The sequence below is a fragment of the Macaca thibetana genome, chromosome 17 (genome assembly GCF_024542745.1).
Source record: "Macaca thibetana thibetana isolate TM-01 chromosome 17, ASM2454274v1, whole genome shotgun sequence".
Lineage (NCBI taxonomy): Eukaryota > Metazoa > Chordata > Mammalia > Primates > Cercopithecidae > Macaca > Macaca thibetana.
The window spans coordinates 60,285,229-60,357,317 of NC_065594.1; the positions used below are offsets into that span (position 1 = coordinate 60,285,229).

At 39.3% G+C, this 72,089-nt stretch overlaps 1 protein-coding gene and 1 long non-coding RNA gene across 4 annotated transcripts; one reads left to right on the forward strand and one right to left on the reverse strand.

Annotated features, from left to right (window-relative positions):
* The first annotated feature begins 10,272 nt into the window (after positions 1-10,272).
* LOC126940189 (uncharacterized) lies at positions 10,273-43,486 on the forward strand. Of its 3 annotated transcripts, none has more exons than XR_007720653.1 (6): positions 10,273-11,476; positions 12,082-12,242; positions 13,097-13,182; positions 13,911-14,007; positions 14,632-14,758; positions 41,404-43,486. It is a non-coding gene; the product is annotated as an uncharacterized LOC126940189 (long non-coding RNA). The 3 variants fall into 3 exon arrangements; XR_007720652.1 differs by having other exon boundaries at positions 13,914-14,007; XR_007720654.1 differs by lacking the exon at positions 13,911-14,007.
* Positions 43,487-68,611: 25,125 nt separating this feature from the next.
* LOC126940621 (60S ribosomal protein L13a-like) lies at positions 68,612-69,277 on the reverse strand. The gene has a single exon (XM_050766632.1). It carries the CDS (start codon positions 69,246-69,248, stop codon positions 68,643-68,645), a length of 606 nt encoding a protein of 201 aa, XP_050622589.1. The 5' UTR covers positions 69,249-69,277; the 3' UTR covers positions 68,612-68,642.
* Between the last annotated feature and the right edge of the window lie 2,812 nt (positions 69,278-72,089).

A 72,089-nucleotide genomic window follows, 5' to 3' on the forward strand; every position in this document is an offset into this window, starting at 1 on the left:
GAGCCAAATTCCCCGCTGATGAACACTCTGGGGTGCGGGGCTGGAGACGACCCCCCTTCTAGAAACGCACGCGGAGTATTTCCTCTTTTTTCTCAATGAACAAGAGGCCGAAGCGCCAACGGCAAGTCCCTTTTCCTGGCAGATGAGCGAATGGGAAAAGAAAACGGCCTTACGAAGAACCTAAAGCCAGATCGCCAAGTGGTGCGGCCGCAGCCGCGTCGTAGCCGAGGCTGCGCGGGGGCGCGGGCCGGGCCGGGCGGGCGCGGGGGCCTGGGCGCTGCGCGCTCCGCCGGCCCCTCTCCTCCGCTAGCGCTGCGGCGCGCAGCTCTCGGCGGTGCAGACTGGGCGTTGTGGAAGCGAGGCAGCGAGGCCCAGGCGAAGGCGGTGGGTGCGGAGGAGGAGGAGGAAGAGGAGGAGGAGGAGGAGGAGGGTCTGGGGCCCGCCCGGGGGGGGCTCGCCGTTGGCCTGCGCCCTCGCCTTTCCGGAGGAGGCAGGGAGCTCTGCGGCGGCCGCGGCAGCAGTAAATGGCGTCATGTGGATCCGAGGCGGAACAGAGCAGTTGTTGTCCCAGAGGATATATCGCATCCGGTCCCAGCTCATTGGCTCCGCGGGGCTACATTCACTCACACTCCAGCGCCCGCCAGCGCTCCGAGCCGCAGGAGGCATTCAAAAGGGCAACCGCGCCGCCCCGCGCGTCCCCAGGCGGGTCCTGCAGCTCGGGCGCCGTCACGCGGGGCGCCCGCGGGGCCGGGCTGGGCACTGCAGGGTCAGTTTATCTAGTTTCAAGGAAACACTGACCTTAAGGTTTCCCCAGAGGCAATGAGGACGAGCCAGAGGCTCGAGCTGACTTAGGGAACTTTCTCCTTGCCACTAGGAAAGGGGAATGAACATTTAAGACTAATCCAGGCCACGCAGTGTTAGCATGAAAAACAAGTTGCAGGTTTTAAGACTTTATCCGGAATCCATTTCAAGTCTACCTCTCCCCTTTTCTGTTCCCCTTTGCGGAGGGGGTGACGGGGGCTGGGGCGGGGGGAGAAGAAGGGGGAGGGGAAGGGGAGCGGGAAGTGAGGTGGGAGGGCTATTGGTTTATTCTTTGTCTACTGGATTAACCCGATTATACACCAGGCACTAGCACAAACCGCCTCCCCCACCTCCGAGCCTTGTACGGGAGGAGCGGAATGCAGATTCGAGTTTCAAGTACCTTCTGCTCTTGCTGGGATTGGCTTTTGATTGTGTCGACTTGTAGTTTTTCCGTTTATTAGAATTTCATTTTTAAGGGGGGTTATCTATGAATGGAGGCTTTTTGAAGAGCTTCCTTACTGTTTTGCTTCATGCAATAGCTAAAGTCTACAGTCTAAGCCCTTTAACTTAATTCATTAATAGACAGAAATATGATTACTCAGGGCGACAGCATGGGCTTCTGAAATGGGAGGGAGGGGGAGGGAAGGGTTGGCTCACTGTTTCCCTGCAGATTTCCTTCTTCCCTTAACTAAAAGTCATCCTTCATTTCCCACTTTTCTTGCCACCTAGAACGTTTCTTAAGATCCTGTTGTCCATGTTGAAGGTGTACTATTCTTTCCCATTAAAAAAAAAAATAAACATAGAAAATGCATACATATGCACTGTCCTAGCTGCCGCTCCATTACTAAGAAATGTGCCTTCACGTGGGAGCACCAGTGGAAAATTAAAACTCGCGCATACACACGCCTAATACTGCATTCTGTCGAGCGACTTACAGAATGCTTTTACTTCACAGGGAATTACCTGCTTGTACGGTCAAAACTCCCGAATAGCACCTGTGGTCTTGCCCCATGCGGGGTGTTCTTGAAAGCAGTGTTAGGAAAACATGGTGCTTCATTCGTCCAGCTTTAACCCAATCCATTCGCAGCTACCCTGGAACTAGCTGCCTTCTTCTGAGCTCTCGCTCTAGAACGTCCCCAGCGCGCTCTCTGCCTCGCTGCGCTCTCACCCTGACTTCTCCATGTTTCTCTAAGGCTCTCCTCTTTCTCTAGGGATTTGGAACCAGAGATGGCAAGGGACGTGGCATGCGTTATTTCCGGGCGCTGGCCTACGTCCCCCGACCCCTAAGATGAGGGTGGACGAGGCTACAAGGGCCTGCTGCCGAGCGTCCCGGGGCTGTGGGCGCAAGACAGCTGGGCCTCTACGGCCACAGCAGGACGCCAGGCGCCCGAATCCCTTGAGCCGCCAGTGAACGCAGGCGCCGCTGTGCTCGCAGCCCATCTGGCCACCAGGGGTCGCCCGCCCGGCGCGGGCCTGAGGCGACTTTCTTCTCCGGGACTCGACGCGGACAGGCTGGGTTACCTTCCAAAACGTGTGTGCACTAGGCAGGTTGGTTTAAAATGAATACAAAGCTATTAATATAAACGACACAGAAGATAGCTTTCCCTCCTGTCTGCTCGAGAGGGTCAAAGCCTGGTTGTGTAAGGCTAGGCGGGAACGTGCTGCTGGTGTGCGGCCAGCAAGTCTCGAGCAGAGCAGGTGAAAGCAACGCCATCTCTTCGCCTCTCCAAACTCCTGCACTCGATGGCGGCTTTCTAGGAGACACTTGTGCCTTGCTCGTCTCCCAGCGCTACAGGAACTTTGCGAAGACACATTGTTAGGGATCAAAGCATGCAATGGAATTTAGATCGGGAATTTCCAGCTGTTTAGAGAACCTTATATTTTGGGGAAAATCTAGGAATTTATGTTATCTTCCATGAGCTATAAAGAATCTCAGGTCATCTAGCTCTTCCCCCTCACCCCCTTTCCTCACAATCTCCAGTTTGCTGGCTGGGAAAACGTTTAACCTGTAACTTAAGTTCAAGATAAACACAAGAATCCGTTTGATTCTTTCTAATTTACTCCTTAGTCTTTATATTAATTACTGCAATTGTTACTCTTTCTCAGAGAATGAAGTGTATAAAGCTACCATGTTGTGCCTCCAAAGTTTACTTAGTGAATTATAATCCAAAAGAGGAACTATGTTTTTGTGTATGTGTGATGCATGCACAATGAAATGCCTACTGCAGCTACTGTAATGTGTCCCCAAACTGATTCTCATGTTACATTCCAAAATTATAACTGCGACTAATTTTGGAAGATACTTTAGAAGTATGATAAACCCAGCACTTTGGAAAGCTGAGGTGAGAGGATCACTTGAACCCAAGAGTGAGAGACCAGCCTGGGCAACATAGGGAGACCCCGTCTCTATAAAAAAAATAAAAAATTAGCCGAGTGTGGTATGGCACATGCCTGTGGTTCCAGCTTTCAGGACGCTGAGGTAGGAGGATCACTTGAGCCTGGGAGTTTGGGGCTACAGCGAGCTGTGGTTGCGCCACTGCACTCCAGCCTGGGCAACAGAGTGAGACCCTGTCTCAAAAAAAAAAAAAAAAAGAAAAGAAAAGAAAAATTCATTGTAACATTGTTTGTTAGAACAAAAGTTAGAGAATAACCTAACTGTCCATCAATAGGAGATTAATAATACAGTTTTTCTCTGTTAAAAAGAATGAACTAAAATTGCATCTGTCAACATAAGTCTCAAAAAGTAGATTGAGTAAAAAAAAAGTACAATCAGTGTATAGCTAATTACTATGTATGTAAAGGTTAAATACATCAAATCCTACTGTATATTATTTGTGTATAAACATGCACGTGGGAGTGATACACTCAGCTTTAGAACAGTGGTTGCCTCTGAGGTGGGAAGGAGGAGACAGGGATGAGGTATGAGGTAGATAGGCACTTCAGCTATATCTCAAACACTTTACTTCTCTCTCTCTCTTTTTTTTTTTTTTTTTTTTGAGACATGAGTCTCGCTCTGTTGCCCAGGCTGGAGTGCAGTGGCGCGCCTTGCTGCAAGCTCCGCCTCCTGGGTTCACGCCATTCTCCTGCCTCAGCTTCCTGAGTAGCTGGGACTACAGGTGCACGCCACCACGCCCAGCTAAAAAAAAAAAAAAAAAAAAAAAAAAGTATGATAGAATGGAAGGCAAAACTTCACACACACACACACACACACACACACACACACACACACACACAGAGCTTATTTTCAAATGTGTTGTGGAAAGTTCTAGAGAGGCAACCCTGACACATGAACAGGTGTTGCCATTTGCCTAATGCTGGAAAATACAGAATCCATGGAAATCCATGCTGCACCAATAATTCACTTCTAAATTTTTTTCTTTCTTTTTTGAGATGCAGTTTCCCTCTTATTACCCAGGGTGGAGTGCAATGGTGATATCTTGGCTCACTGCAGCCTCAGCCTCCCGGTTTCAAGTGATTCTCCTACCTCAGTCTCCCGAGTAGCGGGGATTACAGGTATCCACCACCACGCCGGGCTGATTTTTTGTAATTTTTTCTTAGTAGAGATGGGGTTTCACCATGTTGGCTAGGCTGGTCTCGAACTCCTGACCTCAGGCGACCCACCCACCTCAGCCTTCCAAAGTGTTGGGATTACAGGCATGAACCACCGCGCTTGGCCCCAAGTTTCTAATACTCACCAAGTAACATACCTTCCTAGTACTTGTTAAATAGGATTCTGGTCACACACTGGGATCTGTCATCTCTGGCTTCATTTTATATTCTGTATTCATTTATTTATAATTACTTCATCTTACAACTATAATCTCAACTTTTTCAGTGAGACAGTACATCAAATATGTGAATTTGTTTTTCCCAATCTTTGGTTGAAGACAGCAATAGACATGTTTCTTTTCTAGTAGGTGTGTTGCGTGAGTTGAAGTGAGATATTTGTAAGATTGCACTTGCTGGCTGGTGTAAGCTTTGGATTTATGTTGTAGTAATGGGAGAGTGCAGCTTTTAGCAACTGTAGCTTGTTTCTTTCTGGGATTGAGCAAGCCACTTGGCCTTAATAGGTTTAGTCCTAGTACTGATATCTTGAAATGATATCACACATTCGTGAGAAAAAGAAGAATGAATAGCTATTTGGTTAGTTTGTTAGTTCTATTACCAAGGCAGTCTATTTGAAGATGGCACAGAACATAACAGTGCATGCTGCTTCCAGGACTAACAGTTTGGGGCTTTCAACCATTATTTCTCCTAACAGCCCAGTTGAAATAGTAAAATTAGTCTATGCATGGCCTCTTCAGGGACCTTCCTAAGACAAAGGGTTTTGTAATGATGGACCTTTTGTTTTGACAACCATGACTCTAGTCATTTCACTTTTGAATTTCCCAAATTCTGTTGATAATGCCTCTCGGAGGGAATTGCAGGGGGGTGGGGGGGGGGTTTTAACAAAAGATGCAAAGGAATTCAAAATAGACCACTTGAGTTCTTATCTAGATTGCTTGAAGGACTGGAAACAGTTATCTCTGGATCTAACCTTCTTTGGAGATATATTCTCCAAAGAAGTTGTTTTTTCCTCCACCTTCATAACTACGTTTCAAGTTATTACAAATCGTGATACTTTTTAAATCTAAGATAATATCAAATACCCTCCGTCAGCTTGCAGTACCTGAAGGGTAAGTACCTCTTCCATGTAGTCACTAGCATCATGGCTCAGCAGGTGTTATAAAAAGAACCAGCTGGGATCAGGAGGGATTTAGTATGCTTTCAGTAGTAGAGAATTTTAACAAAAATCTCTAGTATATTTTAATACCCATTTTTCATCAATTTATACGGAGTACTTTATGTTCCAGAATTATCCAGAAAAAAGTGCACATGTTCTTTTTTTCCTATAATTGCTCTCCAAATGGCAAATGGATTTATTTATTTATCTTCTGAATTATATACTCACTGTATGGAAAAAAAAAAAAGAAACTCAAACAGTTCCTAAACTTATAAAAGCAAAAATCCCAGAAAGAATTCTGTAAGTATATTTGAGACATCATAGTGGCATTTCTGGTTAATATTTGGTGAATATTTACTTTAAAATTCCATATTGCTAGTCATTAGATTCCAGACATCTGGAGGTTTGGGGACAGGTTGCTTTGCTAGAAGAAATAGTGTTGTAATAAGCATGCTCCTTTATATTTGCACATTTGTGTTTTCTTAGGATACATTCATGAAAATAGAATTTGAATCAAATGTGTGCATATTTAAAATTTCTAATAATACTGCTAATATGCTTTCCAAAACATTATTCCAGTTTACTTTTCTAACCCGTCTGTGAGAGTGACTATTTCCCCAAACCCTGACCAATAGCAAGCTTTGTCAGAATTTTAAATCATTGCTTACCTGGTATGTGATGCAGAATATCTAATTGTTCCATTTTTTTCTTTGTTTACTTCAGAAGTTGAGCATATTTTCTTATAGTCATTGGACATTTGCTTTTTTTTTTCTTTTTGTGAATTCAAGTTCATATCCTTTTTCCATGTTCTAATTGAGAGGCTTGTCCTTCATTTATTTATTTTCTGATGTATCCTATTTAAAAATACAAATATTCTCCCATTTTCTATTTATCTTTCAAACCTACTTTCAGTATTTTTCCTTTTATTTTGTGTTTTGCCATACAAGACATTTTCAACTTGTGTGAAAACTCATGCCTATCAATTTTTTCATTTGTGGTTTCTGGCTGTGTTCAGTTGCTTAAAATAGCTTCTTGTAGCCAAATTATAAAAATATTGGCCCTTCTGGTACATTTATAATTTAACATTATCATTCATACCAACTGGATTCCCGATAATTTTAAATTAGTGCTTAGGTCGGGCGCGGTGGCTCACGCCTGTAATCACAGAACTTTGGGAGGCCAAGGTGGGCGGATCACCTGAGGTCAGGAGTTCAAGACCATCCTGGACAACATGGTAAAGTCCCGTCTCTCCAAAAGAAAAAAAAAAAAAAATACCTGGGCATGATGCCAGGTGCCTGTAATTCCAGCTACTTGGGAGGCTGAGGCGGGAGAATCTCTGGAACCCAGGAGGCAGAGGTGGCAGTGAGCCAAGATCACACCACTGCACCCCAGCCTGGGTGAAAGACAGACTCTATTTCAAAAATAAATAAATAAATAAGTGCTTATCTGGTAGATGAAGCAGAATATCTCGTTGTTTCATGTTTTTCTTTGTTTACTTCAGAAGTTTAGCATATTTTCTTATATTCATTGGACATTTGCTTTTTTTTTTTTTTTTTTTTTTTTTTTTTGAGACAGAGTCTCGCTCTGTCCTCCTGGCTGGAGTGCAGTGGCGCGATCTCGGCTCACTGCAAGCTCCGTCTCCCGGGATCATGCCATTCTCCTGCCTCAGCCTCCTGAGTAGCTGGGACTACAGGCGCCCGCCACCGCGCCCGGCTAATTTTTTGTATTTTTAGTAGAGACGGGGTTTCACCGTGGTCTCTATCTCCTGACCTTGTGATCCGCCCGCCTCCGCCTCCCAAAGTGCTGGGATTACAGGCGTGAGCCACCGCGCCCAGCCTAACATTTGCATTTTTTTTTCTGTGAATCATCCAGAATTTATTTGGTATGAATGATAAAGCCAAGTTGCTTATTGGTATACTCTCAAGGCCAAGCGTGGTGGATGGACAAGTTTGGTTGATGAAAGATAATAAAGGAACATGATTTTATGTGACATTTTGATTCAAAGCATGACAATTCTCACCCCAAATTAATCTATAGTTGCCAGAGCTAACAAAAATGTAGAACAATCAGTTACATTTTTATTACAGCTAAACAACAGTTTCTTAGTATGTCTCATACTGTATTTTATCTGGTAACACAAAATTAAGTGGAATAAGTAAATAAAAATCAGTGATATTTGAAATGACAGTCAGAAAGTCATTATAAAATTTACTGATACCTTATGAATTGAGATACTTAGGTTATTCAGAATTTTTTTTTTTTTTAGAAAACTATATTATATCCTAAAGATAACCCACATTCTCACTTCATTATTTCTACAGAGCTATTGTTTTTCAATGTATGATATGTTTCTACACAACCAAATAGAACTTTGAATCAAGGTTTATCCAAGACCTAACATATAGTTAATCACATGCAATAGGGATGTTATTATATTTTTTTCAAATAGCAAGGATTCTTGTTTTGTTAACTATGTTAATGGTTCTCAACCCTGGCCATATATTAGAATTACATGGGGAGATTTAAAAAAATAAGATAACAAGAACCTTCACATAGAGTATGATTTATGTTGATCTAGAAGGGGGCCTTTTATACATTATTCAATCTCCCAGTGCATCAGTTTCTTTACTAGTAAAGTGGGGGATAAAAGAATTTCCTATGTCAGAGCATCACTGTGAGGATTAAATGCTTAATGCGTGTGGTGTTTAGAAGATGTCTGACTTCTAATAACCCTTCAATAAATGAAAATCATTATATTATTATACTTTGAATTCATAATAGGGATTCATAGCTCACCGAAAACAAGAATAGAATGTAGACAAGACATGAAACAAAGTATGGATAGATGATGGTGGATGCTAGAACAGGCTTATACTTGCTTGCAAGAGCTGAATATGTGCATCTCTTCCCATGTTTTTAGTAATGTCAGGTTCAAAAATTAGCCATGGTGGCCAGGCACAGTGGCTGATGCCTGGAATCCCCAAACTTTGAGAGGCTGAAGCTGGTGGATCATCTGTGGTCAGAAGTTTGAGACCAGCCTTACCAATGTGGTGAAACCTTACCTCTACTAAAAACACAAAAATTAGCCAGGCATGGTGGTGGGTGCCTGTAATCCCATCTACTTGGGAGGCTGAGACAGGAGAATTGCTTGAACCTGGGAGGCAGAGGTTGCAGTGAGCTGAGATCGTGCCATTGCACTCCACCCTGGGTGACAGAGCGAGACACCGTCTCAAAAAAAAAAAAAAAAAAAAAAAAAGGAAAAGAAAAGAAAAGAGAATTAGCCGTGGTCAATGTGTTTACAACGTAGACATCCCCAGATGTTGAAATTTGTTTTTTTAATCCCAGGAAGCCAGTTATTAACATACACCACCAAAGAAGAGGATAGAGGTAGCTGATGGGGAAGTCTAAGAAGATACTAAAGGTTATTACCTTCACTTACTTCACGTTTTGACCTGAGCTTGGACTCAGCCAGTTGTGACATCTGTCATTCATGGAACAATTGCCTGAGCTTCAGGTTCCAGGTTCCAAGAGATAGTGGACAGAAGAGCATGGTGAGGCTTCACTTGGCTTTGAATATAGAATAACCAGGGTGTGCTTGAGCTTTCAATCTATCTTTATCCTAAGACTTGGGGTAAGTTATTTAATCCTTTTCTCAAAAACCTAAGGGTTTTTGTGAGGATATGCTCAGGTGGCACAGCAAGCCACAAGATGACATGGTCTATCTAACATTATTTCAATTTACATATACATATATTTATATATATATACACTTAAAATACAGATGAAATTAAATTAATAAATGATAATAATACAAGCCCACTAAAGGCCTACTTTAGGTTAGTGTTGGAACTCCTCAGCTATCTGTTCACTGGCCTTTGCTTTTGTTGCGTACTTAGATGGAAATGAATGGAAAGTACATGCCTCTGCTTCCCCACTGAACAGAACAGAATGGTTGTCAGAATGAAAGGAAATCATGGATGTGGGCCATGGAGTAGTGGCAATAGCTCCTCTGTTTTTAGGAAGGTTTGTTGGGTCTGCTCATGGCTTAGGAATTTAGTGATCAGTAAGCACCCAACCCAGGGTCTGAACTTTGACCAAGGCCTCAGTAGCCCTAAGTGCTCCCTGAGAACGCAAATCCTAATAGACTAAACATGGAAAGAGCCAGAGTCTCATTGCCTGAAAAATTATTTTTGCCAATCTCTACAAAAATCAGCATTTGTTATTGTTCAATTGTTGCCTTTATTTGACTTGCTTTAATGCAAGAAACATAGTAAAGATTTTCTACAAATGATTGAAAAATTCTTCACTTACGGAATTACATTTATTTATTTATTTTTTTGAGATGGAGTTTTGCTCTTGTTGCCCAGGCTAGAGTGCAGTGGTGCGATCTCGGCTCACTGCACCCTCTGCCTCCCAGGTTCAAGCGATTCTCTTGCCTCAGCCTCCCAAGTAGCTGGGATTACAGGTATGTGCCACCGTGCCTGGCTAATTTTGTATTTTTAGTAGAGATGGGGTTTCTCCATGTTGGTCAGGCTGGTCCTGAACTCCCAACCTCAGGTGATCCACCCGCCTCTGCCTCCCAAAGTGCTGGGATTACAGGTGTGAGCCACCACACCTGGCCAGAATTAAATTTTTTTAAAGCACCTTGTATCATTCTGCTAATTCACAATAGATTGCAAATATGCAATATTGCTATTTCAATTTTTTTCTATGAATCGTTGAACAAAATCATACATGAAAACTTCAATGTGACTTTTAATTGCTGAATTTAAAAAAAGAAAACACAATTTTACTATTTTTGCAAGAAAGATAAATCACATAAGACTTACCTATACAAATAATTCAACCATAAATTTACCTTTTTGCAAATTTTCTTCTTTGGAAGCAGCAGATATGTAAAATCATTACACATTATGTTCATGCTGTATGTACATAAAATGGACTAGAGACCCCAAAAGTAAATTCTTTGGAGATTTGGTTCCAAAGGGGGAAAACAAACTCTCTTTGTCTGAACAGGTGAAAGGTACCAAAAAAGAGTGAAAACCAGTTTTCCCCTTTTTTTGTTTTTTTATTTTATTTCTTTTGTTTTTGTAGGAGAACCAGCAGTGGAAGAAAAGATCACTTTCTTTGTAGACACTTTATAGGGTTTCGGATTCTGTAAACTCTGGCACGTAACTCGACCTCAAAGTTAATGAAATCCTGATAGACTTTCCCTGCCCTCCTTCCTGCTTCCATCCTTCAGATTATCTCACCTTTTAAAAACTCAATTTCTATGTATACATGTGATCTTCATGTCATTGGCTTTTTATGCGGGCACTTTTCACCTACATCCTTTCCTTCCCTCATCTGGCAGCCAGTTGGGCTTCTTCCTGCCTTGAATACCACATTCCCTAGTTTTTCAAGCTCAGTCATTAGCACCCTGTCCCCCTACTAAAATTATGAATGAAAAGCCTTGTTGTTCTTTACAAATAACTCAGGCTGCCTCAGTCAGTCAAATTCGAATGGAAGTGACTGCCAGACAAAGGGCCAGGATGATGGACAGTGCTCACAGCAAGTCATCAATGCCCACAGGAAGTTTTTTAAGCCACAATATAGGTAGAGAGGCTTGGGCGTTCCCGGAGGACAAGCTTACAGAAGGAGGCTGGGAGGTGGGGGGAGGGAGACTTTCTGTGTCTGTTGGGAACTTAGAAAAAACTTCCATGAAGCTCAGAGATAACAATGTACAGAGTCAGTTTTGCCCTAGCAAGAACTTAAAATTCCGGCCATGGAGACATCTACACCTTGCAGTAATTCTGGTTTGCACCGACACACACAGACAAAAGTGAAGGCACCAACCATTTACTTGGTTTTGAATGCTGAACGATGCAAGAGTGGGTTACATTCTTGGAGCTGCACAACTCCCTGCTGAGAAGTTGCATTGTCTTGGGCCCCTCTTTCACAACAGGGGAAAAGGTAATTGACAGCCCGATTGTTTGGCTGGGACCCCTGCTGTTATAAAATCCTAGAAGGCCCCAGTCACACGTTGTCAATAATAGCCGTCGGAGGTGAGGAGTGAAGAAGGGCTGTTCAGGAAACAGTTTGAGCCCTTCAAGTGGACAGGCCTCAGTGACTTCTGCACTCTGGCTGCCACAAGCAGCTCATTCAAAAATAACCTTAAAGTAATAAATCAAACTTGTTTCCTGAACTATACAAGGAACAGCTGGTTATTTTTCCTCACTTTTTTTTTTTTTTTCCAAAAGCCAAAAAAAAAAAAAAAAAAAAGAGGGAGATTTTACTACAGGAAACCAAGCATGTCAAAATTTGGCAAAGCAATTTGGATGATTTAACAGTTAAACACTTCTCTTTTTAATGTTATGCTTTCATCAGTCTTTTTTATTTAAGCTTTTCAGTTTTGCATTCTGTTTGCCGCAATTAGTGTCCCTTATCTGTTCACCCCCTACTTTTGAAAGGAAAATGAGTCTAGGATCCTGTCTTTAGAGTATTTTGCTGTGTAATTTCTAATGTACTGGTCAAGTAGCTCAACTTATTTTACAGGCAAAATTTGTTTTCTTCCACAGAGTTGAGCTTGGATTTAGATCTACAGCTCCACGTATTTGTTTCTCCTGAGACCCATATATTTTGGAGTTCTGACGACAAGGCAGTTTTTCTTCAGTCTATTGATTTAGGAACCCTGACCTAGGAGTGCATATGCTGTAACTGAAGTAGTCTGGTGTCTTAAGTAAGAACATTTTGCAATTTTTCTGTCTCTTTGGATCTCTGTCTGTGTCTTACTTTGTGTGCCTCTTTCTCTCTTTAAATATGTTGCACTCTAGATTCTGGAAAAAACTATCTTCTCATTGACTTTACAAATAATTAAAATACAGGCATAAATAAATAATATAAAATAATCTCCTTCACTAACGATTCCCTATGTATCTTTATTTTTATAGATGACTAATGTTTTGAACAGAAACCATTTTAAATGAAATTTTTTTTTTATCAAAGTGTGCATCTTAGAGATGAATTTTTCACAACTTTTGGACATCTAAAATTAAGAATGAATGTGTCAGATTTTAATGCACTGTGTCTATTTCCATCAATTTAAATATGATTGAACTGGTAATATTAAAATGAAGTATAAGGTTATGTAAAACATCTCTTTTCACAGGATAGTTTGATCACTATAGAAGTGCTGGTCAGTTTAACAGTAAATGGAAAATTACAAGTTATACTTTGAGATATTGTTGTACATGTATGATTAATTTATTTTTCTCCTTTGATCATCCTTTCATAATAAAATGTTTGTAATGAAATGTATGCTTACAGGAAGATAATAAAATCCAATTTACAGTGGAATTAGGTCATGGTAGGCTTCATTTTCTTTTGTATTTGCAGTAAACAACCATGCCATAATAGCACAAGTAAATCTATCTTTATGCTATATGGTTAGACTAACACACTTGGTATACTTACAGTATCTTGGCTGATACAACTGTGAATCCATATGGGTGTGGCTTCCATATAAATGTTTCTTCCATATATGGTTGATATTCATACTGAACCTGTTTTGATACAATTTTTCTTCACTTTCAGCATTTTCAGCTTCAAACATGTGTTACGTGACTAGATGGAATTCCTTGAGAACTGTATTAACATGTTTCAAAGAGTTGAATTAACAGGTTAGTACCATGTCAGAAAAGAGTGTTGCTTGAAAAGCTGCACGGTAGTTATACAGACAGTTCACAATTATAAAATTTATAATTTATAAGTGAATTACACACAGAAAATATCATCTTTAAAGTAAATATTCAGTTCTATAGAGGATTCCTTTCTTTCTCATTAAGTCTCAGCCTTTTGTGGTGCTAAAGGATACTCAGGAATTGATGAACTAAGTGGACCCTCCCGCAGCCTCCCCTACTCCCTCCCTTGCCTTCTGTGGACTCTGGGCATTAGTAGGGATGAGATAGTGAGTGTAGACTGAAAGTGCTCTGTACAGACTTGCTTTCTGGCCTCCTGTTCAGCTGCCAGTCTCACAGCTTGCCCTGAGAATGGACTTCCTGTGCTGTCATTTACACTCAGTATCACACTAAGGGCTCTTTGTCACTCAGCCTTTGAGACAGAAGGGGGCGAGATAACAAATCTAGACTGCTTGTGTTGACTTTGTGGATAAAGTAAAGGGCTGGAGTCAAGAACTCTGGGTCTTATCCTAACTCTGCAACTGCCTTTCCTGTGACATTAAGTCAGCTTTTGACCTCTCCATTCCTCAGTTTTCCTCATCTATGAAATGAGGATCCCTATACTGTGTTCTCTTATTTTATCACAAATATGTGGTTTTGGAAAGAGTTTCTAAATGCTTAAAGCCCTTAGTAAAAGTTTTTTTTTTTTTTTTTTTTTTTTTTTTAACAAGCAGATAAAATGACCTTTTTCTGCTTTGGAGAGATGGGATGGATACTGCAGTTGATTAATTACTCCCTACTCCCAGAAATACTTCTCTTTAGAACCCTGTAAGTAGGGCCTTTCCCTTCTACCCTTGTAAGTTTTTTCTCATTATTTCCTTTTGCGTCCTGTCTCTTCCCTCTGCAACATTTCCTTCCTTTCTGTGTGGGAAACGATAGCCCCATGCTATGGGATCAGGGTACGTAGAAGTTGGTAAAGATGAAGTATACTTCTAAAAGGCTGTGTTCTGAAAGTGCATCTGCAGAGATGTGGAGGAAAATAAGGAGAGCATGCTGAGTGACAGGAATGGATGGGGATACACAGTAAAGGCCATGGAAGCCTCGGCGAATTTATTGGCTTCAGAAACGTAAATCCACAAAAACAGCTACCACCTGGCTAGATGGGTCTCTGGGTCCTGGGCTCACTAATTTAGAAGGATCTTTTTGTAAAGAATGATGTTGGACAGGGTCAGAACCTATAGTGAAATTCAGGGATTCTGTCTATGGAGTGGGATGAAGTGTCTCTTCCACTGGTATCTGTGGTTATATTCTTTTGCTTATTTAATTCAATTACGTGAATAAATGGAATGGAAAGGGATTTGCTCTACTTCAGTTAGAATTTGTAAAACATTGTGAGGGTTTTTTGTTTGTTTGTTTGTTTTTCTGAGACGGAGTTTCGCTCTTGTTGTCCAGGCTGGAGTGCAAAGGCACGATCTCAGCTCACCTGCAACCTCCGCTTCCTGGGTTCAAATGATTCTCCTGCCTCAGCCTCCCGAGTAGCTGGGATTACAGGTGTGAGCCACCGTGCCCAGCCAGTATTGTGAGTTTTGAAGAATGCATTTTAATATATTTCACTTTTTAAAGCTCCTAAGTGGTTTTGTTGCTAATTTTTTTGTTTTATTTTGTGAGGAGATTGGAAACATAAATTGCAAACAGAAATTAATTCACCTAGTTTTCCTCATCACAGTTTAAGACGGATATTTGTATTCTGGTTTGCTTATTTGTTTTTCCAGGTCCACACATTCACTCATATGTGTTTAGATTTTTCATTTGGAAGGCAGTGATATAATTTCAGGCCTATATGTTTTGACACTCTGTTCACACATGGTTGTTATATGGCCTGACATTGTGTTTACTTCACATTTCCTAATTTTCCACTGTGTATCTGAGGATATTTCATGCTATTTTGTTACCTAAAGAGAGGCTACTCCTACATGGGGAGACATATATACATATATGTAGGAGTACACATATGTGTGCATGTGTGTATATTTATGTGTCTCTCCATGTAGCAGTACACATATATATGTGTATATATAATTTGTTTTTATGAGAAGGATGTGAAAAGATACACAGTCTGTTTATAACACAGATCTGAAGGAAAGATAGGAAAATATTGATTAAAAAAAATTTTCCCCTGATTTGTTTCACTTCGTACAGCAAACAGGTATTACTTTCTTAATTAAAAGCATCAATAAATAAAATGTTTCAATACTGATTAATTAAAATCAGTTAAAGGGGAAATTTAACAGTGGCAAATAATATTTGTATTTTATAAGGGTTTTACCAGTCTTAACAAAGTATCTAGATATCCACTAAAAGACAATTCCTTTTGTTTTTCAGAGCACACATTTAAAAAAAAAAAAAAAAAAAAAAACACAATGATTGGTGCTCCCTCTGCTGGTTTCCCTGCAACAGTTAGTTGGCTGGTTTGGGAGGATGAAAAGACAGTGAGGAAAATTCTGTTACTTTTGGTCTTTAAACACCATTTGTATAAACAAGTTTTATCCTTGATTGGTAGCAAATGTCAATGTTGTTTCTGAAAATTTATTCTTTTTGAAAATTTAATACTGATTCTGAAGTTAGGCTAGATAATTATAATCCTTTTAAAATTAATTCCTCCTTTCTTGTATCATGAAGTAGGACGCAAAACATAACGATTCTTATTTATTGGGATTTTCTTGGGTGAGAGTTAACCTTATATAACTAACTGTCAGTAACTTGACCTAGCAGTAGTAAAGTTGGCTGTTTGAACACCAAGCTGACACTCTAGTAAGCAAAAGAGAGGTTTGGCATGACATTATCACTGGAGAATTACATTTTGTAATTAAACACTTTGCTGTATCATTATTTTAGCCTACATCATCCTGTATGAAAGATATTTGGAAATTGCATAGTTGATTTAATTTATCTTGATATCCAAACTATAATTAAAGATTCTTAGAATTCTTTGGATTCATCAATTTGCTCTCTGGGAATTTGTACTTTCATTAATCAGAGTATGTTGATCCATATACAGTGTTCATTTAACTAATACTTGTATTAAATCACTTCTAAATGCTTATTATACCCTGTATTATAGTATTATATTCTGAGTCTTAAAGGTGCTTAATGTGAAGATTCTCTCTCTACATATTCAACTCTTGCTAACTTTTGGCTTTAGGTAGAAATTAGTTAATGTATTATATGATAAAATAGGAAACTATTTCACTATGGATATTGGTATTCAGTAGGGAGCTTTGGAGACTCTATGAGCTTTTTCAGGAAGCGTTTTTAATAGTAGGTTTTAGGGAGAGTTATTGTAGTAAGATAAAGTAGATGAGAAAGTGTTGCCTCTAAAAAATCAACAAGCTGGGAATGGGGTGCAGAATGAGGAGAACCCTAAGCAATAGGCAACAAGGAGTAAAATGAAGGAGGTGTCATTCATTGGGAAAGAAAAGGAACCGTATGTCCTCTACTGAGAGCTGCTATCTTCTTAAAAGCCATTTTTGTGAAGGCTGCTGCTTGAATGGTAAAACAGAAAGCAAAGTAGATGGTCAGATCTCCTAAATCAGCCTTACTCATCACTGGTGTGCAAGATACCATCATCAGATCATTTTAACACTCTGGAAAATACCACAGAGAGGTTTAGTAAGTGACAATTAATATCAGGGAGAAGCAGTTTCTTTTCTTTTCTTTTTTTTTTTTTTGAGACAAAGTCTCACTGTGTCGCCCAGGCTGGAGTGCAGCTCCACCTCCCGGGTTCACGCCACTCTCCCGCCTCAGCCTCCGAGTAGCTGGGACTACAGGCGCCCGCCACCACGCCCGGCTAGTTTTTTGTATTTTTAATAGAGACGGGGTTTCACCATGTTAGCCAGGATGGTCTCGATCTCCTGACCTCGTGATCCACCTGCCTCGGCCTCCCAAAGTGCTGGGATTACAGGCTTGAGCCACCGCACCCGGCCGAAGCAGTTTCTAATAAGGAGATCCAGCCATTGCTGCTGGAGTTTAGATGTGGAATTTCTAAGCTCTGGAAAGTGTAGAGGCAGAAATGAGGTGATTACTTTCCTCTCCATCATATGGATTATGGCTAACACCCCTGTAACAAAGACAGGTTATCAAGAGAAAGGAATAATAAACTTATTGAAGCATAGTTTCATATGATATGGGAGGCTTCAGAATGAAGACCCAAAGATGCAGGGAAAACTTCCATTTTATGCTTATGTTCAATGAAGTATGGATAGCCATATAAAATATGATTGGACAAAAAGGATAAAATCTAATGCTCTAATGCTAATAGGCAGAGTCAGGAAACTCAGCAAAGCCTGTCCAGATTTTTCTTGGCCTTTCTATGTAGCATTATTTTGTTGACAAAAAAAGCCAAACTCTGTAAGATATTTGAAGAGGTTTATTCTGAGCCAAATATGAGTGGCAGGGCCTGTGAAACGGCCTCAGGAGGCCCTGAGAACATGCGCCTAAGAGGATTGTGTTACAGCTTGGTTTAATACATTTTAGGGAGACAGAAGTTATAGGTACGTAAGGTATACACTGGTTTGGGCCAGAAAGGTGGGACATCTCAAAGTGAGGGGGCAAGATGGGGAAGGGGAGCTTCTGGGTCATAGATGGATTCAAAGATTTTCTGATTGACAATTGATTGAAATAATTAAGCTTGGTTTGGTGTGGTGGTTCACACCTGTAATCCCAGCACTTCAGGAGGTCAAGGAAGGTGGATTGCTTGAGCTCATGAGTTCAAGGCCAGCCTGGGCAACATGGCAAAAACCTGTCTCTACTAAAAATACAAACATTAGCTGGGTGTGGTGGCACATGCCTGTAATCCCAGCTACTTGGGAGGCTGAGATGGGAGTATTGCTGGAGCCTGGGAAGTCAAGGCTGCAGTGAGTTGTGATTGCACCACTGCACTCCAGCCTGGGTGACAGGGTGAGACCCTATCTCAAAAACAAAACAAAACAAAAATACTGATAATAATTAAGCTTTGCCTGATGACTTGAAGTCAGCATAAAGAAATGCTTGAGTTAAGATAAGGAGGGTTGTAGAAATCAAGGTTCTTATTTTGTAGGTGAAGCATCTAAATAATAGGCTTCAGAGAGAATAGATGTAAATGTCTCTTATGGGACATAAAAGATGCCAGACTCTTAGTTAAATCTCTCCTGGGTCAGGAAAAGACATGGAAAGGGAAGGGGATTATTTACTGAATGTAGATTTTCTCCACAAGAGACAACTTTGCAGGGCCATCTGAAAATATTTCAACGACATATATTTTGGGATAAAATACTTTGATTTTTTGGGGGGCCTGTTATTTGTCATGTGATACTATAAGAGGGTCAGGTTGAATTTGCTGTCTTACTGCTACAAAGAATCTGTTTTTTCAGCCTTATGATCTCCCCTCCCTCCCTCCCTCCCTCCCTCCCTCCCTCCCTTCCTTCCTTCCTTCCTTCCTTCCTTCCTTCCTTCCTTCCTTCCTTTCTTCTTTTCTTTCTTTCTTTTTTTTTTAGATGGAGTCTTGCTCTGTTGCCCAGGCTGGAGTGCAGTGGTGTGATCTCAGCTCACTGCAAACTCTGTCTCCTGGGTTCAAGCGATTCTCCTACCTCAGCCTTCTGAGTAGCTGGGATTACAGGTATCCGCCATCATTCTCAGTTAATTTTTGTATTTTTGTAAAGACGGGGTTTTACCATGTTGGCCAGGCCGGTCTTGAACTCCTGACCTCAGGTGATCTGCCTGCCTCGGTCTCCCAAAGTGCTGAGATTACAGGCATGAGCCACCGCGCCATCATGCCTGGTGAATTTTTGTATTTTTGTAGAGACGGGGTTTTATCATGTTGGCCAGGCTGGTCTTGAATTCCTGACCTCAGGTGATCTGCCTACCTCGGCCTCCCACAGTGCTGAGATTACAGGCATAAGCCACCATGCCTGGCCTATGATCTCTATTTCAGTGTTAATGCTGGTCAGTGGTATCTTAACTCCAAAGAGAACACAGTATAACAAGGCAGGTCAGACCCCACTTCTTGTCATGGCCTGAACTAGTTCTTCAGGTTTCTTTCAGCTCACCTTGGCATAGAGCGGGGTCTATTCTGCCAGTTGAGAGGCTTAGGATTTATATTTTTGCTAACACATTCCTTTGGGATATGGAGCAGGACCCCTCTGGAATGAGGGTCTAATTTCTTTATGGCCAGGTATTACACACAAAGATGGGGGAAGAATAGAGTTGTATTTTTATTTTTATTTTTATTTATTTATTTATTTATTTTTTGAGACGGAGTCTCGCTCTGTCGCCCGGGCTGGAGTGCAGTGGCCGAATCTCAGCTCACTGCAAGCTCCGCCTCCCGGGTTTACGCCATTCTCCTGCCTCAGCCTCCGGAGTAGCTGGGACTACAGGCGCCCGCCACCTCGCCCAGCTAGTTTTTTGTATGTTTTAGTAGAGACAGGGTTTCACCGTGTTAGCCAGGATGGTCTTGATCCCCTGACCTCGTGATCCGCCCGTCTCGGCCTCCCAAAGTGCTGGGATTGCAGGCTTGAGCCACCGCGCCCGGCTAGAGTTGTATTTTTAGTCTTTAGGACTGGCTTTAGAGAAAAAGGTTCTAATTTCTATGGCTTGTCTCAGCGAGAATGAGGGGCAAGAGACAGGAGAGCAGAAGGTTGGAGAGAAACTTTGCTTTGCAAGCCTTCACTTTGGAGTTTCATTTCCTGAACCCCAACATTTCTCATTCTGAAACTTCCTCAAGAAGTTTCACAGTCCAAAAATCGATTGATGGATTGTCTCATAAGCCATTGTCTTGAGACAGTCTCTCAGTCTTGAGAACAGGCCAGTCTAGCTAAACAGTTAACAGTTGTGTCTCATTTCAGGCAATGGTGTTGCAGATGGGCTTCCATGAAAGTCGAGTATCACTTCCTGAGCCCCAACAAAGGACTTTAGAGAGTGCTGGGTGTGGATGTTGTGGAGGGGTTGGACTGAGGGGGCACAAATTCTTGGATTCCAGTGCTAGAGGACCTGGAGTCAACAGGGAGTGAATCACAGCGAAAACAAGACTCAATTTCTATGGCTGGGCTCTGAGGTCAGTAGGACTAATGGTAGGATCCCTGCTCTGGAAAGTAGGATGTGAGTGGCTATGGATAAGGCTGATTTGATACTAGCCCCAATATACTGCTACATTCCTTCATCTTGAGACTGAAGGGGGGTTGCACACATGAATGCATGTTCAGTTTAGGACCTAGAAGCACACAGATAACTGCACCAAAGGGAGGAATTTTAGGAGATATTATTGGATGAGAGGTCATGCCCCTTGCTTCACAAAGCATGATGTATGGGCTAATGCTTACTTAGCCTGCTCATAAAGTCATTCTGCATTAGAGGTTAGAGACTAAAGGTACCAGAACACGCATTCTTCAAACAACTTTTATATTTGCTATAAGGACCACATAATTGTTCTCTAACTTTTCATATATTTGTTTTCAGTTTTTTCTCTTCAGATGATATATTTCAAGTTTGTTCAATGCAGAAACGTTTTTTCAGAGCTTTTGCATTTCCCCAAGTGCCTAACTTAAATTTTTACCTAGATTATTCTAAATGACAGAGCTGTTGAAGTTTTTGTTTTGTTTGTTTGTTTTCAATGATGTTTCATAGAGCTGCAGGGAATCCACTGAGTTACTGCAGGAGGATGGGAGAGGGGAAAGATCTTTGATTTTACATATTTGGCCTTTGTATAGTTTTTCCCTTGAAGAAAGAATTGTCCTAAAAATTTCAGAAAACTGTAAGTGGATTTTGCTCATAATCCAGCTGATACTTGAAAACAATTGAACATAGGGAACTTTTCGTTTAAGGTGTATATATATATATATTTTTAAGGCAGAGTCTTACTCTGTCACCCAGGCTGCAGTGCAGTGGTGTGATCTCAGTTCACTGCAACCTATGCCTCCTGGGTTCAAGAGATTCTCCTGCCTCAGCCTCCCAAGTAGCTGGGATTACAGGCTTGTGCCACCACACCTGGCTAATTTTTGTATTTTTTGTAGAGATGGGGTTTCACCCTGTTGGCCAGGTCTCGAACTCCTGACCTCAAGTGATCTGCCCGCCTCGGACTCCCAAAGTGTTGAGATTCCAGGCGTGAGCCACCGTGCCTGGCCTGAAGGCCTGTATTTCTAAGATAGCTTTGTTATGAGCTGATTTCTTCTTTTTCTGAATTGGTTTCTTTATGAATAAATTCTTTTTCCCCTCAAAGTAATAGAGGCCTTTTATTGCATCATTAAAATATCACAAATATTTCTTAGGAATCATCTGGCATCTTGTTTCTATAGCTGGACAACTCTTAGCTCTTATTGCTCAACCTGCTGAACAACTGTTCCTTTTTCAGAGACATAGATACCGTCCCCAAATTTTCTCATATCGGGGTTTTTTTTTTTTTTTGAGACAGAGTCTCACTCTGTTGCCCAAGGACATGACCTCTGCTTACTGCTACCTCCGCCTACCGGGTGCAAGTGATTCTCCTGCCTCAGCCTCCCAAGTAGATGGGTCTACAGGTGTACACCACCATGACTGGCTGATGTTTGTATTTTTAGTAGAGACGGGGTTTCACCTTGTTGGCCAGGCTGGTCTCTAACTCCTGACCTCAGGTGATCCGCCCACCTTGGCCTTCCAAAGTGTTGGGATTACAGGTGTGAACCACTACGCTCGGCCTCATATTGTTGTTTTTAATTGTTGTGGTTTGCTAAATCAAAGCAACTGAATTTGAAATAAGCTCAATGTCATTACCTTCAAGGATTAATGTATCTTTCTGGGCTTGAGATTCTAATCAAGTAACACTTGGCTTCATCCAAACCCTGAATCTGTATTTCTCACTCCAGGAATTTCAGATTTCAACAAGAGACCCATTCTCCTGGATAATGACACTGATAGGGAAGTGAGCATACACAGACTTTATCTTAGAATAAAAGCCAATGCAACACCCTGGATCATGTTCTGTACATGACCTCAAATAGTGTAAATAATAGCCAGTTCCTCTCCATTTCTCCAGCATTTGTTAACCCCTCCCCTCCTCTTTTTCTTTCCAACGAGACTGAGTTGTACATTGATGTGGTTGAAGTCCCTCCACAGGTTTTTCTGACACCCTTCACAATGGCTGTGTGTGTCCCTTCAGAGTGACGTCGGGAATGTTGACAGCCTGGCTGCAGAGAATGGTCTCGATTCTTGCAATAGATGCAGCAAAGAATTATGAATAAATTCTTTATGAATTTATAGTCATGTATGAAACAACTAAAAATTAATTGTTTTTTTTTCTTATTTTGTTGATGATACTTATTTATTTATTTATTTTTTTGAGATCGAGTTTTACTCTTTTTGCCCAGGCTGGAATGCAGTGGCACGATCTCGGCTCACTGCAACCTCCGCCTCCTGGGTTCAAGCAATTCTCCTGCCTCAACCTCCCGAGTATCTGGGATTACAGGCATGCGCCACCACGTCTGGCTAATTTTGTATTTTTTAGTAGAGACAGGGTTTCTCCATGTTGGCCAGGCTGGTCTCAAACTCCTGACCTCAGGTGATCCACCTGCCTCGACCTCCCAAAGTGTTGGAATTACAGGCCTGAGCCACCGTGCCTGGCCTTTCTTTTTCTTTCTTTTTTTTTTTTTTTGAGACACAGTCTTGCTCTGTTGCCAAGGCTGAAGTGTAGTGGCGTGCTATCAGCTCACTATGAGCTCCGCCTCCCGGATTCAAGGAATTCTGTCTCAGCCTCCTGAGTAGCTATGACTACAGCTGCACGCCACCATACCTGGCTAGATTTTTTTTTTTTTTTTTGTACAAAAAACAGAGTTTCACCACGTTGGCCAGGATGGTGTCGATCCCCTGACCTTGTGATCCACCCGCCTTGGCCTCCCAAAATGCTAGGATTACAGGAGTGAGCCACTGGGCCCGGTCACTGATAGCTATTTTTAAAACTACTCTTCACATTGTTAGAAGAACTATTCTTTGAAAGAGTACTCATATGTTCTTAAGACTCTAGGAAATGCAGTTTGGAAAGGGAAAACTTTTATCCACATTCCCTAGGAGATCCACATGGAATAAGTTATGTGTTTAGATGGATGCGTGTGTCCCTCACCCTTGTACCACATGAAATCTGACACTAAGCAATGCATTCATCTAAATAAGGACAGGAAGCATATAAGATCTGTTGGAATTACTTCAAGCCTCACAGCTATCTTTTAGTTTTATTCATATTACTTGAGAAAAAAATGTGGACATTCTTTCTTGACCTCCATACCCTTCTGGTCAGAAGGATAGAGATCCTCCAGATCTACACTATTAATATAGTAGCGACCAGGCGCAGTGGCTCACGCCTGTAATTCCAGCATTTTGGGAGGCTGAAGTGGGAGGACTGTTTGGAGCCAAGAGTTTGAGACCAGCCTGGGCAACATAGCAATACTCCAACTCTACAAAAAAATGAAAAAATAAGCCGTGTGTGGTGGTGCGTGCCTGTAGTTCCAGCTCCTCAGGAGGCTGAAGTGGGAGGACTATTTGAGCCCACGGTGGTTGAGGCTGCAGTGAGCTGTGATTGCGCCACTGCCCTCCAACCTAGGTAGTAGAGCCAGACTCTATCTAAAATAAAACCAAAACCAAAACCAAGATATAGTAGCTATTATGCACATGGGGCTAGTAAGCACTTGAAATGTGCTGAAATATATACTGTGTTTCAAAGACTTAGTGCAAGGCCAGATGTGATGTCATACCTGTAATCTCAGCATTTTGGGAGGCTGAGGTGGGAGGATCACTTGAGCTCAGGAGTTCAAGGCTGCAGTAAGCTGTGATTCTGCCATTGCACTCTAGCCTGGGCAACAGAGCAAGACTCTGTCTCAAAAACAAAAACAAAGACAAAAAAAAGAAAAAAAAGTCAAAGCCTTGGTACAAAGAAAAAGAAAAAAAAAGAATGTGAAATATCTAATTAACTCTTAAAATACTGATGATACGCTGAAATGATATTGTTTGGATAAAATAAAATGCTAGTAAAGTTATTTTCACCTGTTTCTTTTTATTTTTTCACTATTCATAAATTTTTAGTTACTCACATGGCTTACGTTATATTTCTGTTGGACACAGCTTCCCTAGGCCAACAGTTCTTAATCTTTCTTGATTAAATTTCTTTGAGTATAGGATAAAAGCTCTATAAATCATAAATACTGATAGATACTGTCAGTTCTGCTATACCCAGTATGTGTTCTTAAGATGTGTACTGTGCAATATCGTACAATAGAAACCACAGTACTGGAATTAGGGGAAAACATTCAAAATTTTGTAATTGATACATAAAGGGATAGGAACTTAATAAAAACAGTAGCACGGTAAATGGTGAAGATCCATATCAATGCTCTAATAAATGTAGCCCTTGAAAAGTATTTCATTTGTTTGTGGAATGGACATTTGCTACAACTGCTCTCAGACAGACACATGCCTTCCCTGTTTCCACACCCGCAGCCCTGTGTACAAGAGGAGATAGAAAAAGAATGAGGAAAAGGAGCAAAACAATGGAGAGCACAGAGGAAAATGCAAAATAGGCTGAGAGGAAAGAAGGGAAAATTAAGGAGAGGGCAGGTGGCCACATGGCTGGTGTGCAGGATTGCAGCTTGCGAGTTATTGGAAAGTAAGGTGTACCTGCAGACATAGGAGGGTGTAGCCGCTCATTGTCCTTGTGCGGTGTGCGCATGTGAGGATTCCTGCATAGTTCAATTGGGCGCAGTTTTCCGTGTTGGCCTAGTGATGAGATTGGCAGATAAAACTGGCATAAGCAAATGTGAAGTAGCATTGTGCTAAAAGCTTTCCTAATATATCAGTCACATTGGACGAGATTTTCCAAACAAGCATTATAGCAGAACTGACTGTAGATACGTACACATATCACAGTAGATTCATGCACAGCCCACACTGGCAACCTCCAGACTAGGGTGTCCGAGAAGGCCAAGCATTAGGCATCGATACTGGAATGCCAGCCTTAGATATGTTCAAGGCCTTGTAGCAATTTGTGGAGGCCATGTTGCTATATGTGATGGGGGTGGGATTTATGGCACTGGAAAGATTTGTTGATTTTGGGGGCAGAGAAGGTGAATTCATGTAGTGACCAACTGGGAATGACCCAGCTACACGCTCTTTCTAATCTGTGCCAAAGCTGTACAGAAAAAACTTATTTGTGAAGAGGACTGCCAAATTTGTTCCCAGTGACAGTAAATGAATACTTGGTGAGTAGGGAAATTCCAGTAGGTAACAGAGAAAATGGGCAGGTTCTGTCCTAATTTCCTGCTCCTACTTGTTCTGGGATTTAGTTGCAGTTCATAGCATCTGGTTCCTGTACATTCACAGAAATAGGCCCAAGTACCTGTCAAAAGGAAATGAATTGAGAGAATCTTCAAGTCATTCAGAACAGTGAAGTAACTGAAAATTAAACCATTGAAGTTGATTGCCTATTAAACATGATAATGATAAGCTAACATTTATTAGACTTTTGGGATACACTAGGAACTACACTATGAGATTTTTGTGAACTATTTTATGTAAAGTTCCTGATATTTTGAGGTAGATTTTATTATTATCTCTTTTTATAGATATAAGTAACTCAGCCAACATCACATAGGTATCAAGGAGAAGAGCTGGGACTTGAACTCGGGAAGTCTAACTCAGGGTTTGCATGGGAACCACGGAACTCTTCGGTTTTATGAGTAGTATTACTGAGGCCTTTCATAGTCTACTGTGTACATATTCCCACTCTTGTTAAGTGTGTATAATGAAATTCTGTTACTTATATTATTTTTTTAAACAGGAGAAAAACACCAAAAATAAATAAATAAATAAATAAATAAATAAATAAATAAATAAATGGATTTAAACAATGAAGGCTACCAAAAATGTTTTTATTGTTGTTTTTGAGATAGGATCTCACTCTCTTGCCCAGAGTGAAGTGAAGGCTGGAGTGAAGTGGCTCGATCATGGCTCTCTGCATTTTTGACCTCCCAGGCACAAGCAGTCCTCCTGCCTTAGCCTCCCAAGTAGCTGGGACACTACAGGCATATACCACCAGGCCTGACTAATATTTTAATCTTCCTGGAGACAGGGTCTCACTATGTTACTTAGATTGGTTTCAAACTTCTGGACTCAAGCAATTCTCCCGCCTCAGCCTCCCAAAGTTCTGGGGTTAGAGGCATGAGCCACCATACCCAGCCCCCAAAATGATTTTAAAGAATGGAAATCAACTTTGAAAGTCTACATCCAGTATTTTATAATGGATGTATTTCCACAGCATGACTTGAAAATGTACCTACTTTATACATGTGTGAAAGTTGCTTTCTACTCGTGTGTAGACTCTTAAGGGAGCTCCCTTTACTATCAAATGTGTGTATTATTACCACCCTTAAATTTCAGTAACTGCTGGTCATATAATCAATTTTAAGTTGATGTTCAGTTTTATAGAATAAATGTTTAATATTAGACTACTAAAATATTAACAAGTGCCATTCATTATTTTTCAGGAATGAGTATAATACTAATTGTTTCACATGTCCAGTTAAATCTGTTTGTGTGATGAAAGAGAATGCTATGCTGCACCAAATGTAACACATTGTTCTAAAACCCTGTGGTATATTTGTCAAAACTATTTTCCAGTTTATTATCTTTGCTCTAGAGTCTAATTTATAACTAGTATATGTAGTAAGGTATCTTATATTTAAGATATATCTATTATTAAATGAAAATATTTTTCATCAAGTGGTTATAGGTCATAGCTCATTTTATTTCCTTTGTTTTATAAACCTATTATTTTTTCAGTTACTTTTCCAGTTACTTGGTTCTCATGAGTAGATTTGAAATGGGAGATCTTGGCCGGGTGCAGTGGCTCACACCTGTAATCCCAGCACTTTGGGAGGCCGAGGCGGGCGGATCAGGAAGTCAGGAGTATGAGACCACCCTAACTAACACAGTGAAACCCCATCTCTACTAAAAATACAAAAATTAGCTGGGCATGGTGGCCTGAGCCTGTAATCCCAGCTACTCAGGAGGCTGAGGCAGGAGAATTGCTTGAACCTGGGAGGCGGAGGTTGCAATGAGCTGAGATTGCACCACTGCACCCTAGCCTGGGCGACAGAATAAGACTCCATCTCAAAAAAAAAAAAAAAAAATCTTCTCCCCTTTTTAAAACCCCAGTTTCAGATATTACAAGGTTCTAGCATGTTTTGTCACACTGTCTGTTGTGTGAAAGAAAATAAGAATACACATTTCCAAATGAGATTTCCCTAAAGAACTGTCTGCCTCTCTTTTTTAAAAAAAGAATCCTAGTAGGAGTACATTTCTCTTACTTTTGGATAATAAATACCACATGAGGCACTCTTTCTCTTCCTTGGATGCTTCTTCAGATTTTGATGGAGAAGAAACATGAACTGGGTTTGCTCTCTGCATTCCTTTGTCTGATTTCCCAAACGTTCTTGGTTGCACTTCCCAGAAAAATGGAATGTCTGGGACTACCCAGGGGAAAGTGTTCGGTGCAGCTGCTCTCCCCTCCAGTGCTGGCCATCGCTCAGTTCCCCTGAAGGGAATATTCCTACATGGCTTCTCCAGTGGTGTAACACAGCTCTTCTGCCAGCAGCCTCGGCCAGGGGCCAAAGGACCAGAAAGACAAGACAGGGAGGAGGTAGAGTCTCCTTAGCCATCCCAGAGGTATCTTCCTGCCCCGAGGACGTGAAGCAAACTTAGTGCATACCATAGTGTTTTAGACAAAAAGTAAGAGTGGCTTGTGAGAGCTAATCTTTAATAAAGAGCATGTTGTTCTGAAAAAAATGTGATACGAATAGTTTGTGCCAAAGTTTTAAGTTCTAGTGAAATAAAGTTAATGGCCATGTATTTGTGACCTCAAGCAATAGGTGGGCTATTTCCCTTTGAGTCTGGGAGAGTGCTAGCATTTTTCTTAGAGGCTGAGTCAACTTTCCAGTCTTGATCATGAATTGAGGCATTTCTTGGCTTCCCTGGCATTACCATTTAGCTTGTCCAGAGTACTGGGAAAATGGCGCATTACCAAACTCTTTCCTTGATGAGGGAAAACAAAAGTTGGTCACTGAATTGGAGGGATGATTTTCATTGCTCTCTCTTCATCCCTTCCTGCCATTTCTGCCTCTCTCACAGGTAAATATGTTCATGCTCACATTTAGGGTGGATGCCCTGGGACGCAGGCAGACATGGAGCAACATACTCGTGTCTGGCAGGGTTAAGCCTTACAAATCCCAGCACGTGTCCTTACAACTCATCTCGTCCCCATGACAACTGGGTGAGGAAGGGATTTGGGCTTATAGTTTCTTCAATATCTAAATAATGATTGGCTCTACCTCATCCTTTGGACACAAAATTTTATTTTATTTTTTGGAGCAGGGTCTTACTCTCTTGCCCAGGCTGGTGTACAGTGGCACAGTCATGGCTCACTGCAGCCTTGACTTTCCAGACTCAAGCAATCCTCCTGCCTCAAGCTCCCTAGTAGCTGGGACTACAGGCAAGGACTACAATGCCCTTTAATTAAAAAAAATTTTTTTTTGTGGAGATGGGGTCTCACTATGTTGCCCAGGTTGGTCTCCAACTCCTGGGCTCAAGGGATACTCCCACCTTGGCCTCCCAAAGTGTTGTGATTACACATGTGAGCCACCACCCCTGGCCTGGACACAAATTTTGAAACACAATAATAACTCTAGCACTATCTTCCCCTCACTCTAGTGGGTTTCTATGGATGGGTCGGGGGTGGTCGTTTTCCAGATCAACTTCTGTGTGCCCTAGAGAAAATAAGCTGTCATGCTTACAAAGTTATTAGGCATATCAAACATATCAATATATGTAATGAAGAAGGAGGCAATAAGTCCTTGAGTATTTAGGAAATATTTTATCCTACACATTAATCATTAAACAAATAAACAAAGCTCCCACATGAAGTAAAATGTGAGTTTCTGAGGCCAACCTGAAGTTTAGTGCTATTTTAGGGTAGGCAGGTCATGGGCTTCATTTGCTTCTGAGATTTTTCCATTAAAGAAATGTCTGTTCCTCTGAGGAAACCTGCAGCCATGGGTACCTCTGCAAGGTACAACTAAATGGAATACTGTAAAAAGCATAGTTCTCTGTGAAAAAATAATTATGAGGCAATCTCGAATTTTCAACACTGCGTATTAGTGATAATAAGAATTACTGTTAATTTTTTAGGTTATATAAATGTATTGCAGTTGTTTCAAAAAAGTGCTTATCAGCTGGGTGCAGTGGCTTACGCCTGTAATCTCTGTACTTTGGGAGGCAGAGGCAGGTGGATCACTTGAGCCCAGGGAGTTCAACACCAGCCTGGATAACATGGTGAAACCCCCATCCCTACAAAAAATACAAAAAACTAGCTGAGCGTGGTGGTGCCTGTCTGTCGTCCCAACTTCTCAGGAGGCTGAGGTGGGAGGATTGCCTGAGCTTGGGAGGTGGAGGCTCCAGTGAGACCGCACTACTGCTCTCTAGCCTGGGTGACACAGCCAGATCCTGTCTCAAAAAAAAAAAAAAAAAAAAAAAAAGTCTTTATCATAATATACCTTAAAATATGTTAAAACTATGAACATATCTCTATATAATTGTATATATTTAATGTATAATATAATTATACCACATGATTATAATTGACATTGTCATTTAACATATTTTACATTATATTATAAATGTATTTATTATGTGTTTAATATATGTACATTTAATGAGTGAAATACTGTGATATCCAAGTTTACTTCAGAGCTATCCTGGTGTATGTGTGTGTGAGGTGGGGGTGGCAGTTAGGTGGTTCTTTTTTTTTTTTTTAATTATTTTTTATTATTATTATACTTTAAGTTCTAGGGTACATGTGCATAACGTGCAGGTTTGTTACATATGTATACTTGTGCCATGTTGCTGTGCTGCACCCATCAACTCGTCAGCACCCATCAACTCGATTAACAGTGAATAGACAGATGGTGAAGTTGGGTGACAAACAGGACAGTTCAGGATAGCATTTTCTCCATTTTCCTATGTATATTAAAATTTTTTTATAATAAAGTGTCTTTATTTTTATTTTTTTGTTTGTTTGTTTTGGCTGGGCGCCGTGGCTCACACCTTTAAATCCTAGCACTTTGCGAGGCTGAGGTAGGCAGATTGCCTGAGCTCAAGAGTTCGAGACTGGCCTGGGCAGCGTGGTGAAACCCTGTCTCTACTGAAAATACAGAAAATTAGCTGGGCATGGTGGTGTGCACCTGTAATCCCAGCTACTCAGGAGGCTGAGGCACAAGAATTGTTTGAACTTGGGAGGCGGAGGTTGCGGTGAGCCGAGATTGTGCCACTGCACTCTAGCATGGTTGACAGAGTGAGACTGTCTCAAAAAAAAAAAAAAAAAAAAAGTTTTTTTTTTGAGAATAGACAAAGATAATTTTAATGTGTAAATTTGAAATGATTTCTCCAAAAAATGTAGACAATAAATCTACAGTAAAAATCACTGTGATCGTGGCATAATAAATCTACAGTAAAAATTACTGTGATCGTGGCATAGTGAAAACTTCCGTGTAGATGACAACAATTCCAAAAGGCCAACAATCGACAATAAAAACAAAAAGCTTAATCTTATGGGTAAACAGGAAAATGCAAATTAAAACAAAATTCATTTGACTGGGAAACTCAATAAGGCTAACATTTCCTTTTTTTTTTTTTTTTTTTTTTTTTCTTTTTTTAGAGACAGGGTCTCACTCTGTTGCTAGGCTGGAGTGCAGTGGCACAATTATGGGTCATTGCAGCTTTCACCTCCTGGTCTCAGGGGATCTTGCCACCTCAGACTCCTGAGTAGCTGGAATTACAAGCACATGCCACCATATCCGGCTAATTTTTGAACTTTTCGTAGACCCAGGGTTTTGCCATGTTGCCCAGGCTGGTCTCAAACTCCCGGGCTTAAGCAATCCACCTGCCTTGGCCTCCCAAGGTGTGTAATCACCACTGCTGGGATCACAGGTATGAGCCACCAGGTCAGGCAGCATTTCCAAATTTTGATAACAATTCAGAAATTACTAAATAGCATAAGCTGCTGCTGTGTGCATAGACTGGTAGAATCATTTTGGAGAAATATTTGGCAGTATACATTACATTTAAACTTAAGTCTTCTCAAGAAAATGAATTCTTATCCTTGGTATACACGCCAGAGAAATGTGTGTTTATGTATGTATACCAAAAACCATGTAGCCATGTTTATAATTGCGAAAGTCATTGGGAATGAAACAAAAAGCCTTTAATAGGCAAAATATGTTTTTCTTCAAACCATCATAATGTGCTGTATACAAAAAAACAACCTTTTTTCTCCCTATTGTACTGCTTTTACTCACAACACTTTACTGCTGACAATAGATTATGTGGATTTTATTTCCTCACACCAAACAATTCTCCAGGACCAAGTGGGTGTCTAACAATTCAGTTCAATTCAGCTCAATTCTGTCACTAACCAGAGTCAGCACTGACCTCACTGATTAAAGGCTGAATCCCACTAGACTGCCTCCCACTTCACTTGCCAACTACAAGTAGTAGGTTCCCAGGTTACCCACAACTTCTGTCTGACTTGATTACAAATCAGAGGTTCTGATGACCCCCTCCCTTGGGTTCAGGAATTTGCTAGAGCGCCTCACAGAAATCAGAAAGACAGTTTACTTAGGTGAAAGTGGTGAGAAGCAAAATGGAGTCACTACTGTTGAGAAAATCCTGATAAATAGAGCTAGGGAAGGCCTCCAAGAGGGGGTTCTCATGCTTGTTTGCTTGATAACAAAAAAGACTCTGCAAAAACCACAACCTTGCACAAAGGCTATCACAATCTTACACACAAAAAAATACTTCTGCAGGGGCTTCTGCCCAGTGACTGCTTGTCCAGCTTCAGACTGTTGTCATCCTTGTTATTGATTTTTGTAGCCAAGAATAGATATTTCAAAACAATTATATAATCTTTGTGGTTTTTTTTTTTTTTGAAGACCTTTGTCTTCCTTTACCTTCCTGAATATGCACATAGTTTACTAAGGCATGAGTGTTCCCATTGCAGTGTTTTATTCCCAGTTAAGTATCTTTCCCTCTAGCGAGGATCTCTCTGTTTGTTATTTAGGTTGACAATTACTATTGTGGATTTATAACACAGGATATTGTAAATAATACAAATGAGCAGCCAGATGAAGCAGGACATTGGACAAGGTCTGGAAGGATTTCAAGCACACGAGCTTCTGTCCCCGTGAAGTTGGGGTTAGTCACCCTCCTAACATGGGAATGTGTTCATCAAACTGAAAGCTCTCCAAATCCCTTACTCTTGGAATTTTTATGGAGGCTACGTCATGTAGGCATGACTGATTGTTAACTACATGTCTAGCCCTTCTCCATTCTCCAGAGAATAGGGGATGGGGCTAAAAGTTCTAGGCTTTTATTCATGGCTTGCTCTTTCTGGTGATCAGCCCCATCCAGGAGATGAACAAGAGATGCCTCAGTAAAACAAAAGACACTCATATCACCCAGGAAATTCCAAAGTGTTTAAGAACTCTGTGTCAGATATTCCTATCACTAAGGAAATTTCAAAGGTCTTAGGAGCCATATGTCAGAAGCTGCATCAAAGTTTAACTATTAGAACAAAAGATTCTCCTAGAACCCCTATTTACAAGGTTTTTAGGAGCTCTGTGTTGGGAATCAGGGACAGAGACCAATGTATATATTTCCTGTTATTTCAGTGTTTACGCCTGGTCTCTGATCACAGACCCTCACCACAAAATGATCATATCTACCAGAACATTTACATTTAGTGTAGCATTTATAGAACAGATAGAAAGTAGTACCAATACATGCCTAACATTTGGAAGCCAGTATGGAGAAAGGATAGATTTAAATAAACAATTAAATTGTCCCATAAGGCTATTTCATATGTTTTTGTATTCTTTTTTTTTTCTTTAAGAGACAGGGTTTGCTCTGTTGCCCAGACTTTAGTACAGTAGTACAATCTTGGCTCACTGCAGCCTCAAACTCCTGAGTTCAAGCAATCCTCCTACCTCAGCCTCCAGAGTTTCTGGGACTACAGTTGTGCACCACCATGCTTGGCTCATTTTTAAAAATTTTTTTGTAGACACAGGGTCTCAGTATGTTGCCCATTCTGGGGTCTGAAGTTCTTGGCCTCAAGTGATCCTCCTGCCTCAGCCTCTCAAAGTGCATTTGGATGTTCTTATAATAATATAATTATTCTTACCCCCTCCTCATCTACACCTGTTTTTGCCTTATGATAAGATTTTATAGATTTATTTAGCACAAGGATGAGCTGATGGTTAACTAGATAAAGTTATTCGACAAATCATTTTCCCTAGGTATTTCATCCTGAGGAGGCTTTAACCCAATCTTCCAATACACTTGATCATCAATATCAGATCATGAAACTTATTTACATGAGGTAGTTTAATCTTACCAACAATGCCAGTATTACATCTTTTTGTATTGTGACTATAGTCTAATTCAATTTCAAAAAACAGCAAGAATTTCAAAGGTATTTGCTCTTCCTTCCCAACAGAATCTACTCTTGCTCACACAAGGGCAAATGTCAGCACAATTAGACAGGACAGTTATTTCTGTAAATTAATTGGGAACAAAGCCAATCACCCCATCTTATCTCACAGGCTTGTACTGAGGTTGATTTCCATTGTGTGTTATTACACAGCAGGGCCCACCTCACACCTATGGGGAGGACACAGTAATATTTACAAGACCTCGTATCCTAATTAACTGTCTCATGGGATGTATTTTAATATCAACCAGTTATGGATGTGAGAACAGTCCTGTTACATCTATGTAAATTACAAGTGTCCCCAGAGAACTTCCACATGTTTGGGGAGCCATAAGACTCACACAGGTGTGCCACTGGAGCCTCAGCAGCTAGAATAGAAGGCCATTGCCTCATGCCCACTTCAGTTTTCATTTGAATTAGTCATGAGGCTATGTTGGGTCCCAGCAGAGACCCATTTCCAACATTGGGTTTTAGCAATGTCCAGCATTGTTTATTGAGTCTGCCTAACACACTTTGCTAAAGCCTCATTATCTTCCCAGGCTGATACCCTTTGCCTTCTTCCCAAAAGAGCATTCTTTCTCTTCTAGTTAATGCATCTTTTTCCTTTGAATGCTACTCCTCGTTAAAGAGCAAACACAACTCATCTTAGTATACCTAGCTTGGCATCTATCTACCCTGTAGCCTGTTTCTGTCTTGTGGGCCAGTGTTGTTTAAGCCACCACTAAACTATCAGTTACTATTGTGCACTAACGACACCAGTGCGATTACAATACATGTTTTGCATCCAGAAAGGCTGGGTCCCTCATACTAGGTGTAGTTGAGCAATCACACGCAGAAGTAATTTAGTTTGAGTGTGTCATCAGGCCTCCCAGGATTTCCTTGTCTCAGTTTGGGGCCATTCTTTAGGGGTAATTTAGATCTACCAAGTGATGCCCCCTACTTTAATTCCATCAGAAAACACATCGGTTTTCCCCTTTTTTTCTTTTCTTTTTCTTTTCTTTTTTTGAGACGGAGTCTCGCTCTGTCATCCAGGCTGGAGTGCAGTGGCGCAATCTCAGCTCACTGCAACCTCCGCCTCCCGGGTTCAAGCAATTTTCCTGCCTCAGTCTCCCGAGTAGCTGGGATTACAGGAACCCACCACCATGCCTAGCTAATTTTTGTATTTTTAGTAGAAAAAAAGAATATGAAAACACATGAAATAGTTATGGAACAATTTAATCGTGTATTTAGTTTCACCATGTTGGCCAGGCTGGTCTTGAACTCCTGACCTCAGATGATCCGCCTGCCTCAGCCTCCCAAAGTGCTGGGATTTCCTTATACCTATGGGGAGGACACAGTAATATTTACAAGACCTCCTATCTTATTAACTGTCTCACGGGATATATTTTAATATCAACCAGTTATGGATGTGAGAACAGTCCGTGCCCAGCCTCCCCTTATTTTCTCTAATAGGTTTCCATCCACAGAAACAAGGTTGATACATAATTGTGCATGGAACATTGTGGGATATTGGCCATGCTGCATTATATTTCAAAGCCCAGTATAATAACCAGGGCATTTCTAACCATTCGATCATCAAGATTTATAGTTACACAGTGATTACTATGTTTGGAGCTGCATATTACATGGTTTGAAGTCCTAGCAGAAAGCAGTTCTAAGAAATTTCTTCCCAAATGGTATCTTTTGTGGTAGATGCCGTATTGGCTTTCATCCACAGGCCTTAATGCAGCAGCTGTCCAAACAGGATGCCATCCATTCATCTTGGATCCGCCATACTTAAACCAAGTGACTCTGTTGAATTGACAGCTGTTCATAGGGCACTGTCTATGTGGCAATAGATTCTGGCAGCTCCTCAGGTAGTTCCAAGGTCAGTCCTGAGCTGAATCCAGCAGCTCACCAGCCACCATAGGACACTGTGGGCAAAGGGGAGACCTGGGCATGGTGGTCCCTATCCTGGTTGTAGTGCTGGTCACCCTGTGTATTGCTGAGCCTCAGAACCACCTCAGTATGACAAAGGGCAGCAAGTCTGGTGATAAAGACGATGCAGAGCTAAAACAAAGAGTTTTTCTAAAATGTTGACATATCCATCAAATATATGTTGAGGGCAGAGACAAGCAGATTCTACTACATCACTGATTTTAAAAATATATATATTAAAGAATTGAATTTTTTTCATTTGTTCAGAATGTTTCCAATGAGGAATTAATTCTTTTGTAAAGATTTCCTCTTTCTGCATGTTGAAATTGCTAATTTAGTCGGTACAGTGGCTCATGCCTGTAATCCCAGTACTCTGGGAGGACGAGGTGGGAGGATCACTTGAGCTCAGGAGTTGGAAACCAGCCTGGGCAACATAGTGAGACCCCATCTCCATGAAAACTAAAAATAAAAAATTAGCCAGGAATGTTGGTATATGCCTGCAGTTCCAGCTACTTGGTAGGCTGAGGTGGGAGGATCCCTTAAGTCTGGGAAGTCAAGGATGTAGTGAGTTGTGATCATGCTACTGCACTCTGGCCTAAGTGGCAGAGCAAGACCTTGTCTCAAAAAAGAAAAAAGAAACTTCTTATTTAATAGTACTTTTTAATGGATACACTTTAAGATTAATTCAAATATTACATTCTCTGTGAAGTGTTGCTTAATTCTTTAGGCTGAGTTATTTGCTGCCTCTAAATTTTTCTTTTCCTCTGTTGATTTTTTTTTCTCCCATTTTATAACTTTATCCAAGCACTCATTCATTCATTCAGTAAATACTGAAAATCTACTAAGTGTTCGTTAAATGTGTTAGATGCATATTTATAGTTATTTGTTTTCATATCTATTTTTTCCATTGGACTATGGAATTCAAACTCCAAGGACAGGATTTGTATTATCCTCTCTTGTGTTTACATTGCCTATAGCATTGCCTAGCACGTAGTAAATGCATAATGAATGACTGTTAAATGAATGACAGATTGACAATATATTGGAAAGCTAAACAGTTAGTTTCTCAATAAAACAATCACCATTTATAGAAACTTTTTGAATCTACCAAATCTTTTGATAGCAGAAATAGCTCCATATCTATATTCATATAATGGAATCGGATGTCACAAAAATATGAATTCTGCTCTGTTCATATAGGTGGGTATGTAATAAAAAAAGGAAGGAAACTTGCAGATGTTGTACCTCTGTACCAAAGCAATAATATTAACATATATTGAGCCTTTACTATGTGCTAGAGGTATTGAAACTCTTTAAATGCATTAACTCAGTTAATCCTCATAACAACCCTTCTTATTTAAAACATTAAAAATTGAGAGGCAGAGAATTTAAATAACTTGCTGAATGTCCCACTTAGTAAGTGAAGGATCCCAGATTTGAGCCCAGGCAGTGTATCTCCTGTTTGCTTTCTTAACTACTATGCTGTAACTATAAAGTATTAGAATGATTAATTATGCTCAACTCTTTCACATGCTTATGAACTCAGCTCCAATGCCTGTCGTTAGTGTAGCACCCCAAGCATTAGTTTAGCACTAAGCCTTGGGGTGTGCTAAGCTAAGCTCTGTGATGCTTGGCTCACAAACCAAGAGGGTGCCAAACTCATCGGGTATGCTGTAGACATCTCTCTCCTGTTTATTTTGTATCCCTATTTCCAGTCCCATACATTAATATGGTCTCCTGTGCCTAAAGAAAACACTTGAAGATTTAATATAAGTTATCCTGATTTGGTTAATATAATAAGCTCTAAAGAAGTCATACCTCAAGCCTAGGGAAAAAAAAGAATTGCATTAATGAGCCTTGAGCCCGACAATGGCCTCAAGATAACTAATCCCAAATGAATAGGTAGGAGATCCAACAGTCTTTACCATGAGAACTGTGGTTAGTTTGCTAGGGCTGTCATGGCAAAATGCCACAGATTGGGTGACTTAAATAACAGAAATTTATTTCTTACAGTTCTGGAGCCTGGAAGTCCAAGATCAAGGTGGTTTTTTTCCTAAGGTCTCTCTCCTGATGACCTCAATTTTTTTTTTTTTTTTTTGAGATGGAGTCTCGCTCTGTGGCCCAGGCTGGAGTGCAGTGGCCGGATCTCAGCTCACTGCAAGCTCCGCCTCCTGGGTTCACGCCATTCTCCTGGCTCAGCCTCCCGAGTAGCTGGGACTACAGGCACCTGCCACCTCCCCCGGCTAGTTTTTTATAATTTTTTTAGTAGAGACGGGGTTTCACCGTGTTAGCCAGGATGGTCTCGATCTCCTGACCTCGTGATCCACCCATTTCGGCCTCCCAAAGTGCTGGGATTACAGGCTTGAGTCACCGCGCCTGGCCCCCTGATGGCCTCATTTTAACTTAATTACCCCTTTGAAGACCTTACCACCAAATGCAGTCATATTCTGAGGTCTTTTTTTAATGTAACATTAAGTATAAAACTCCAACATACTGTATACTGAGGTACAAGAGGTTAGGGCTTCAATGTGTGAATTTTGGGGAATAGGATTCTTTCTCTAAGATGACTAATTTTTCTTTGTTCTTCACTTAGAACACCCAAGCAATAATAGACTTGTACCCCAGGATTTTCTTTTGAAAGGCAGGATGGAGCACAAACTCTGAAGTTAGACTGCTAATGGTGTAAATCCCGACTTGATCACTTACTCCATTTTTTGTTTTGTGTTCTCTGGCACTCAATTTCCCCATTTGTAAAATCTGTGTAATATCTTCAAGAAAATGAGATAATCTGTGTAAAATTAGGTGACATATCTGTGTAAAATGACTGTGGCAACGATGTAGGCGGTAAGGTTAGTTCCATTTCTCTCCGTTCAAGGAGTAGGTTAAGGTTTCTGTTAGAATCTTTGGAAGATGTCCTTTACTTGCTCCTCTAGTGGGAATTCAATATTTTCCCAAGGGAAAGAAAACGCTGAGTATACTTGAGAGTAGTTGAAATACAACTTTTAGGTATACCATGGATTACTTAGGCTTTTGTGGGTTGGACTGGGGACTAATAATTATGTATAGCCCTTTATATTGGGGAATGATACTCAGTTTGGGAATAAGAAATAAGGTGTCAGGAGCTAAAGAAGGGCACAAAAAGATGTTTGGATGGGAAATTAAGGACCCAACTATATGGTTGCTGAATAAACTAATAGAGAAAAACTATCACTAAGATGAAGCAAACATAGAGGTGTTTCAGGGGCAGCTATAGCTCAGTGGGTTTCAAAGGAAACCACATTTGGGGCCACAAGACATGTCTCAGCTTGAACCTATTGGTGGAGCTCAGGCTTATGATATATTGTTAAGATGAACTGAGCAATATTCACTTGCAGTTAGAATCCTATAGAATTTGTTAGAGTAAGACCAGGAAGAGTAAGATTGGATAGTGGTCTGCCATTTGAGGCATTTCTAATAAGCATTTCCTGTGCATAATTACTGCTCACACACTTTGCCCTTTTATCTCATCAGAGAAATAGACTGAATAAGGTATAATTTATAGTTTATCACCATATTTCTTTGGCTTTCAGATCACTTCTAGAAAACATTTCTGATTATATGTATTTGTATGTGTGCATATATATTATAATAATTATCATAATGGTTTACAGTGGAGCTGCATGAAAAAAAATAAAGGAATAAAGTTAGGTAGAAAATGCCAACATAGTGTGTACTGGTAATTTTCCACTACTTAGGAGAAAATGTAACTTTTCTCCCAAACAATCAACTTCTTACTCTTATCACCAATGTACATAACATGATTGATATTGCATATCTGCTATGTAAACATTGCTTTAATATTTTTCATTACTTTTGTCCAAATGACCTTGAGTAAATGTAGTATCTGGCACAAGGTGCTGGAGTTGTGGCACTGTTTGAAAGCCAGTGGCTTTGTTGCACAACATGAAACCCTCAGAACTTTGGCACAGCTAGAGTTTTTTAAAATTTTTTATTGGAAATTGCATTTTTATTATCCATGAAGCTCTATTGTCTAGTAATCAGACACTAAAGGCTAAAGGAAACCAAACAATTGATATAATTTTAACTCTCTCATGGGGTAATAATTTTAAAGATGCTATACACATGAATTGTACCCAGTAGTTGGCAAAGTGTTACCATACACACACACACACACACCTTTTCAGTAGAAATAAGACTTTATTTTGACAAGAAACTTACTTTCCAGAAAAGAGGGAATGTTATCTCCTCATTATCTTTCAGTGAATGTCTTCATATTGACTAATGTTAACATTTGCAGATAATTTTTTAAATCTCGAAGTCACAGTTGTATTATTGTTCAACGCAGACAATCTATCCACTATCTTCCTACTAAATCAGGTATCTTTCGAGAGTGTTTAGATTTCTATGTTATACCACTTAGAGTCAAAGTAAACAATATTTTTTTCATTATAGTGAGAAATTAAGTAGAAACTGTTCTGACACAATATTTAACAATCCATTTAAAAATAACTTTTATTTAATCTCCATGTCAAAAATGAAATGAGTGTATACACATTGAATGATCCTTTCTATGCTTACAAAGTATTTTATTATAATTTTTTTCTGAATAATTTTTAAAAATAAAAACTTAATGGATTGTTAAAAGAAACCTCTCAAATGTTAATCCATAGTGCTCACAATAAAATCATTAATTCTCTTAAAAATTAAAAAAATACACTAACATTATAAACAAGGTGGATATAAATTTTCATGATTGAAAAGCTAAAGCTGAATTAACAAACACATTGGAAATAATTGACACTTATTTTTCATCATCATCATCATCATCATCATCATCACCACCACAGCCACAATCACTGCAGAATTTATTTTTCTGGATTTTGTCAAATACAGTTCTTCAACAGAAGCTTTTTCCCTATAAAAATATTCTGAAATCCTCATAAAACCCAAAGTAGTTCAGTTTTCTTGCCTCATGGAGGAAAATCTGTTTATCAAAAATTTAATCAGATAAAATGAGAAAGAATTTGAATGAAAAACAATGAATAAGCTATTGTTGTAGAGCTAGGCAATGATGTGAGTGCAGAGTTCTAGTTCCTGGCTTCTAGATTTCACTTTGCCACTTGAAAGCTGTGTGATCTTAGGTAAATCATTTAACCCTCCCACCCTCATTGCTTAGGGTCTTGGTTTCCACATCTGTAAAATGGAGCCTCAATACCTTATCCTGCTTACTTCACACTTACTACACTTTAAGATCAAATGAGATCATGCAAGTGAACTGCTATTGGTATTTCCAAGTGTTATGCAAATATAGTGGTCGTTATTATTTTTTTGAGTAAAGGTGGAAAGCTTGGTGGACTTGCTCAGAAAACCTGAATCCAAGTTTCTGTTCTTTCACTTACTAGCTAGGTGGACTTGAAAATATTGGTGGAGCTTTCTCTAAACTGCTAAAAAGGACATAAAAATGCCAACTGCACATATAGAATATATACAATTTTTATGAAATTCAAGGTAGTCCAGCTTCTTCCTGGATAGAGGCAAAATTGTCTGTCATAATTTTATTGAAATGAGGTTTTTCTATAAAGCAAAAAAGAATTCAAGTAAGAGGTAATAATGCATAAGCTCTTCAAACTGTAAAAACAGTAAAAAGAATGTGTTTTCAAAACTGTTAAACTCATTGCAATGCTTAAATCCACCTGCTGACAGCCTCTGAATTTTTTTTATAGGATGAACTAGTGGAACGATCAGGCTTAAAACAGCAGCTGAATAGCCCATTACCTGAGAGTCAGCAAATATCCATGGTCCTCATCAAACAGTGCCAGAGAGAAGGCCCAGTAAGAGGTTAACTGGAAGGTACCAACTAACTCCCTCGTGTTGCTACTTTAACCCTTTGTTGAAAGTCAGGCAGAATGGTCTAGAATTTTTTTGAATGAAATAATAGAATCTAGCCCATTAAGAGATGACTTAGAAAACAATGAACATGTACATGAAAATCTTGAACTTTTTTTTTTTGTTAACTAGAGCAGACTTTAAGAACTCAAATAGAAATGACTTCTGTGAAATAGAATAGGCAGTTGTTAATATAACCATATAGCAGCTTCAAACTCTAATGATTAGTAAGTTCTTGCTAATATCTCTCATATAGATTTTTATATTAGTAAGTCATCGCTAATGCTGCTTTTTATATGGCACAATTCAAAAGGACTAAGTGCCAGAAATATTTAATAAGCCCCATTCATTTGCATGGCTTTAAGCAGAGTTACGAAACTTCCACTATTTTCCTGGTTGTTTAGTTTTCCTCAGAAAGTGGCTCTCATTGCTCTCCAGTTCTGTAATCTTTCTACTTGAGCTCTTTAAATTAACTTGGTGCCAGCAATCAGTCTATTTGGCTTTGGGGATGTTTTAATAAATGTTGTGCAGTTTAGCAATAGAAAGCAGGCAAAGAGTCAGACGACCTTCCACCAGATAGCCTTTTATGGTTATGAAAATACTACAGCTTTCCACACTCTTGCCTATTTCTGATAAAAAATTACTAAAGTGAGGGAAGAATTGCAAAGGACCCAAAAGATTCAAAAGAAGCCCTGTCCCTGAAGGTCAGTGCAACAGAGAAGGAGAGATGTCTGGGTTGGTAGTCATGGAAAACTTCCCTACTTGCTTTTCATAATTAAGTCAATGCAGTGTGCTTGGTGCACTTGCAAGGTGTCTATGGAAGGGGCATCCATCTGAAGCTCTGAATAACTTGTTTTGACAGATAAAAAAAAAGGTAACATGAACACAGATTGACAGTTGTAGTGGCCAGAGAATAACAAATACTTTTCATTTTTTAGTGTATTGAGCTCTCCCAAGAAGAGTGAGTAGAACAAACTATCAATGCCCAATGCCAGATAGCATTGATACATACGTCTGACTAGAAAAGACATTTCCCAATCAGTTACCGGTTGAGAAAATTTTGTTCAGTAATTATTGTTGCACAACAACCATTGCCCCATCTTATGATAATAGCACTTTAACTTTGAGGGAACTTTTTTCTATCACCTGAGTCAGTTCGTGTGGATTGAGTGGAATGATGCTTCTTTGGAATGTGGAGGTATATTTAACTGAATCCTAGTGAATCAGGGCTTTTTATTCCCCTGGCTAAGGAATTTGTATTCCCCTGGCTAAGAAATGTGTGTACAAAGTAAGCCAAACTAATGAGACCAATTCCAGGATATTCTCTAGAACCACTGGAAAAGAGAAGCTCTTTTTGCTGGAGTTGCTAAGCTGGTAGAATGTAAACCAAGCACTTCTGGAATTCATCATGTAGAGAGAAACTGTGTAGGAAAACAAAGCAAGAGATAGAAAAAGTAACTTGAGTCCCGAGCACCTGGATTCAGAACTGCCTGAAGTGTAATTAATCTGGATTTTGCAATTATGTGGGAGAATAAATTCTCTTCCATTCTTTCTTGTCAGTTTTTAAGACAGCTCTAGTGTATGATTTACATTTAAGAGACAGTCCAACTGATTTTCAAAGTGATGTATAATTTTATATTCCCACTAGCCTTGTATGAGAGTTTCAATTGTTCCACATCCTTGTCAACACTTAGTATTGTCTGTCTACTTAATTTTAGTCAATTGAATAGGTGTACGGTGATGCCTCTTTGTGGTTTGAATTTTCATTTCTCTAATGACTATGGATGTCTTTTCATGTGCTTATTGGTCATCTGTATATCTTTGTGGGTGAGAAGTGTGTTCAAATATTTTGTTCATTTCTTTATTGGGTTGCTTTCTTATTATTGAGTTTTGAGAGTTTTTTTTTTTTAATATTCTAGATTCAAGTTCTTTAATAGAAATATACCTTGCCAATATTTTCTTCTAGCCTGTGAATTGTTATTTATTCTTTTAACAGTATCTTTTAAAAAGTAGAAGATTTTAATTTTGATGAAGTTCATCAATTTTTTCCTTAATAAATTGTGCTTTTTGTGTCATAGCTAAACCTTTGCCTAATCCAAGATCACAAAGATTTTTATTATATATTTTTATAAAAGTTTCATAGTTTCAGATTTCATATTTAGGTAAATTATCCACTTTGAGTTAATTTCATATATATTGCAAGTGAAATTCATATTTTTGCATATGAATATCCAATTCTAGCACTATTTATTAAAAAGACTATCTTTTCTATATTAAATTATCTTTGCACTTCCGATTGTCAAAAACCAGTTGTCAATATAAGGGTGGATCTATTTCTGAATTTCCTACTCTGTTCTTTTGATATACTTGTTTATCTTTATACTAACACATTAGCAGCTTCATATTGTAGGTTTTGTTTGTTTGTTTGTTTATTTATTTATTTATTTATTTATTTTTTGAGATGGAGTCTCGCTCTGTTGCCAGGCTGGAGTGCAGTGGCGCAATCTTGACTCACTGCAACCTCCGCCTACCAGGTACAAGCGATTCTCCTGTCTCAGCCTCCCGAGTAGCTAGGACTACAGGCACGTGCCACCAGGCCTAGCTAGTTTTTATATTTTTAGTAGAGACGGGGTTTCACCATGTTGGCCAGGATGGTCTCAATTTCTTGACCTCATGATCTGACCTCCTCGGCCTCCCAAAGTGCTGGGATTACAGGCCTGAGCCACTGTGCCCAGCCCATATTGTAGTTTTTAAATAAATCTTGAAATTTGATAGTATTAGCCATCCAACTGTATTCTTCTTTTTCAAATTTGTTTTGACTATAAAATGTCTTTTTAATTTTCATGTAAGTTTTATAATCAGTATGTCAATTTCTCCAAAAAAAGCCTTCTGAAATCTTGAGAAGATTTATGTGTAACCTATTGATGAATTTGGAGAAATGAACATCTTAATACTGAGTCTCTGACTCATGAAGAGGATGTATCTCTTCATTTCTTTAGGTCATTACTTTCTTTTATCAGTTTTTTTGAATTTTCAGTGTATGGGTCTTACAAATTGTTGAATCAGATTTATGCCTAAGTACTTTGTATTTTTTTATGCTATTTCAAATAATACTGTTTAAAGTTTAAATTTCTGGCCAGGTGCGGTGGCTCATGCTTGTAATCCCAGCACTTTGGGAGGCTGAGGTGGGCAGATTGCTTGAGGTCAGCAGTTCAAGACTAGCCTGGCCGATATGGTGAAACACCATTTCTACTAAAAATACAAAAATTAGCTGGGCGTGGTGGCACACACTTATAATCCTAGCTACTCTGGAGGCTGAGCAGGAGAATCACTTGAAACCGAAAGGCAGAGGTTGCAGCGAGCCGAGATTGCACCACTGTACTCCAGCGTGTGAGACAGAGCGAGATTCCATCTCAAAAAAAAATAATAATTAATTTAAAAGAAGTTTAAATTTCTAATTGTTTAAGCAACTATATAAACATATAGTTGATCTGTATTTATTGATCTTGTATCATGCAACTGTGCTAAATTAGTTTCAACACCTTTTTGTATATTTCATTTTTTCATAATCAAATCACTTGTGAATAAAGATAGTTTCCCTTCATTTCCAACTCCCTCCCTCCCTTCCTTCCTTCCTTCCTTCCCTCCCTCCCTCCCTCCTTCCTTCCTTCCTTCCTTCCTTCCTTCCTTCCTTCCTTCCTCCCTCCCTCCTTCCCTCCCTCCCTCCTTTCCCTTCTCTTCCCTTCCTTTCCCTTCTCTTCCCTTCCCTCCCTTTCCCCCCTTTCCCTCTTTCTCTTTCTTTTGTTTTCTTCTTTTTCTTTTCTCCTTCCTTCCTTCCTTCCTTCCTTCCTTCCTTCCTTCCTTCCTTCCTTCCTTCCTTCCTTCTCTCTCTCTCTCTTTCTCTCTCTCTCTTTCTTTCTTTCTTTCTTTCTTTCTTTCTTTCTTTCTTTCTTTCTTTCTTTCTTTCTTTCTTTCTTTCTCTCTCTCTCTCTCTCTCTCTCTTTCTTTCTTTCTTTCTTTCTTTCTTTCTTTCTCTTTCTTTCTTTCCTTTTGGCACTGGCCAGAGCCCTCAGAAAATATTGAATAAAACTGATGAGAATAAAAATCTTTGTTTGTTTCTCATCTTAGGTTGAAAATATGCATTTTTAACTCAATAATGTTATCTATATTTTTGGTAGATGGTTTTTGTCATGCTGAGGAATTTATCTTCTATTCCTAGTTTGCTGAGATTTTCTTAAAAATCAAATGGATATTGATATTGTCACTTTTTTTCCTGCATCTGTTGAGGCAATCATATGCCATTTTTTTGTTGTTGTTGTTAATGTAGTGAATTATATTTGTTTGTATTTGAATGTTAAAAATAAATTTGCATGTCTAGGATAAACATTACTTAGGCATGATATATTATCCTCTTAATATACTATGGAAGGCTGAATAGTAGAACTCCAAAATAACAAAGTCCAAAATCCCAGAACCTATCTATGTTACTTACATGGCAAAAGGGACTTTGTAGATGTGCACAGATTAAGGATACTGGGATGGGGAGATTATTCTGGATTGTCTCTGTGGGCCATACAGTTACTCTTCAGTGTTTTCATAACAGGAAGGCAGAGAAGATATTCTACAGAGAAAAGGTGATGTGATACTGGAAGCAGAGATAAGAGAGTTATGTTTTGAAGATGGAGGAAGGGACCACAAGTCAAGGAATATAGGTAGCCTCTAGAAACTGAAGAAAGCATAAATAAATAAATAAATAAATAAATAAATAAATAAATATAAATAAATAAAAATGGAGTTTCCCCTTGAGCCTCCAGAAGGAATCAGCACTGCTGACACTTTGACTTTAATTCAGTTAAACCGATTTCAGACTTCTGACCTCCAAAAGTGTAAGAGAATACATTGGTATTGTTTCAAGTCCCTAAGTTTGTGGTGATTTATTATAATAGCAATAGGAAACTCATACATATTTTGGGCATGTAGAAGTGAGATATGACTGTAACAAATCACCGAAAATGTAGATGTGGCATTGGAGTTGGATAATGGGTAGAGTCTGGAAGAATTCTAAGGCACATAATAGAAAAAGCCTACATTGCTTTGAACAGACTGTAAGTGGAAATGTAAATGTTAAAGACTCTTGGTGAGAGCTCATAAGGAAATAAGGAACATGTTTTGGAAACTAGATAAATATCTTTATTATATAATGACAGAAAGCTTAGCTGAATTATGTCTTGATGTTATGTGTAAAAATCTTGTAAATGATTAACATGGATATTTAGCTGAGGAAATTTCAAAGCAAAGTATTAAGATATTGTGTGTTTTCTTTTCTTTTTGCTGCTTATAGTCAAATGGGAGAGGAAAGAGATAAATTGAGGAGAGAATTATTAAGGCAAAAAGCAGCTAAGACTTGATAATTTGAAAAATTTTCAGTCTATCCAGATTGCAAAAGATGCCAAAATGAAAAGATTCACTGTCAGAAAAGAGTGCTCTTGAGAGCAATCCAAGAGAGTAAGTGGACAACTTTTTGCAAGTGCTTCAGAAGTATTGCAGGATTAAAGTATTCAGTCACACAGAAGTCTCTTTGAAAAGATGAGTCAAGTGACATATGGGTTCTAATACATACATAGGAGAACCACAAAGTTTTTGAGAATGATATATCAGCAGAAACTCTGTAAGCTTTTACTGAAAGGGACAGAGGGAAGAGGAAATAAAAGAAGGCTGTTGTAGTTCCAAAATTTTACAGGTAGGAAACAGGCTGATAAAGTTATTCAGCTGCAATCACATACTATCATTTATGAAGAAAAAGAAGGATTCAGAGGGTGGAAGCTTGAGACACAAAAAGATAGCCTTGAAGTCTAATAGAGTTTGCTCAGTTGGATTTCAAATTTGCTTGGGATTGTGGACCCCTTTATTTCTTCTGTTTTTTTTTTTTTTTTTCCTCCCAATTAGAATAGAAATGCCAGTAACTATTATCCCATACCTGTTTCAAGTATTTTGACTTTAGTACAGTGAAACAGATCTCAGAATTCTGATCTCCAGGAATATAAGATAAATTTGGGTTTTTTTAAGTCTATAAATTTTTGGTAACTTGTTGCAAAAGCAATAGAAAGTTTATACAAATCTTGTTGTATTCGATCTTATACTTTGTTTTGCAGTGTTATGGGTACACAGATGGAGGGGGATTATGCTTTAGCACGGAGCATATCTAAAGACTGATTTATACCTAATTTATATAACTTAGATGATGAGATTTGGGATATCTGAGCTGATAATATTATTTACTTATTTGTTTTTTATTGATATATAATGTTTGTACATATGTAAGCAATACATGTGATATTTTGATGCATGCATGGAATGTGTAGTCATAAAATCATGGTATTTAGGGTATCTATTACTTTGAATATGTATCATTTTGTTTGTGTTGGGAATATTTCAAATGTTTTCCATTTATTTTGAAATATATAATGTACTGTTGTGTATCATATATTGTATAGTTACCCTACTATGCTATTGAACACTAGAACTTATTCTTTCTATCTAACTGTACATCTATATCTGCTAACCAACCTTTCTTCATGCCCTCCCATCCCATACCATTCTCAACCTCTGGTAACTCTCATTCTTTCTCTACCTCCTTGAATTGATAATATTTAGATGAGACTTTGGTCTTGAACTGATGTTGTAATAGGTTGAGACACTTGGGGAGGTTGGGATGCATTAAATGCATTTTGCATGTAGGGTGGATGTGAATCTTTGGCAGCCAGAGGGCAGACTGATAGGTTGAAAAATGGTCCGCCAAAATATCTACTTCTTTATCTCCAGAAACTGCAAACATTGTATGGCAAAAAGTATTTTGCAAAAGTGATTATGGTAAGAATCTTGAGATGACAGTAGGGAAGATATCCAGATAAACAACAAAAGTAACCACAAGTGCCTTTATAAGAAAAGAGCAGAAGGAGATTTGATTACACGGAGAAGAGGGTGATGTGATTATGGAAGCAGAGTCTTGGAATGATGCACTTTGAAGATGGAGGAAGATGCCACAAGTTAAAGAATACTGGCAGCCACTAGAAGCAAAAAAGACAGGTGAATGGATTCTCCCCTCAGAACCTTCAAGAAAAATTAACTCTGCGAATATTTTGAATTTAGCACAGTGAAAGAGATCTCAGAATTCTTACCTCCAGGAATATAAGACAAATTTGTGTTTTTTAAGTCTATAATATTTTGGTAATTTGTTGCAAAAGCAATAGAAAGTTTGTACAAATATTATTGTATTCGATCTTCTAAAATTTTGATTGGAATTTGTGCTTCTGTGTTCATTAAAGATATTAGTCTATAGTTTTTTTTTCTTAAATGTTTATTTATTTATTTATTTTTAAAATTATAACAATGGGCCGGGCATGGTGGCTCACGTGGGTAATCCCAGCACTTTGGGAGGCTGAGGCGGGCAGATCACAAGGTTAGGAGATCGAGACTATCCTAGCTAACATAGTGAAACCCCGTCTCTACTAAAAATACAAAAAATTAGCCAGGTGTGGTGGCGGGCGCCTATAGTCCCAGCTACTTGGGAGGCTGAGGCAGGAGAAGGGCATGAACCCAGGAGGTGAAGCTTGCAGTGAGCCAAGATTGTGCCACGGCACTCAGCCTGGGTGACAGAGTGAGACTTCGTCTCAAAAGAAAAAAAAAAAGAAAAAATTATAACAATGTATTATTCCTTCAGTTTCAAGGGTATAATGCCAGAGATTTTTTCCACTTTAATAATTTTATTTTATTGTGGCAAGAACACTTAACATAACATATACTCTTTTAACAAATTTCAAAGTGTACAATGCAGTAGTTTCGACTATAGAAGAATACCTTGGCGATACTGCTGGTTTTGATTCTACACTATATCAAAAACATTAATATCACAATAAAATATCCTACTGATTTTTTTAAAAAAACTATAGACTAATATCTTTAATAAAAGTATGCAAATAAAAGTATGTTTACATTATACTGTAGTCTATTGTGTGCAATAGTATTATGCCTAAAAATGTACATACCTTAACTTAAAAATACTTTATTGCTAAAAAATGTTAAATATCATCTGAGCTGCAGTAAGGTGTAACCTTTGTGCTTGTGGCGGGTCTTGCCTCAATGTTGATGACTGCTGACTGATCAGGGTGGTGGTGTTGAAGGTTGGGGTGGCTGTGGTAATTTCTTAAAATAAGACAACAGTGAGGTCTGCCACATCGATTCACTCTTCCTTTCATGGAAGAATTCTCTGAAGCAATGCTGTTTGATAGTGTTTTATTCACAGTAGAACTTCTTTCAAAACTGGAGATAGTCCTCTCAAATCCTGATACTGCTTTATCAGCTAAGTTTATGAAATAGTCTAAATCCTTTGTTGTTATTTCAACAATGTGCACAGTATGTTCATCGGGAGTGGATTCCATCTCAAAAAACCTATTTCTAGGTCAGGCACAGTGTAATCCCAGTGCTTTGAGTAGCCGAGGTGGGAGAACTGCTTGAGGCCAGGAGTTCGAGATTAGCATAGGCAACATAGTGAGACCCCTGTCTCTACTGAAAAGAAGAACAAGAAAAAGGAGAAGAAGAAGAAAGAAGGAGAAGGAGAAGAAGAAGGAGAAATCACTTTCTTTGAAGATTGCAGCAATTCTATCAAGCCTTCAGGCTGCACTTCTAATTCTAGTTCTCTTGCTATTTCCACCACATTTGCAGTTCCTTCCTCCACTAAAGTCATGAGCCTCTCAAAGTCATCCATGAAGACTGGAATAAATTTATTTCAAACTTCTGTTAATGCTGATATTTGGACCTCCTCCCATGAATCACCAATGTTCTTGATGGCATCTAGAATGGTGAATCCTTTCTATCAGGGTTTCGATTTACTTTGCCCAAATCTATCAGAAGAATCGCTATCTATGGCAGCTATGGCCTTACAAAATATATCTCTTAAATAATAAGATTTGACTGTCAAAATGACTTTTTGATCCATGGGCTGCAGAATGGATGTTTGTTGGAGACTGAAAGAACGAGAGTCATGACCAACTCAGTATACCACTGGAGGCTATATGAGTAAATAGCAAACTGTTCTCATGAAAGCAGGTTGTTGGCAAACTGACAAACTGCATCTGCTACCCAGAAGGAAGGCTGAGGGCCAGTCACACCTCAAACACAAGTGTTTCTTGTGATTAGGCACATCTGAAACCTGTTAGCCATAATGTGAACCTGTGATCAATTAAGCAGCTGATCAATTGTTAACTCGTCCTCCCTGCTCTTTCTACCCAATAAATACGAAGGGATGTAGAAGCTCAGGGAGGCTGCCTTTGCTCACTAGGAGTAGCGAGCCATTTTCTTTCCCTGGTCCTTTTCTTTAAAAACAGTTTCTTTTAAGTTTTCATTTCTGTGTTCGTCCTTCGTTCAGTCCCATGGCAAACCGTGGCAAACTGTGGTAAGTGGCACCTGAACAGAGACTATGGGGACACATAAGGACAGATGAAGATTAGTAGAGACTAGCAGAGAATTGCAGGGGCAGATAGGGACAAACAGGGACAGATAGGGTCTTATAGGGACATGAACGAAGAAGGTCTGCTGGAGCAGAAGTAAAACCAGATGAACCAGAAACCCTGTGACAAGTCTGTCGGCAGCAATATAAGGTCAGTGCCCTAAAGAGGTACAGAGAACAGGAAGTTTTATGAATCAGGGTAACATGGGGAATAATTTGGCTATTTCTTTTCTCTTGTTTGTTTGGAGTTTGGTTTGTACTGTCTTTTTGTCATTATTTCGGGGTTTGAGATAATTTTTTGCCGCACCTCCAGCACCTGTCAAGGGTGGTCAACAGGAGAGGGAGGATGAAAATTGGCTTGTACTGTTTTATTTTGTGGCTACAGAAAGGTTAACTTGACTTTTGAGAGTGCAAACATGGATTGTAAACATGCACTGGTACCTGTGAGATGTACAAAAAACCTGTGAGGTTTTCTCAGAGCTTGTCAAGATGTGAGAAGTGAGCTTCATTACTCTACAATGTTGGCTCAAACAATGGCTAATTTGGTAGTTGATAGATCTAAAAGGGGCCAAGGGTCAAGCATTAAAGTGGGAAAATGTTAAAAGTATAGCAAAATCGGACATTTTTAAGAGTGCCATCAGACCTCTGGGCAGAAGGGGTCTTATAACACAGTTCCCCTCCAAACAGAAAAAAATGCCAGGACTTTGCCCTCGTTGCAATAAAGGAAATCACTGGGCTAATCAATGCCACTCAAAATTTCGTCAAAATGGCACCCCCCTGTCGGTAAACAAGAAGGCAGCCTGGACCGGGGCACCTCAAACAATGAGGGCACTCCTCGTCCAGGCCACAGCTCCGTTTCAGGGGTGGGTTTCTGCAGGCACATCGATTCTCCCTCTCCCCAGGAACACCTGGAAGCACAGGATCACATCTCCCAGTCAGAGAACGGGTTACGTTAATTGGAGGAAACAAACTCACTCAGATTCCCGCTGGGGTTTGGGAACCTTTGCCAACAGGATACATGGGATTAATTTTGGGTAAAAGTCATCTTACAGGGCATTACTGCAGTCCCAGGAGTTGTTGATTTTGATTGTGAAGGAGAAAGGTGGTCGTGGTGTCACAAGATCTTTAGGTTTTTGAACCAGGGAGAATATATTGCTCCACCGTTGCTTATTTCCTGTAAATTGCGCCCTTCTCCACAAAAGGAGAAACAAGAGAATCAGGGATTTGGAAGTACAACTACACAGGAAATTTATCTATCACAACCCATAGCATCTAGTAGACCCACTTGTGCAGTGCAAATTGAAGAAAAGTTTTGTGGGCTTATGGATACAGAAGCAAGAGGCTGATCTCTCATGTTAATAGATCTTGAGGGTTTTTTTTTTTGTTTTTTGTTTGTGGTTTTTTTTTTTTTTTTGGCCATACTGTTGCATGAGAAAGATAAGCCTAGATTTGTTTTGTTTTCTCTGTGCCTTCTGTTAATCAGAAAGAGCCTGCCTCTCGTTATCAATGGAAAGTTTTACCCCGCGGTAGTTAACCAGAGGAAGAAGCTGAGTTGCAGCTTGTGGAGCAGATGCATTAGCAACAGCATGCCTCCGCCTACAGCCACAAAAGCCTTTGCCTTTGTTTCAATTAATTTGTTAACACGGGGATGCGGTACGCTTGTGTTTTTGCAGGAGATGAACAAACTCTGTGGGTGCCCTCAGGGTATGCACTACCATGGAATGGGAGACTGGAGGGACCCATGAATCCTAACTGTGGGCCTGATTCCCCCAGTACAAGCTGAATGCAAAGACAGAAAGAACCAGCAATTGAAGGCTGCACATTTTGCAATTGCCTTTCTCAATTAATTCAAAAACACAAAGGGAGAGATGTTGGAGACCGAAAGAATGAGGGTTGTGACCAACTCAGTATACCACTGGAAGCTGTATGAGTAAACAGCAAACTGTTCTCAGAGATTGGCAAACTGACAGTGTCTGCCACCCAGAAGGAATGCTAAGGGTGGTCACGCCCCAAGCACAAGTGTTTCTTGTGATTAGGGACATTTGAAGCCTGTTAGCAATAATGTGAACCTGTGATCAATTAAGCAGCTGACCAATCGTTACCTCCTCCTCCCTGGTCTTTCTACCCAATACAAAGGGCTGTAGAAGCTCAAGGGGGCTGCCTTTGCTCCCTGGAAGCAGGGAGCCTTCTTCCCCTGTTCCCTTTCTTTAAAACCGGTTGTTTTCATTTTTGCTTTTGTCCGCCTTTGTTCAGTCCCGAGGTAACCGTGGCAAACTGCAGCAGATGTTGTGTTAGGTATGAAAATAACTATCTCCTTGTACATATTCATCGGAATTCTTGGGCGACCAGATACACTGTTCGTGAGCTGTAATATTTCGAAAAGAATCTTTTTTTTTTGAGCAGTAAGTGTCAATATTTGGCCCACACTATTCACTAAACCATGCTGTAAACACATGTTCTGTCATCCAGGCTTTATTATCTCATTTATAGAGCATAGGTGGAATAGATTCAGCATAGTTCTAAAGCGCTATGAAATTTTCAGAATGGTAAACAAGCATTGGCTTCAGTTTAGTCACCAGCTGCATTAGTCCCTAACAAGGGAATCAGCCTGTGCTTTGAAACTTTGAAGCCAGACATTGACTTCCCCTCTCTAGTGATATAAATCCTAGATGGCATCATCTTCCACTGTAAGGCTGTTTAACCTACATATAAATTCTGTTTTTTAATGTAGTTACCTTCATCAATTACCTTAGCTCCATCTTCTGGATAACTTGCTGTAGCTTCTACATCAACGTTTGCTGCTCCACCTAGCACTTTTATGTTACGGAGATGGTTTCTTTTCTTAAACCTCATGAACCAACCTCTGCTAGCTTCCAACTTTTCTTCTGCAGCATTCTCACACTTCTCACCTTTAAGAAATTGAAGTGAGTTAGGGCCTTGCTCTGGATTAGGCTTTGGCATAAGGGAATGTTGTGGCTGCTTTGATCTTCCATCCAGATCACTAAAGCTTTCTTCATATCAACGATATGGCTGTTTCACTTTCTTATTCATGTGTTCACTGGAGTAGTAGTTTTAGTTTCCTCCAATAACTTTTCCTTTGCATTCACAACTTGGCTAAGTGGTTGTTGCAAAGGTTTAGTTTTTGGCCTATTCCTGCTTTTGACATACCTTCCTCAATAAGCTTAATTACTAGTAGCTTTTAACTTTAAATGAGAGATGTGAAACTCTTTTTTTCACTTGAACACTTAAAGGGCATTGCCAGCTTATTAATTGGCCTAATTTTAATATGACTGTTTCTTAGGGAGCAATGAGGCTAGTCAGCACAGCAGCCAGAACACGCATCATATTTATGGTAAGTTTGCTGTCTTCTCTTAATTTTCCAAAAATTTTTTTAAAATTTAAGTTTTTATAAAACTTTTATTTTAGGTTTAGGGTACATGTGAAGGTTTGTTACACAGGTGAACTCATGTCACAGGGATTTGTTATATAGATTATTTCATCACCCAGGTATTATGCCCAGCACCCAATAGTTATCTTTTCTGTTCTTCTCCCTCCTCCCACCCTCCACTCTCAAGTAGACCCCGGTATCTGTTGTTCCCTTCTTTGTATTCATGAGTTCTCATCATTTAGCTCCCACTTATAAGTGAGAACATGCGATATTTGATTTTCTGCTCCTTTATTAGTTTGCTAAGGATAATAGCTTCCAGCTCCATTCATGTTTGTGCAAAAGACATGATCTCGTCCTTTTCTGTGGCTGCATAATATTCTGTGGTGCATATGTACCACATTTTGTTTATCCAATCTGCCATTGATGGGCATTTAGATTGATTCCATGTCTTTGCTGTTGCAAATAGTGCTGCAATGAACACACACATGCAAATGCCTTTATGGTAGAATGATTTATATTCCTCTGGGTATATACCCTGTAATGGGATTGCTGGGTTGAATGATAGTTCTGCTTTTAGTTTTTTGAGGAATCACCATACTGCTTTCCACAATGGTTGAACTAATTTACACTCCCATCAACAGCGTATAAGTGTTCTCTTTTCTTTGCCACCTCACCAGCATCTGCTTTTTTTTTTTTTTTTTGACTTTTTAATAATAGCCATTCTGACTGGTGTGAGATGGTGTCTTATTGTGGTTTTGATTTGCATTTCTCTAATGATCAGTGATACTGAGCTTTTTTTTCATATGCTTGTCAGCTGCATGTATGCCTTCTTTTGAAAAGTGTTCATGTTCTTGACCCACTTTTTAATGGGGTTTGTTTTTCTCTTGTAAATTTGTTTACATTCATTAGAGGTGCTGGATATTAGACCTTTGTCAGATGCATAGTTTGCAAAAATTTTCTCCCATTCTGTAGGTTGCTATTTACTCTGTTGATAATTTCTTTTGCTGTGCAGAAGCTAAGTTTAATTAGATCCCATTTGTCAATTTTTGTTCTTATTGCTATTGCTTTTGGTGTCTTTGTCATGAAATCTTTGCCTGTTGCTATGTTCAGAATGGTACTGCCTAGATTGTCTTCCAGGGTTTTTGTAAATTTGGGTTTTACATTTAAGTCTTTATCGTTGAGTTGATTTTTCTATATAGTGTAAGGTGGGGTCCAGCTTCAAACTTCTGCATATGGCTAGCCAGTTATCCCAGCACCATTGGTTAAATAGGGAGTCTTTTCCTTATTGCTTGTTTTTGTCAATTTTGTTGAAGATCAAATGGTCGTAGGCATGTGGCTTTATTTCTGGGCTCTCTATTCTGTTCCATTGGTCTGTTTTTGTAATAACAGTATGCTGTTTTGATTACTATAGTACTGTAGTTTAGTTTGAAGTTAAGCAATGTGGTGCCTCCTCTTTTGTTCTTTTTGCATAGGATTGCCTTGGCTATCTGGGCTCTTTTTTGTTCCAGATGAATTTTAAAATAGTTTTTTCTAGTTCCATGAAGAATGTCATTGGTAATTTGATAGGAATAGCATTGAAAATACGTTCATTACTTCGGGCAGGATGGCTTTTTTAATGATACTGATTTTTCCTATCCATGAGCATGGGATGATTTTTTCCTTTGTTTCTTTGATTTCTTTAAGGAGTGTTTAATTCTTATTATAGAGCTCTTTCACCTCCCTGTTTAGTGGTAGCCTTAGGTATTTTATTCTTTTTGTGGCAGTTGTGAATGGAATTGCCTTCCTGATTTGAGTCTTGGTTTGGCTGTAGTAGGAATACCAGTGATTTTTGTATATTAATTTTGTGTCCTGAAACTTTGTTGAAGTTGTTTACCAGCTAGCTGAAGGAGCTTTTGGGCCAAGAGTATGGGGTTTTCTAGATACAGAATCATGTCGTCTGCAAACAGAGATAGTTTGACTTCTCTCCCTATTTGGATGCCTTTTCTTTCTGTTGCATGATGGCTCTGGCTAGAATTTCTAATACTGTGCTAAATAGAAGAGTAAGAGAGGGCATCCTTTTCTTGTGTCGGTTTTCAAGGAAAATGTTTCTAGCTTTTGCCCTTTCATTATAAAGCTGGCTGTGGGTTTGTTATAGATGGCTGTTCTTATTTTGATGTATACTCCTTCAATACTTAGTTTGTTGAGAATTTTTTTTTTTTTTTTTTTTTTTTTTTTTTTTTTTTTTTTTTTGAGACGGAGTCTTGCTCTGTAGCCCGGGCTGGAGTGCAGTGGCCGGATCTCAGCTCACTGCAAGCTCCGCCTCCCGGGTTTAGGCCATTCTCCTGCCTCAGCCTCCGGAGTAGCTGGGACTACAGGCGCCCGCCACCTCGCCCGGCTAGTTTTTTTTTTGTATTTTTAGTAGAGACGGGGTTTCACGGTGTTAGCCAGGATGGTCTCGATCTCCTGACCTCGTGATCCGCCCGTCTCGGCCTCCCAAAGTGCTGGGATTACAGGCTTGAGCCACCGCGCCCGGCCGTTTGTTGAGAATTTTTAACATAAAGAGTGTTCAATTTTATTGAAAACCTTTTCTGTGTCTTTTGAGATAATCATATGATTTTTGTCTTTAGTTTTGCTTATGTGATGAATCACATGTGTTGATTTGCATATATTAAACCAATATTGCATCCCAGGGATGAAGTCTACTTGATCATGGTGGATTAACTTTTTGATGTGCTGTTGGATTTTGGTTGCGGGCATTTTTTTTTTTTTGAGGAGTTTTGCATTGATGTTCACCAAAGATATTGGCCTAAAGTTTTCTTTTTTTGTTGTCTCTTCTAGGTTTCAGTACTAGGATGATGCTGGGCACTTAGAATGAGTTGGGGAGAAGTCCCTTCTCAATTATTCAGAATAGTTTTAGCAGGAATTATACCATCTCTTTGTGCATCCAGTAGAATTTGGCTATGAATTTATCAGGTCCTGGGCTTTTTTTTTGTTTTTTTTTGGTTGGTAGGCTATTTATTACTAATTCCATTTTGGAGCTTGTTATTGGTCTGTTTAGGGAATCAATTTCTTTCTGGTTCCCTGAGAGGGTGTATGTGTCTAGGAATTTATCCATCTCTTCTAGGGTTTCTAGTTTATGTGCATAGAGGTGTTTGTAGTAGTTTCTGATGGTTATTTTTATTTCTGTGGGGTCAGTGGTAACATTCCCTTTATCATTTCTAATTGTTTATTTGAATCTTTTCTTTATTAATCTAGTTAGTGACCTATCTTAATTTTTTCAAAAAACCAACTGATGGATTTGTTCTTTCAAATGGTTTTGGCATCCCAATTTCCTTCAGTTCAGCTCTGATTTTGGTTATTTCTTGTCTTCTGCTAGTTTTGGGGTTGATTTGCTCTTGCTTCTCGAATTCTTTGTTTTGATGTTAGGTTGTTAATTTGTGGTCTTTCTAACTTTTAGTACTATGAATTTCCCTCTTAACACTGCCTTAGCTGTGTCCCAGAGATTCTGGTATGTTGTATCTTTGTTCTCATTCATTTCAAATAACTTCTTGAATTCTGCCTTAATTTCATCATTTACCTAAAAGTCATTCAGGAGCATGTTGTTTAATTTCCATGTAATTGCATGGTTTTGAGCAATTTTCATAGTCTCTTACATTTTTATTGTGCTGTGGTCTGAGAGTGCATTTGATATGATTTTGGTTATTTTACATTTGTTGAGAATTGTTTTATGTACAATTATGTGGTTGGTTTTAGGGCATGTGGCAATGAGAAGAATGTATATTCTGTTGTTTTGAGGTGGGGAATTCTGTAGAAATCTATTGGATCCATTTGGTCTAATGTTGAGTTCAAATCCTGAATATCTTTATTAATTTTCTGCCTTGATCTAATACTGTCAGTGGAGTGTTGAGGTCTTCCACTATTATTGTGTGGTAGTCTGTCTCTTTGTAGGTCTCTAGGAACTTGTTTTATGAATCTGGGCACTCCTGTGTTTCATGCATAGATATTTAGGACAGTTAGGTCTTCTTGTTGAATCCATAATCATTATGTAATGTCTTTTTTTGTCTTTTTTGACCTTTGCTAGTTTAAAGTCTGTTTTGTCTGAAATTAGGATTGCATCCCCTGCTTATTTTCTGTTTTCCATTTGCTTGATAGATTTTCTTCCATTTTTTTGAGCCTATGGGTGTCATTACGTGTTATATGGGCCTCTTGAAGACAGCATACCATTGAGTCTTGCTTTTTAATTTTTATTTTTTTGAGATGGAGTTTTGTTCTTTTCGCCCAGGCAGGAGTGCAATGGTGCATTCTCAGCTCACTGCAACCTCCACCTCCCAGGTTTAAGCAGTTCTCCTGCCTCAGCCTCCTGAGTAGCTGGGATTACAGGCACCTGTCACCATGCCTGGCTACTTTTGTACTTTTAATAGAGACAGGGTTTCACCATATTGACCAGACTGGTCTTGAACTCCTGACCTCAGGCAATCCACCCACCTTGGTCTCCCAAAGTGCTGGGATTACGGATGTGAGCCACCATGCCCAGTCGGGTCTTGCGTTTTTACAGAGCTTGCCATTCTATGCCTCTTAAGTGGAGCCTTTAGCCCGTTTACATTCAAGGTTAGTCTTAATATGTGTGGATTTGATCCTGTCATTGTGTTATTAGCTGGTTATTATTCTGGCTTGTTTGTGTGGTTGCTTTATAGTATCACTAGTCTGTGTATTTAAGTGTGTTTTTTTATTAGCTGGTAGCAGTTTTTCCTTTCTATACATAGTGCTTCTTTCAAGATCTCCTGTAAGGCAGGTCTGGTAGTAACAAACTCCCTCAACATTTACTAATCTGAAAAGAATCTTATTTCTCCTTTAAAAAGGTTTTTGGCTGAATATGAAAATCTTGGGTAAAGGTTTTTTTTTAAGAATGTTGAATATAGATCACTAATCTCTTCTGGCTTGTAGGGTTTCAGCTGAGAGGTCAGCGGTGAGCTTGATTGGAGTTCCCTTTGTAGGTCACCTGCCTGTTCTCTCTAGCTGCCTTTAACATTCTTTCATTTCAACCTCGGAAAATCTGATGATTATATGTCTTGGGGATAATCTTCTTGTATAGAATTTTGTAGGAGTCCTCTGTCTCCAGAATTTGACTGCTGTCCTCTAGCAAGTTTCGGGAAGTTTTCTTGGACCATATCCTGAAATAAGTTTTTCAATTTGTTTGCTTTCTCCCCCTCCCTTTCAGGGATTTCAATGCTTCATAGATTTGGCCTCTTTATATAATCCTATATTTCTTAGGTTTTTTTCATTCTTTTATTTTTTCTTTATTTTTCTTCTTTTTTATTTTGACTCTCTTACTTCACAGAGCCAGTCTTCAAGTTCTGAGATTTGTTCCTCAGTTTGGTTTATTGTTAATACTTGTGATTGCATGGAAATTCTTGTGTTATTCAGCTCTGCCAGATTCATTAGGTTCTTTATTATGCTGGCTATTTTATCCTTTAGCTCCTGTATTATTTTATTGTGGTTCTTAGTTTCCCTGGATTGGATTTTGCCATTCTCCTGAATCTCAATGATCTTCCTTCCTATCTACATTCTGAATTTTATTTTTGTCTTTCCAGCCAGCTCAGCCTGGTTAAGAACTCTTGTTGGAGAACTGGTGTGGTCATTTTGAGGAGATACAACACTCTGGCCATTTGAGCTTCCAAAGTTCTTGCATTGGTTCTTTCTTATCTCTACATGTGGGTGTTCCTTTAACTGTAGGGTAGATTGAGTACAGTCCATAGACTTGTTTTCTAGATATTTTCACTGGGCCAAGGTTTTGTGTAGGGTGTTTATTTGAAGCTGACTTCTCGTCTCTGGTTTCAGAGAGGGGCATGTTAGTGAGGTATTTTTGGTGCTGACACTTTGGGGTGTGATCTAGTAGGTGTTATTTAGGTGTATTTGTCAGTTGTAGACTGTTGCCCCAGTTGTGTGGCCCCTCTCTGTTTCCTCAGAGTTGCAGCCATGTTCCCTCCAAATGCTCTGAAAGTATAGGTTCCCCTCCTCTTTGAGTGCTGGCTGTAGATAATGGCTGGGTACTCCTGGGCTGCCCACTGCAGCTCAGGGGTGATCTTAGTGTTGCTTTTTTTTTTTTCTTTTTCTCTTTCCTCAACTTGGAGGCAGCAGAAGGGACCTTAATAGTGGTTTGTGGCCAAGGCTGCTTTGCTTGTCTCCCGCGGGCTCCACCTGGGAGAGATGCAGATCAGCAATCACTCAATGCAATCAGCTCAGAATGGGCCCACATTTGGGGTTCCCTGTCTGGTGACAAGCAGCAGGGGTGGGTGAGATCTGTGGGAGACAAGCTGGCCTCCTGTCCTTGGGTCGACTGCAGCTTGTTAGAGGTGTGGATAAGGCACTTAGGGTCTTTGCTCCTTCATTAGTCCAAGGGTAGCAAGTGCAATTCCACTGCAGAGGCAGTGACAGAGCCATTTACTTTCCCCTGGGAGATCTGCCCAGGGAGTTGCAGAGCTGCTGCTGGCTCAGTAGCCCTGACAGGGAGTGGTTAGAGGGCCTGCCCAGTGAGGAGATATGAGAACAGACACCCATGTAACAGTCTGGCCACTTTTCCATAGGGCTCTGTGGTATGCTTGGGCTTGCTCCAGTCCTTGGTCACCTCAAATTTTCTAGTACCTGGAGGTATCAACAGTGAATGCCGCAAAACAACCAAGATGGTAGCCTGCTCTTTTCTCTGGGAGCTTGATTCCAGGGAGATACAGACTTGTTGCTGGCCCAAACACACCTGTGGGAGGTGGCTGGAGACTAACTTGGCTGGAGACTAACCAGTGAGGAGGAAAGGGACCAGGGACATGTTTTAAAAAGTAGTCTGGCCATGTTTTAGTACAGTAGCTGTGTTGTGCTAGGGGACTGCTTCAGCCCCTGGTTGGCTTGGACTCTCCAAAGTTGGGAGGCTGAAATGGCTAAATCACCCAAACAGCAAAGATGGTAGCCCACCCGTTCCTCTGGGACCTTCATCCCAAGGAGGTTTCAAATCTGTCAGTCAGAAAATACCAGCAGCGGTGGCTGGAGACCCTGCTTGGAGGTCTTGCACAGTGATTAGAAATGGGATTTGGGACTCGCTTAAAGTCTGGCCACATGTTTCTAGCGTGGCCACAGCTATGCTGTGCTGCAGGACTGCTTCTGCCCCACCTCAGCTTGTACTCCATCTCCAAAATCCAATGGCTCAACAGTTGAAATGGCCAAGTTGTTCTACAGCAAAGATGGTGGTCTGCCCCTTCCCCTGGGAGCTCCGTCTCAGGGACGTGCAACACCACCTGGTGGCTGGTCGGAATTCCAAGCCAGTGGGTCTTATCTTGTGAGGTGCCATGGAAGTGAGGCCTGCAGACCGTGGCTGCTCAGGACCCTGGGTTCAGCCACTTTCATGTGCCTGAGCAGCTGCTCTGCTGAGACTCCATGTAGCTCTGTGTGTCAGACTGAAGGCCTTGGTAGAATGGGTTCATTAGGGGGTTTCCTGACCCAACGGTTGCAATATGTGTGGGAGAAGCGTGGGCTCCTCGGTTCGCACATTCACTCACTGCTTCCCTGGGTGGGGTGTGGGGTTGCAGGAGGTTCCCCTGGTTCTGTGACTCCTGGGTGGGCTGTCATCCTGCCTTGCTTTTCTCTATTCTTCATGGGTCAAATTATTTCCTTGATTAGTCCCAATGGGTATACCTGGGACTAATCTTCATCACCTCCTGTGTTTGCTGTCTTAGGAGTGCAATTAGTGGTGCTCCAAAACAGTTACAATAATAACATCAAAAATCACTGATCATAGATCTCCATAAGACATAATAATAATGAAAAGGTTTGAAATGTTGCGAGAATTACCAAAATGGGACAGACATAAGTGAGCACAGCTGTTGGAAAAATGGTGCTGATAGATTGCCTTCACACAGGGTTGTCACAAACTTTCAATTTGTGACAACTTGCAATTTCATTTCTTGACCCACACTTCACACATTTGAAATTTGAAACAGATTTTTAACTTTTTAAAAAAATATTTCTTGTGTAACATTTGAAAAAGGTATGGAAAAGCACAAGAACAGAAGTGAAAGTACAACTAATCTCATCACCCAGTCTCTTTAATTTTACCTTTCTCCTAGTGGCTATATATTTTTTTCTGACTATAGGAGAAATACATATTCATGATAAAGTTTTCAAATAATAAAAAAAGTATGAGGAATAGAATAAAATTGACATAACTCCATTATCTTTAAATAACTACTGAAAATGAGTGCAATTTGTTTCAGTCTTTAAATGATTTTTGTTTGTTTGGTTTTTTTTTTTTGAGATAGTCTCAGTTGCCCAGGCTGTAGTGCAGTGGTGTGACCTTGGCTCACTGCAACCTCCACCTCCCAGGTTCAAGTGATTTTCCAGCCTCAGCCTCCTGAGTAGCTGGGACCTGGGACTTATAGGCCTGTACCACCACACCTAGCTAATTTTTGTATATTTAGTAGAGGTGGGGTTTCACCATGTTGGCCAGGCTGGTCTTGAACTCCTGACCTCAAGGGATCCACCTGCCTCGGCCTCCCAAACTGCTGGGATTATAAGCATGAGCCACCACACCCAGCCTTGTTCCAGTGTTTTTTACTTAACTTGGTCATGCAGTATATATGACCATATGTACGTATTTTTAAATAATCTTTTTATTTTAAGGTAATTGTAGAATCACATTCAGTGTTAAGAAATAATACAAAGAGATACCATGTACCATTTATTTGATTTTTCTTCAGTAGTGTGTATAACTGTAATGGAATATCACAACCAGGTAATGACGTTAATGAAGTGATACAGAATATTTCTATCACCACAAGGATCTGTCATGTTGCCCTTTTATAACCCCCTTCACTTCTTCCACCTTCTATTTTCCTTTAAGTTATAGAAACCAATAACTTCTTTCATTTATATACTTTAGTCATTTCAAGAATGTTATATAAATATAATCCATCTCTTTTAGGATTGACTTTTCACGCAGGATAATTCTCTAGAGACTTAGCTAAGTCTATGTTTATTAATAATTTGTTCTCTTTGTGCTCAGCAATACACAACATTACTATATCACAATTTGTTTTACCATTAAAAGACATCTATGTTCAACTTCTGAAATAAATATGAATAAAGCTGCAGTAAATATTCATGTGTAGTTTTCTTTTTTTCTTTTTTGTAAACACAAGTCTCCATTAAGTCCAGGGTAAATGCCCTGAATGAAATATCTGGGTCATATGATTGTTACACGTATAGTTTCAAAAGAAGCTGTGAAAATGTTTGGCAGAAGGGTTGTACCATTTTAAATTTTCACCAGCTATTTATGAGAAACTCAGTTTCTTTCCATCTTTGCTACCATTTGATGTTATCACTAGTTTGTGTTCTGGCCATTCTGATTAAGTGTCTCACTGGCCACTTGGATTAAGTATGTCACTGTGGCTCGAATGTGCATCTCCCTAAAGGCTCACAATGTTGAATATCTTTGCATATGTGTTTATTTTGCATATGTGTATTCACTTTAGTTAATCTGTTCATGTCTTTGCCCATTTTCTAATTGGATAGTTTGATATTGAACTCCTGAGTTTTGAGAACTTTTTACCCATCCAGATACAAGTCCTTTGTCAGATATGTGGTTTGCAAGTGTTTCCTTCTAGTCTGTTGCTTGTATTTTCATCCTCTGAACAAGATTGTTCAGTTTTTAATTTTGATGATGTCAATTTTCCTTTAATGGATTATTCTTTGGTGTCAAGTCTAACAGCTCCTAGCCTAGCCCTAGAAACTTAAGAGTCTCTCCTGTTTTTTTCCCAATGGTTTCATAATTTTTTGTTTTATATTTCAGTTCATATTTCATTTTAAGTAAGTTTTTGTATAAGGTATGAAGTTTAGGTCAAATTCTATAGTTTTCACCTATCAATATCCAATTTTTCCAGGTTCATTTGTTGAAGAGACTGTGTATCTAAATTTTTTTTTTTTTGCACTTTGGTTAACAATTAATTGGGCATATTTATGTGTCTATTCTGGGATCTCTATTCCATTGATCTGTGTCTATACCTCCTCTAATAACATATCCTAATTACTACAGCTATAAATATGGTACACATAACACTGTGGAATACTATGCAAATCAGGTAGACTGATTCCTCCTCCTTTTTTTTTTTTCAAAACTGTTCTAGCTATTATAGTTCCTTTACCATTTCATGAGCATTTTATAATTTTCTCTATATTTACAAAAATATTTTCTGGAATTTTGATAGAAATTATAAAACTTATAAAATTTTATAAAATTATAAAACTTCCAAATTGGAAGAATTTTCATCTTTACTGTCCTACAATCTATAAAGATGGTATGTCTCCATTTAGATCTTTCACCAGTGTTTTGTAGTTTACACCATACAAGTCCTGTCCATGATATGCCAGATTTATACGTAAATATTTCATCTTTTTAAGTGGTTGTAAATATTTTTTTCATTTTAGTTTCCATGTGTTCATTGCTAAGATGTAGAAGTGTTTTATTTTTCTAAGTTTATTTTCCATCCTGTAATCTTGCTAATTCTCTTATTCTGTAATTTAAAAAAATTTTCCTGATTTTTAAAAAATTTCTTTTTTTGTTTTATTTTTTTTTCGAGGGTGAGTCTTGCTCTGTTGCCCAGGTTTGAGTGCAGTGGCTCCATCACAGTTCACTGCAGCCTCTATTTCTCAGGATCAAACAATACTCCCACCTCAGCCTCTCAAGTAGCTGGGACTATAGCTGTGTGTCACTACACCTGGCTATTTTTTGTATTTTTTGTAGAGATTGGGTTTTGCCATCTTGCTCAAGCTGCTCTTGAATTCCTGGATTCAAGCAATCTACTTACCTCAGCCTCTCAAAGTGCTGGGATTATATGTGGAAACCACATATGCCCGATGCCCTCTGATTTTCTGCCTCGTCTGCAACTAGGGACAGTTTAAAAAATTATTTTCCAATCTATGTGTCTTATTTCCTTTTCACAGCTAGGATATTGACATTGATGAAGTTAAGATGCATAACTTTCTGATTATCACAGGATATTTTACCTTATCCTTTCGTAGTCACACCTCACTCCAGTATGTGGCTACAATTTCCAGTGTTATGTTAAATAAATTTGACGTCCTTGATCTTAGAAGTAAGCATTCAGTTTTTTACTCTTAAGTTTAGCATTCATAAAATAATAGCTTTCATTGTTAAAATATATACATTTACATTTGTTTTCAGTATGAGCTTTTAAGATCTGAGTTTAAAATATTACTGATTGAAAAAATAATTTTTAAGAAACATAGGCTAATTAAGGAATCCAGAAGGAAATTTGAATGACTATGAAAATACAGCAAGATAAAGACTTTTGTTGTATTTTTTGCATATGTTATTTAATAAGGTTTCCCTTTATTCTTATTTTCTGGAGAATATTTAGCCTAAATAGCATCAATTGATCATGCAGTTTTTCATCTTTTTAAGCCCTTGTTGCATCAATTGATATGATCATGCAGTTTTTCTTTAGCTTATTAATAGAATGGGTTCTGTTGATTAATTTTTTGAGTAGTAAACCAGCCTTGCATACCTGGAATAAACTCAACTTGCTCATGCAATATAATTTTTTAAACCATTGTTGAATTTTATCTGCTAACTGTTTTGATTTTTATACCGGGTCTTATTCTGTTACCCAGGTTGGAACTACAGGAATGCACCACCAGCCCCAGGCTTTTTTATTTATTTGTGTATTTATTATTATTATTATTATTTTTAGTAGAGTTAGGGTTTTGCTATGTTACCTAGGCTAGTCTCAAACTCCTTGCCCTTGTCCTTACAAAGCACTGGGATTACAAGCATGAGCCACCATGCCTGGCCTATTTAACATTTTCATGAAACATTTTATGTTATATTCTTGAAATATGTTGATTTGTAGTTCTTTTTTTGTGCTGTCTTTGTCTGGTTTTGGCATAAGATTAATACTACATGATAGAATAAATTGAAATTGTCTTTATTTTCTGGAAGAGCTTATGCAGAATTTGTCTTAATTCTTCAAAGATTTGATAATTCTCCAGAACTACACCTGAACCTTGATGTGTATTTCTTGTGGAGTTTTAAAATTACAAATTCAAATTCCTTAATAGTTATAGGGCTATTCCAATTGTCTGTTTCACATTGGATAAAGTAAAATTGTTCGTGCTTTTCAAGGAATTGATCCATTTAAGTTGACAAATTTGTGTATAGAGACATTGATAGTATTAGTCATTTGATGTCTGCAAGGCCCGTAGTAATATCTCCAGTTTCATTCCTGGTATTATTTGTGTGTTATTTCGTTCTTATCTATTAGTCTTGCTAGAAGTTTCCTAATTTTATTAATTGTGTCACAGAATCAGTTTTCTTTTAATATTCTGTTTCTCATTTTTAAATTTTATTGATTTCTGCCTTTGTTTTATCTTCTTTATGATTGCTTTGACTTTACTTTGCCCTTCTTTTTATAGGTTCTTGAGGAAAGAGCTTAGATTATTTATTTGAGACTTTTTCCTGATATGAACATTTGTTACTATAAATGTCCCTGTCAACATTCTTTAGCTGTGTCCCAGAAATTTTAATATACTGTAGTTAAGTTTTCAGTTAGTTCAATGTATGTTTAGATTTCCTTTGTGACTTCCTCTTTTAACCATGTTATTTAGAAGTGTGACTTTTACTTTCCAAGTGTTTGTATGTTTGAGGATTTTTCTGTCTTATTTCTGTTATTGATTTCTAGTTTTATTCCACTGTGATCAGAGAACATACTCTACATCATCAAGTCTTTAAAACTTGTTGAAGCCTGTTTTTGGGCTAGAATATGGTCCATCTTGGTGTGTGTTACAACAAATCTTGAAAGGATGTCCATTCTGCTGTTGCTGGGTGGAACGTTCCATCAATGTTGAATAGCTCCTGTTGCTTGATGGTGTTTTTGAATTATTTTATATCCTTATACTGATTTTCTGTAGAGTCGTTTTATTAACTGTTGAAAGAAGGGTGTTCAAAGGGAAATATAAATCATTCTACCAAAAAGACACATGGTAGAATGATTTATATTTTCATCCCATATGTTCATCACAGCATTATTCATAACAGCCAGGACATGGAATCAACCTAGATGTCCATCAGTGGTGGACTGGATCAAATATGGTACACATAACACCATGGAATACTATGCAGCCATTGCAAAAAAAATAAAAGAAATTATATCTTTTTCGCAACATGGATTCAGCAGGAGGCCATTATCCTATGTGAATTAATGCAGCAACAGAAAACCAAATGCTGCATGTTCTTACTTATAAGTGGGAGCTAAACATTGAGTACACATGGACATGAGGAGCGGAACAGTAGACACCAGGGCCTACTTGAGAGAGGAGATTGGAAGGAGGGTAAAGATTGAAAAATTGTCTATAGAGTACTATACTTATTAGCTGGGTGACAATCTACACACCAAACCCTTTTGATATGCAGTTTACATAGGTAACAAACCTGCACATGTACCTCATGATACTAAAAATTAAAGTTGAGAAAAGAAAAAAGAGGGGTGTTAAAATCCCTAACTATAATTGTCAACTTATCTATTTTTTTTTATCTTATCGGTTTTTGCTTCAAATGCTTTGAAGCTCTGTTTGTTTTGGTGCATTCACATTTAGGATTGCTATGCCTCCTTGGTGTATTGAATATTTTTATCATTATGTAATGCCCTTCTCTGTCTCTGGTAATTTTCTTTGCTCTGAATTATATTTTAACTGACAATAATACACCTACGCCTGCTTCCTTTTAATTGATGTTTTATATGATATATCTTTTTTTTTTTTTTTTTTTTTTGAGACGGAGTCTCACGCTCTTGCCCAGGCTGGAGTGCAGTGGCGCGATCTCGGCTCACTGCAAGCTCCGCCTCCCGGGTTCCCGCCATTCTCCTGCCTCAGCCTCCTGAGTAGCTGGGACTACAGGCGCCCGCCACCGCGCCCGGCTAATTTTTTGTATTTTTAGTAGAGACGGGGTTTCACTGTGGTCTCGATCTCCTGACCTTGTGATCTGCCCGCCTCGGCCTCCCAAAGTGCTGGGATTACAGGCTTGAGCCACCGCGCCCGGCCGATATATCTTTTTAATACTTTTATTTTCAACCTACCTATATAATTATATTTGAAGTGGGTTTTTTATTTTATTTTATTTTTTGAGGAATTAACAGTCTTTATTGGGCTCAGACCAGGAGTCTGTGGGTCTTGAGGACCTGTGTGTATTTGTCAGTTTTCTTCTCCACGTTCTTCTCGGCCTGTTTCTGTAGCCTCACGAGCTGCTGCTTCTTCCTGTAGTGGATCTTGGCTTTCTCTTTCCTCTTCTCCTCCAAGGTGGCTGTCACTGCCTGGTACTTCCAGCCAACCTCGTGAGCCAGGCGCCCCAGATAGGCAAACTTTCTTGTAGGCTTCAGACTCACGACCTTGAGGGCAGCAGGAACCACCATCCGCTTTTTCTTGTCGTAGGGCGGTGGGATGCCGTCAAACACCTTGAGGCGGTCCAGGGCGCCTCGCTTGGTCTTGTGAGGCAGCATGCCTCGCACGGTCCGCCAGAAGATGCGGCTGGGGGCCCGGAAGTGGTAGGGGCCTTGGGAAGGGTTGGTGTTCATCCGCTTGCGGAGGAAAGCCAGGTACTTCAACTTGTTTCTGTAGAAATTGCCAGAAATGTTGATGCCTTCGCAGCGTACGACCACCACCTTCCGGCCCAGCAGTACCTGTTTAGCCACGATGGCCGCCAGGCGGCCCAGGAGATGGCCTGGACCATCGAGCACCAGGACCTGCACCTCCGCCATCTTCGGCAGCCGCCTGGGAAAGCTGAAGTGGGTTTTTAAAAACATGTAGCATATAGGTGAGTGTGTGTCTGTGTTTACTACTCTGCCAATCTGTTTATTAATTGGTGTATTTTGACTACATATATATTTTCATTATTTTACTTTAATCTACTTGTGTCTTTTTGTTTAAAATGCAAATTTTTTTCATCATTTCAACTTTTATTTTAGATCCAAGGGTACATGTGCAGGTTTGTTACCTGGGCATCTTGTGTGATCAAAATGCAAGTCCTACAGAAAGCATTGTGTTAGATCTATTTTTTGTCTAGTCTGACAATCTTTGCCTTTAATTGTACAGTTTGATTATTTACATTTAATGTACTTATGTGGTTGGATTTTGTTTTATTATCTTACTCTTTGATTTGTATTTGTTTCATCAATTTTTGTGTTCATTTTCCCCTCTTGCCTTCTTTTGAATACATTTTATTTAGCATTTTATTATATCATCTCTATTGACTTATTGGCTATTTTTTAAAAGTGGCTACTCTAAGGATTGCAATATAAAAATCTGGCTTACAATTGAATTTCAAGCAATATTATATGACTAGAAATAGAATTCTAGTTTGGTTATTTTCTTTAAAATACCTTAAATATTCCACTCTCTTCTTCCATGCACCGTTTTTAACAATAAGCTCTTGTGATTCTTATCCTTGTTCCGTATAGAAGGGTGTCCCCCCAACTCCACACTGGCTCCTTTTAAGTTGTCTATTTGCTTTGGTATTCTCTAATTATGCCTATGCATGATTTTTAAAAAAAAATTTATTCTTGGTGTTCTCTGGCTGTTTGAATCTGTGGTTTGAAGTCTGTCATTCATTTTGGAAAATTCTCTGCCATTACTTCAAATATTTATTCTTCCCTATTATCTTTTCTCTCTGGTATTTTCATTATGCATATGTTATACCTTTTGAAATTTTCTAATGGTTCTTGACTGTTCAGCATTTTTTACTTTTATATTTTGCATTTCAGTTTGGGAAGTTTCTATATTGTCAGACTCAGACTCTTCAGCGGTTTTTAGTCTACTGATGAGCCCATCAAAGGCATTCCTCATTTATTGTACAGAATTTAAAAGAATTTCTGGTATTTCCTCATGATTATTAGAGTTTCTGTTTCTCTGCTTATGGTACTAATCTGTTCTTGCATATTGTCTCCTTATTTTTATTAGTTTTTAAAAAAATTTTTATTGAATATTGGCAAATTATAATGTATATATGTATAACCATAGTTATGTTTAATTGCTTTTCTAATCTCAACATCTGTATCATGTCTAAGTCTGGTTTTGAAGCTGACTTTGTTTCTTCAGACTGTGTGGGTTTCATTTTTGTTTCTTTGACTCGTAGCATGCCTTGTATTTCCTTGTTGAAAGCTGGATATCTGGTAGTGTGGCAAATTTTACTGAGGTAAATAAGTCTTTCGTATGAGGTTTTATGTTGATTTGGCTTAGAGTTAGACTGTGCTCATTGTTGTAGAGGTACATGCCATAGGCTTTCAGTTGCTCTAGTGTCCTTGTTTTTGTCTTCCCTGTTGACTTTGTGTTCCACTAAGTACTCCTCCTCAGAATCTGTATTTGCAGCTCTTTCAGCTATGACCACTGTTATGATACTGGAACCCTGTTGATAATGGTGGCAAAGGGTTTTGGGGGAGGCATTCTGTAATTTTATTAAATCTCAGTCATTTAGCAGGCCTGTCTCCCTGGGCTGTAACTTCACTATTGTTTCTTTGCTTTATGACCCTCCTTTTCTCCATCTGGTAAGACAGGAAGGTTCCAGGGAGCTGGAGAGGGAGAAATGTCCTTCCCCCAGGTCAAATAAGGCTTTGGTAATGTATTTTTCACAGGAGAGTAAGCCTTTTAAAGGAGAATGCTCTCACTGTATCTCACAATTGTTACTCTTCCCCTTCTCTAAGCCACAAGACAATCTTTGAGAGCTCTTCACTGTGAGAACCTAGTGAAATTACTGGAGGTAAAAACCCATGACAGTGTGAGGGCCTCCCCTAACACCTTGGCTTCCCGGATTCTCTCACTCTCATACCAGTCCATATTCAGCCTCCAGCAATTTGTCAGAATTACTATTTAAGCGTTCCTCCTATTTTGGGGCCCTCTTGGCCTCTACTTTAGATAGACAGATCTTAGCAGTGACTCTGGTGTTTCTTGTTTCTCCAGATTTTAGGGTGGCAGTTTTTCCTGTGACCTCAGTGTTTTGATGGGTCTGAAAAAAATCATTCATTTTTAGTTTGTTCAGGTTTTTCTATTGTCATAATGGCAGTGATTACTTCCAAGGTCTTTACATGTTGGACCTGACACCAGAAGTCTGCATCATTTTTGAAAGACATTTTGCTGGGTATAGAATTCAAGTTTGATGTGTTTTTCTTTCATAACTTTAAATGTGTTCTACTATTTTCTAGCTGCTATATTTTCCCATGAGAAATCATGCTTATCTTTGTTTCCGTATATGTAGCAGGAGGTCTTGTTTGGTTATTTTTGCTTTGGGCTTTTAAGTTTTTCTCTTTAACGTTTTGAGCAATTTGATTCTACTGAGCCTACTGTTCCTATTTTTGTTATTAATCTCTTCTTCCCTTGTCGCCTCCCGCTTGTCGCCTCCCGCTTGTCGCCTCCCGCTTGTCGCCTCCCGCTTGTCGCCTCCCCCTTGTCGCCTCCCCCTTGTCGCCTCCCCCTCTTTTGCCAGAGCACACAGAGGTAACCAGAACCTTTGACAAAGAAAAACAGATCCTAGCAGGTAGGCTGTGAACTGTTATAAGATGACAATCACACCAGTAGCCAGAACCACACTTATGAGCAGATTTCAGGGA

Excerpts from the sequence above, each read along its gene's own strand:
- LOC126940621 (XM_050766632.1), bottom strand. The coding sequence starts at position 69,248 with ATGGCGGAGGTGCAGGTCCTGGTGCTCGATGGTCCAGGCCATCTCCTG.